The following is a 72,089-nucleotide window of genomic DNA, read 5'->3' on the forward strand; positions in this document are numbered from 1 at the left end:
TGTGACATCATAATACATGCTCATCATACTCCTGTATATATAACACAAATTGGGGTAAGAGAAATTGGTCATAATACCTGCAAATTATGCTCTCCTATTAAATTGTGATGTCATAATGCGGATACATTATGATGTCATAATATATTGTGACATCATAGTGCATACTAATTAGCATGTCATCATATATTGTGACGTCATAATACATGCTCATGATCCTCCAGTAGATATGACACAAATTGCGGTAAGGGAAATTGGTCCTAATACCTGCAAATTACGCTCTCATTATTTCTTGTAATGTCATTATGCGGATACATTATGACGTCAGAATACAATGTGACGTCATAGTTCATACTAATTAGCATGTCATCATATATTGTGATGTCATAATACATGCTCATGATACTCCAGTAGATATGACACAAATTGGGGTAAGTAAAATTGGTTGTAATACCTGCAAATTACGCTCTCATAATTCCTTGTGATGTCATAATGCGGATACATTATGATGTCATAATACATTGTGACATCATAGTGCATACTAGTTAGCATGTCATCATATATTTTGACGTCATAATACATGCTCATGATACTCCAGTAGAAATGACACAAATTGGGTTAAGAGAAATTCGTCATAATACCTGCAAATTACGCTCTCATAATTCCTTGTGATGTCATAATGCGGATACATTATGACGTCATAATGCATTGTGACGTCATAGTGCCTACTAATTAGCATGTCATCATATATTGTGACGTCATATTACATGCTCATGATATTCCAGTAGATATGACACAAATTGTGGTAAGAGAAATTGGTCATAGTACCTGCAAATTACGCTCTCCTAAAACATTGTGATGTCATAATGCGGATACATTATGACGTCATAATACATTGTGACATCATAGTGCATACTAATTAGCATGTCATCATATATTGTGATGTCATAATACATGCTCTGGTTCTCCAGTAGATATGACACAAATTGTGGTAAGAGAAATTGGTCATAATACCTGCAAATTACGCTCTCATAATTCCTTGTGATGTTATAATGCGGATACATTATGACGTCATAATACATTGTGACGTCATAGTGCATACTAATTAGCATATCATCATATATTGTGACGTCATAATACATGCTCATGATACTCCCGTAGATATGACACAAATTGGGGTAAGTGAAATTGGTCATAATACCTGCAAATTACGCTCTCATAATTCCTTGAGATGTAATAATGCAGATACATTATGACGTCATAATATATTGTGACGTTATAGTGCATACTAATTAGCATGTCATCATATATTGTGACGTCATAATACATGCTCATAATACTCCAGTAGATATGACACAAATTGTGGTAAGAGAAATTGGTCATAATACCTGCAGATTACGCTCTCCTAATACATTGTGATGTCATAATGCGGATACATTATGACGTCATAATACATTGTGACGTCATAGTGCATACTAATTAGCATGTCATCATATATTGTGATGTCATAATACATGCTCATGATACTCCAGTACATATGACACAAATTGTGTTAAGAGAAATTGGTCATAATACCTGCAAATTACGCTCTCCTAAAACATTGTGATGTCATAATGCGGATACATTATGACGTCAGAATACATTGTGACGTCATAGTGCATACTAATTAGCATGTCATCATATATTGTGATGTCATAATACATGCTCATGATCCTCCAGTAGATATGACACAAATTGGGGTAAGAGAAATTGGTCATAATACCTGCAAATTACGCTCTCATAATTCCTTGTGATGTCATAATGCGGACACATTATGACGTCATAATAAATTGTGATGTCATAGTGCATACTAATTAGGATGTCATCATATATTTTGAGTTCATAATACATGCTCATGATACTCCAGTAGATATGACACAAATTGGGGTAAGAAAAATTGGTCATAATACATGCAAATTAGGCTCTCATAATTCCTTGTGATGTCATAATGTGGATACATTAAGATGTCATGATACATTGTGACGTCATAGTGCATACTAATTAGCATGTCATCATATATTGTGACATCATAATACAAGCTCATGATACTCCAGTACATATGACACAAATTGGGGTAAGAGAAATTGGTCATAATACCTGCAAATTATGCTCTCCTATTACATTGTGATGTCATAATGCGGATACATTATGACGTCATAGTACATTGTGACGTCATAGTGCATACTAATCAGCATGTCATCATATATTGTGACGTCATAATTCATGCTCATGATACTCCAGTAGATATGACACAAATTGTGGTAAGAGAAATTGGTCATAATACCTGCAAATTACGCTCTCATAGTTTCTTGTGATGTCATAATGCGGATACATTATGACGTCATAATACATTGTGATGTCATAGTGCATACTAATTAGCATGTCATCATATATTGTGATGTCACAATACATGCTCATGATACTCCAGTACATATGACACAAATTGGGTTAAGAGAAGTTGGTCATAATACCTGCAAATTACGCTCTCCTAATACATTGTGATGCCATAATGCGGATACATTATGACGTCATAATGCATTGTGACGTCATAGTGCATACTAATTAGCATGTCATCATATATTGTGACGTCATAATACATGCTCATGATACTCCAGTACATATGACACAAATTGTGTTAAGAGAAATTGGTCATAATACCTGCAAATTACGGTCTCCAAAACATTGTGATGTCATAATGCGGATACATTATGACGTCATAATACATTGTGACATCATAGTGCATACTAATTAGCATGTCATCATATATTGTGATGTCATAATGCATACTCATGATACTCCAGTAGATATGACACAGATTGGGGTAAGAGAAATTGGTCATAATACCTGCAAATTACACTCTCATAATTCCTTGTGATGTCATAATGCGGACACATTATGACGTCATAATACATTGTGACATCATAGTGCATACTAATTAGCGTGTCATCATATATTGTGACGTCATAATACATGCTCATGATACTCCAGTAGATATGACAAAAATTGGGATACGAGAAATTGGTCATAATAACTGCAAATTACGCTCTCATAATTCGTTGTGATGTCATAATGCGGATACATTATGACGTCATAATACATTGTGAAATCATAATGCATAGTAATTAGCCTGTCATCATATATTGTGACGTCAAAATACATGCTCATGATACTCCAGTAGATATGACACAAATTGTGGCAAGAGAATTTGGTCATAATACCTGCAAACTACGCTCTCATAATTCCTTGTGATGTCATAATGTGGATACATTATGACGTCATAATACATTGTGACGTCATAGTGCATACTACCTAGCATGTCATCATATATTGTGATGTCATAATACATGCTCATGATACTCCAGTACATATGACACAAATTGGGTTAAGAGAAATTGGTCATAATACCTGCAAATTACGCTTTCCTATTACATTGTGATGTCATAATGCGGACACATTATGACGTCATAATACATTGTGACGTCATAGTGCATGCTAATTAGCATGTAATCATATATTGTGACGTCATAATACATGCTCATGATACTCCAGTAGATATGTCACAAAATGTGGTAAGGGAAATTGGTCATAATACCTGCAAATTACGCTCCCCTAATACATTGTGATGTCATAATGCGGATACATTATGACGTCATAATACATTGTGACATCATAGTGCATACTAATTAGCATGTCATCATATATTGTGACGTCATAATACATGCTCATGATACTCCAGTAGATACGACACAGATTGCGGTAAGGGAAATTGGTCATAATACCTGCAAATTACGCTCTCAGTATTTCTTGTAATGTCATAATGTGGATACATTATGACGTCATAATACATTGTGACGTCATAGTGCATACTGATTAGCATGTCATCATATATTGTGATGTCATAATACATGCTCATGATACTCCAGTAGATATGACACAAATTGTGGTAAGTAAAATTGGTCATAATACCTGCAAATTACGCTCTCATAATTCCTAGTGATGTCATAATGCGGATACATTACGATGTCATAATACATTGTGATGTCATACTGCATACTAGTTAGCATGTCATCATATATTGTGACGTCATAATACATGCTCATGATACTCCAGTAGAAATGACACAAATTGGGTTAAGAGAAATTCGTCATAATACCTGCAAATTACGCTCTCATAATTCCTTGTGATGTCATAATGTGGATACATTATGACGTCATAATACATTGTGACGTCATAGTGCATACTAATCAGCATGTCATCATATATTGTGACGTCATAATACATGCTCATGATACTGCAGTATATATGACACAAATTTGGGTAAGAGAAATTGGTCATAATACCTGCAAATTACGCTCTCCTATTACATTGTGATGTCTTAATGCGGATACATTATGACGTCATAATACATTGTGACATCATAGTGCATACTTCTTAGCATGTCATCATATATTGTGATGTCGTAATACATGCTCATGATACTCCAGTACATATGACACAAACTGTGTTAAGAGAAATTGGTCATAATACCTGCAAATTACGGTCTCCTAAAACATTGTGATGTCATAATGTGAATACATTATGACGTCATAATACATTGTGACATCATAGTGCATACTAATTAGCATGTCATCATATATTGTGATGTCATAATGCATGCTCATGACACTCCAGTATATATGACATAAATTGGGGTAAGAGAAATTGGTCATAATACCTGCAAATTACGCTCTCCTAATTCCTTGTGATGTCATAATGCGGATACATTATGACGTCATAATACATTGTGACGTCATAGTGCATACTAATTAGCATGTCATCATATATTGTGACGTCATAATACATGCTCATGATCCTCCAGTAGATATGACACAAATTGGGGTAAGAGAAATTGGTCATTATACCTGCAAATTACGCTCTCATAATAGCTTGTGATGTCATAATGCGGACACATTATGACGTCATAATACATTGTGACATCATAGTGCATACTAATTAGCATGTCATCATATATTGTGACGTCATAATACATGCTCATGATACTCCAGTAGATATGACAAAAATTGGGGTAAGAGAAATTGGTCATAATAACTGCAAATTACGCTCTCATAATTCCTTGTGATGTCATAATGTGGATACATTATGACGTCATAATACATAGTGATGTCATAGTGCATACTAATTAGCATGTCATCATATATTGTGACGTCATAATACATACTCATGATACTCCAGTAGATATGACACAAATTGGGGCAAGAGAATTTGGTCATAACACCTGCAAATTACGCTCTCATAATTCCTTGTGATGTCATAATGCGGATACATTATGACGTCATAATACATTGTGACGTCATAGTGCATACTACCTAGCATGTCATCATATATTGTGATGTCATAATACATGCTCATGATACTCCAGTACATATGACACAAATTGGGTTAAGAGAAATTGGTCATAATACCTGCAAATTAAGCTCTCCTAAAACATTGTGATGACGTAATGCGGATACATATTGACGTCATAATACATTGTGACGTCATAGTGCATACTAATTAGCATGTCATCATATATTGTGATGTCATAATACATGCTCATGACACTCCAGTAGATATGACACAAATTGGGTTAAGAGAAATTGGTCATAATACCTGCAAATTGCGCTCTCCTAAAACATTGTGATGTCATAATGCGGATACTTTATGACGTCATAATACATTGTGACGTCATAGTGCATACTAATTAGCATGTCATCATATATTGTGATGTCATAATACATGCTCATGACAGTCCAGTATATATGACATAAATTGGGGTAAGAGAAATTTGTGATAATACCTGCAAATTACGCTCTCCTAATTCCTTGTGATGTCATAATGCGGATACATTATGACGTCATAATACATTGTGACGTCACAGTGCATACTAATTAGCATGTCATCATATATTGTGACGTCATAATACATACTCGTGATACTCCAGTAGATATGACACAATTTGTGGTAAGAGAAATTGGTCATAATACCTGCAAATTACGCTCTCCTAATTCCTTGTGATGTCATAATGTGGATACATTATGACGTCATAATACATTGTGACATCATAGTGCATACTAATTAGCATGTCATCATTTATTGTGACGTCATAATACATGCTCATGATACTGCAGTTTATATGACACAAATTTTGGTAAGAGAAATTGGTCATAATACCTGCAAATTACGCTCTCCTATTACATTGTGATGTCATAATGCGGACACATTATGACGTCATAATACATTGTGACATCATAGTGCATACTAATTAGCATGTAATCATATATTGTGAAGTCATAATACATGCTCATGATACTCCAGTAGATATGACACAAACTGTGGTAAGAGAAATTGGTCGTAATACCTGCAAATTACGCTCCCCTAATACATTGTGATGTCATAATGCGGATACATTATGACGTCATAATACATTGTGACATCATAGTGCATACTAATTAGCATGTCATCATATATTGTGACGTCATAATACATGCTCATGATACTCCAGTAGATACGACACAAATTGCTGTAAGGGAAATTGGTCATAATACCTGCAAATTACGCTCTCAGTATTTCTTGTAATGTCATAATGTGGATACATTATGACGTCATAATACATTGTGACGTCATAGTGCATACTAACTAGCATGTCATCATATATTGTGACGTCATAATACATGCTCATGATACTCAAGTAGATATGACACAAATTGGGGTAAGAGAAATTGGTCATAATACCTGCAAATTACGCTCTCAAAATTCCTTGAGATGTCATAATGCGGATACATTATGACCTCATAATATATTGTGACGTTATAGTGCATACTAATTAGCATGTCATCATATATTGTGACGTCATAATACATGCCCATAATACTCCAGTAGATATGACACAAATTGTGGTAAGAGAAAGTGGTCATAATACCTGCAAATTACGCTCTCCTAATACATTGTGATGTCATAATGCGGATACATTATGACGTCATAATACATTGTGACGTCATAGTGCATACTAATTAGCATGTCATCATATATTCTGATGTCATAATACATGCTCATGATACTCCAGTACATATGACACAAATTGGGTTAAGAGAAAATCGTCATAATACCTGCAAATTACGCTCTCCTAAAACATTGTGATGTCATAATGCGGATACATTATGACGTCTGAATACATTGTGACGTCATAGTGCATAATAATTAGCATGTCATCATATATTCTGATGTCATAATACATGCTCATGATACTCCAGTACATATGACACAAATTGGGTTAAGAAAAATTGGTGATAATACCTGCAAATTATGCTCTCCTAAAACATTGTGATGTCATAATGCGGATACATTACGACGTCTGAATACATTGTGACGTCATAGTGCATACTAATTAGCATGTCATCATATATTGTGACGTCATAATACATGCTCATGATCCTCCAGTAGATATGACACAAATTGGGGTAAGAGTAATTGGTCATAATACCTGCAAATTACGCTCTCATAATTCCTTGTGATGTCATAATGCGGACACATTATGACGTCATAATACATTGTGATGTCATAGTGCATACTAATTAGCATGTCATCATATATTTTGACTTCATAATACATGCTCATGATACTCCAGTAGATATGACACAAATTGGGGTAAGAAAAATTGGTCATAATACATGCAAATTAGGCTCTCATAATTCCTTGTGATGTCATAATGCGGATACATTAAGATGTCATGATACATTGTGACGTCATAGTGCATACTAATTAGCATGTCATCATATATTGTGACATCATAATACAAGCTCATGATACTCCAGTACATATGACACAAATTGGGGTAAGAGAAATTGGTCATTATACCTGCAAATTACGCTCTCATAATTCCTTGTGATGTCATAATGCGGATACATTATGACGTCATAATACATTGTGACGTCATAGTGCATACTAATTAGCATGTCATCATATATTCTGATGTCATACTACATGCTCATGATACTCCAGTACATATGACACAAATTGTGTTAAGAGAAATTGGTCATAATACCTACAATTTACGCTCTCCTAAAACATTGTGATGCCATAAAGCGGATACATTATGACATCATAATGCATTGTGACGTCATACTGCATACTAATTAGCATTTCATCATATATTGTGACGTCATAATACATGCTCATGATACTCCAGTACATATGACACAAATTGTGTTAAGAGAAATTGGTCATAATACCTGCAAATTACGGTCTCCTAAACATTGTGATCTCATAATGCGGATACATTATGACGTCATAATACATTGTGACATCATAGTGCATACTAATTATCATGTCATCATATATTGTGATGTCATAATGCATGGTCATGATACTCCAGTAGATATGACACAAATTGGGGTAAGAGAAATTAGTCATAATACCTGCAAATTACGCTCTCATAATTCCTTGTGATGTCATAATGCGGACACATTATGACGTCATAATACATTGTGACATCATAGTGCATACTAATTAGCATGTCATCATATATTGTGACGTCATAATACATGCTCATGATCCTCCAGTAGATATGACACAAGTTGGGGTAAGAGAAATTGGTCATATTAACTGCAAATTACGCTCTCATAATTCCTTGTGATGTCATAATGCGGACACATTATGATGTCATAACACATTGTGACATCATAGTGCATACTAATTAGCATGTCATCATATATTGTGACGTCATAATACATGCTCAAGATACTCCAGTAGATATGACACAAATTGGGGTAAGAAAAATTGGTCATAATACCTGCAAATTAGGCTCTCATAATTCCTTGTGATGTCATAATGCGGATACATTGTTATGCCATAATATATTGTGACGTCATAGTGCATACTAATTAGCATGTCATCATATATTGTGACATCATAATACATGCTCATGATACTCCTGTATATATGATACAAATTGGGGTAAGAGAAATTGGTCATAATACCTGCAAATTACGCTCTCCTATTAAATTGTGATGTCATAATGCGGATACATTATGACGTCATAATACATTGTGACATCACAGTGCATACTAATTAGCATGTCATCATATATTGTGACGTCATAATACATGCTCATGATCCTCCAGTAGATATGACACAATTTGGGGTAAGTAAAATTGGTCCTAATACCTGCAAATTACGCTCTCATTATTTCTTGTAATGTCATTATGCGGACACATTATGACGTCATAATACATTGTGACGTCATAGTTCATACTAATTAGCATGTCATCATATATTGTGACGTCATAATACATGCTCATGATCCTCCAGTAGATATGACACAAATTGCGGTAAGTAAAATTGGTCCTAATACCTGCAAATTACGCTCTCATAATTCCTTGTGATGTCATATTGCGGATACATTATGATGTCATAATACATTGTGACATCATAGTGCATACTAGTTAGCATGTCATCATATATTTTGACGTCATAATACATGCTCATGATACTCCAGTAGAAATGACACAAATTGGGTTAAGAGAAATTCATCATAATACCTGCAAATTGCGCTCTCATAATTCCTTGTGATGTCATAATGCGGATACATTATGACGTCATAATGCATTGTGACGTCATAGTGCCTACTAATCAGCATGTCATCATATATTGTGACGTCATAATACATGCTCATGATATTCCAGTAGATATGACACAAATTGGGGTAAGGGAAATTGGTCATAATACCTGCAAATTACGCTCTCCTAAAACATTGTGATGTCATAATGCGGATACATTATGACGTCATAATACATTGTGACATCATAGTGCATACTAATTAGCATGTCATCATATATTGTGATGTCATAATGCATGCTCATGATCCTCCAGTAGATATGACACAAATTGGGGTAAGAGAAATTGGTCATAATACCTGCAAATTACGCTCTCATAATTCCTTGTGATGTCATAATGCGGACACATTATGACGTCATAATAAATTGTGATGTCATAGTGCATACTAATTAGCATGTCATCATATATTTTGACTTCATAATACATGCTCATGATACTCCAGTAGATATGACACAAATTGGGGTAAGAAAAATTGGTCATAATACATGCAAATTAGGCTCTCATAATTCCTTGTGATGTCATAATGCGGATACATTAAGATGTCATGATACATTGTGACGTCATAGTGCATACTAATTGGCATGTCAACATATATTGTGACATCATAATACAAGCTCATGATACTCCAGTACATATGACACAATTTGGGGTAAGAGAAATTGGTCATAATACCTGGAAATTACGCTCTCCTATTACATTGTGATGTCATAATGCGGATACATTATGACGTCATAATACATTTTGACGTCATAGTGCATACTAATCAGCATGTCATCATATATTGTGACGTCATAATTCATGCTCATGATACTCCAGTAGATATGACACAAATTGGGGTAAGAGAAATTGGTCATAATACCTGCAAATTACGCTCTCATAATTCCTTGTGATGCCATAATGCGGATATATTATGACGTCATAATACATTGAGATGTCATAGTGCATACTAATTAGCATGTCATCATATATTGTGATGTCACAATACATGCTCATGATACTCCAGTACATATGACACAAATTGGGTTAAGAGAAGTTGGTCATAATACCTGCAAATTACGCTCCCCTAAAACATTGTGATGCCATAATGCGGATACATTATGACGTCATAATGCATTGTGACGTCATAGTGCATACTAATTAGCATGTCATCATATATTGTTACGTCATAATACATGCTCTTGATACTCCAGTACATATGACACAAATTGTGTTAAGAGAAATTGGTCATGATACCTGCAAATTACGGTCTCCTAAACATTGTGATGTCATAATGCGGATACATTATGACGTCATAATACATTGTGACATCATAGTGCATACTAATTAGCATGTCATCATATATTGTGATGTCATAATGCATGCTCATGATACTCCAGTAGATATGACGTCATAATACATAGTGAAGTCATAATGCATAGTAATTAGCATGTCATCATATATTGTGACGTCATAATACAAGCTCATGATACTCCAGTAGATATGACACAAATTGTGGCAAGAGAATTTGGTCATAATACCTGCAAACTACGCTCTCATAATTCCTTGTGATGTCATAATGTGGATACATTATGACGTCATAATACATTGTGACGTCATAGTGCATACTAATCAGCATGTCATCATATATTGTGACGTCAAAATTCATGCTCATGATACTCCAGTAGATATGACACAAATTGGGGTAAGAGAAATTGGTCATAATACCTGCAAATTACGCTCTCATAATTCCTTGTGATGTCATTATGCGGATACATTATGACGTCATAATACATTGTGACGTCATAGTGCATACTAATTAGCATGTCATCATATATTGTGACATCATAATACATGCTCATGATATTCCAGTACATATGACACAAATTGGGTTAAGAGAAATTGGTCATAATACCTGCAAATTACGCTCTCCTAAAACATTGTGATGACGTAATGCGGATACATTATGACGTCATAATACATTGTGACGTCATAGTGCATACTAATTAGCATGTCATCATATATTGTGATGTCATAATACATGCTCATGACACTCCAGTAGATATGACACAAATTGGGTTAAGAGAAATTGGTCATAATACCTGCAAACTGCGCTCTCCTAAAACATTGTGATGTCATAATGCGGATACTTTATGACGTCATAATACAATGTGACGTCATAGTGCATACTAATTAGCATGTCATCATATATTGTGATGTCATAATACATGCTCATGACACTCCAGTATATATGACACAGATTGGGGTAAGAGAAATTGGTGATAATACCTGCAAATTACGCTCTCATTATTCCTTGTGATATCATAATGCGGATACATTATGACCTCATAATACATTGTGACGTCATAGTGCATACTTATTAGCATGTCACCATATATTGTGACGTCATAATACATACTCGTGATACTCCAGTACATATGACACAAATTGTGGTAAGAGAAATTGGTCATAATACCTCAAATTACGCTCTCCTAATTCCTTGTGATGTCATAATGTGGATACATTATGACGTCATAATACATTGTGACGTCATAGTGCATACTAATCAGCATGTCATCATATATTGTGACGTCATAATACATGCTCATGATACTGCAGTATATATGACACAAATTTGGGTAAGAGAAATTGGTCATAATACCTGCAAATTACGCTCTCCTATTACATTGTGATGTCATAATGCGGACACATTATGACGTCATAATACATTGTGACGTCATAGTGCATACTAATTAGCATGTAATCATATATTGTGATGTCGTAATACATGCTCATGATACTCCTGTACATATGACACAAACTGTGGTAAGAGAAATTGGTCATAATACCTGCAAATTACGCTCTCCTAAAACATTGTGATGACGTAATGCGGATACATTATGACGTCATAATACATTGTGACATCATAGTGCATACTAATTAGCATGATATCATATATTGTGACGTCATAGTACATGCTCAAGATACTCCAGTAGATATGACACAAATTGGGGTAAAAAAAATTGGTCATAATACCCGCAAATTAGGCTCTCATAATTCCTTGTGATGTCATAATGCGGATATATTATGATGTCATAATACATTGTGACGTCATAGTGCGTACTAATTAGCATGTCTTCATATATTGTGACATCATAATACATGCTCATGATACTCCAGTAGATATGACACAATTTGGGGTAAGAGAAATTGTTCATAATACCTGCAAATTACGCTCCCCTAATTCCTTGTGATGTCAAAATATGGATACATTATGACGTCATAATACATTGTGACATCATAGTGCATACTAATTAGCATGTCATCATATATTGTGACGTCATGATACATGCTCATGATACTCCAGTAGATAAGACACAAATTGGGTTAAGAGAAATTGGTCATAATACCTGCAAATTGCGCTCTCCTAAAATATTGTGATGTCATTTTCGGAACTTTATGACATCATAATACATTGTGACATCATAGTGCATACTAATTAGCATGTCATCATATATTGTGACGTCATAATACATGCTCATGATACTCCAGTAGATATGACACAAACTGTGGTAAGAGAAATTGGTCATAATACCTGCAAATTACGCTCCCCTAATACATTGTGATGTCATAATGCGGATACATTATGACGTCATAATACATTGTGACATCATAGTGCATACTACTTAGCATGTCATCATATATTGTGACGTCATAATACATGCTCATGATACTCCAGTAGATACGACACAAATTGCGGTAAGGGAAATTGGTCATAATACCTGCAAATTACGATCTCATAATTCCTTGTGATGTCATAATGCGGATACATTATGACGTCATAATGCATTGTGACGTCATAGTGCATACTAATTACCATGTCATCATATATTGTGACGTCATAATACATGCTCATGATATTCCAGTACATATAACACAAATTGGGGTAAGAGAAATTGGTCATAATACCTGCAAATTACGCTCTCCTAATACATTGTGATGTCATAATGCGGATACATTATGACGTCATAATACATTGTGACATCATAGGGCATACTACTTAGCATGTCATCATATATTGTGATGTCATAATGCATGCTCATGTTACTCCAGTAGATATGACACAAATTGGGGTAAGAGAAATTGGTCATAATACCTGCAAATTACGCTCTCCTAATTCCTTGTGATGTCATAATGTGGATACATTATGACGTCATAATACATTGTGACGTCATAGTGCATACTAATTAGCATGTCATCATATATTGTGACGTCATAATACATGCTCATGATACTCCAGTAGATATGACACAAATTGGGGTAAGAGAAATTGGTCATAATACCTGCAAATTACGCTCTCATTATTCCTTGTGATGTCATAATGCGGATACATTATGACGTCATAATACATTGTGACATCACAGTGCATACTAATTAGCATGTCATCATATATTGTGATGTTATAATACATGCTCATGATACTCCAGTACATATGACACAAATTGAGTTAAGAGAAATTGGTCATAATCTGCAAATTACGCTCTCCTAAAACATTCTGATGTCATAATGCGGATACATTATGACGTCATAATACATTGTGACGTCATAGTGCATACTAATTAGCATGTCATCATATATTGTGACGTCATAATACATACTCATGATACTCCAGTAGAAATGACACAAATTGAGGTAAGAGAAATTGGTCATAATACCTGCAATTTACGCTCTCATAATTCCTTTTGATGTCATAATGCGGATACATTATGACGTCATAATACATTGTTACGTCATAGTGCATACTAATTAGCATGTCGCCATATATTGTGACGTCATAATACATGCTCAATATACTCCAGTAGATACGACACAAATTGGGGTAAGAGAAATTGGTCATAATACCTGCAAATTTCGCTCTCATAATTTCTTGTGATGTCATAATGCGGATACATTATGATGTCATAATACATTGTGACGTCATAGTGCATAATAATTAGCATTTCATCATATATTGTGATGTCATAATACGTGCTCATGATACTCCAATACATATGACACACATTGGGTTAAGAGAAATTGGTCATAATACCTGCATATTACGCTCTCCTAAAACATTGTGATGTCATAATGCGGATGCATTATGACGTCATAATACATTGTGACGTCATAGTGCATACCAATTACCATGTCATCATATATTGTGACGTCATAATGCATGCTCATGATACTCCAGTAGATATGACACAAATTGGGGTAAGAGAAATTGGTCATAATACCTGCAAATTACGCTCTCATAATTACTTGTGATGTCATAATGTGGATACATTATGACGTCATAATACATTGTGATGTCATAGTGCATACTAATTAGCATGTCATCATATATTGTGATGTCATGATACATGCTCATGATACTCCAGTAGATATGACACAAATTGGGGTAAGAGAAATTGGTCATAATACCTGCAAATTACGCTCTCATAATTCCTTTTGAAGCCATAATGCGGATATATTATGACGTCATAGTGCATACTAATTAGCATGTCATCATATATTGTGACGTCAAAATACATGCTCATGATACTCCAGTAGATATAACACAAATTGGGGTATGAGAAATTGGTCATAATACCTGCAAACTACGCTCTCCTAAAACATTGTGATGTCATAATGCGGATATATTATGACGTCATAATACATTGTGACATCATAGTGCATACTAATTAGCATGTCATCATATATTGTGATGTCATAATGCTTGCTCATTATACTCCAGTAGATATGACACAAATTGGGGTAAGAGAAATTGGTCATAATACCTACAAATTACGCTCTCCTAATTCCTTGTGATGTCATAATGAGGATACATTATGACGTCATAATACATTGTGACGTCATAGTGCATACTAATTAGCATGTCATCATATATTGTGACGTCATAATACATGCTCATTATACTCCAGTAGATATGACACAAATTGTGGTAAGAGAAAATGGTCATAATACCAGTAAATTATGCTCTCCTAATACATTGTGATGTCATAATGCCGATACATTACGAAGTCATAATACATTTTGACGTCATAGTGCATACTAAATATTATGTCATCATATATTGTGACGTCAAAATACATGCTCATGATACTCCAGTACATACGACACAATTTGGGTTAAGAGAAATTGGTCATAATACGTGCAAATTACGCTCTCCTAAGACATTGTGATGTCATAATGCGGATACATTACGACGAAAAATACATTGTGACGTCATAGTGCATACTAATTAGCATGTCATCATATAATGTGATGTCATAATGCATGCTCATGATACTCCAGTATATATGACACAAATTGGGGTAAGAGAAATTGGTCATAATACCTGCAAATGAGGCTCTCATAATTCCTTGTGATGTCTTAATGCGGATACATTATGACGTTATAATACATTGTGACATCATAGTGCATACTAATTAGCATGTCATCATATATTGCGACGTCATAATACATGCTCATGGTCCTCCAGTAGATAGGACCCAAATTGGGGTAAGAGAAATTGGTCATAATACCTGCAAATTACGCTCTCATAATTCCTTGTGATGTCATAATGCGGACACATTATGACGTCATAATACATTGTGATGTCATAGTGCATACTAATTAGCATGTCATCATATATTGTGACTTCATAGTACATGCTCATGATACTCCAGTAGATATTACACAAATTGGGGTTAGAAAAATTCGTCATAATGCCTGCAAATTAGGCTCTCATAATTCCTTGTGATATCATAATGCGGATACATTATGATGTCATAATACATTGTGACGTCATAGTGCATACTAATTAGCATGTCATCATATATTGTGACATCATAATACAAGCTCATGATACTCCAGTAGATATGACACAAATTGGGGTAAGAGAAATTGGTCATAATACCTGCAAATTATGCTCTCCTATTACATTGTGATGTCATAATGCGGATACCTTATGATTTCATAATACATTGTGACGTCATAGTGCATCCTAATTAGCATGTCATCATATATTGTGACGTCATAATACATGCTCATGATCCTCCAGTAGATATGACACAAATTGGGGTAAGAGAAATTGGTCATAATATCTGCAAATTACGCTCTCATAATTCCTTGTGATGTCATAATGCGGATACTTTATGACGTCATAATACATTGTGACGTTATAGTGCCTACTAAATAGCATGTCATCATATATTGTGACATCATAATACATGCTCATGATACTCCTGTAGATATGACAAAAATTGGGGTAAGCGAAATTGGTCATAATACCTGCAAATTACGCTCTCATAATGCCTTGTGATGTCATAATGCAGATAAATTATGACGTCATAATACATTGTGACATCATAGTGCATACTAATTAACATGTCATCATATATTGTGACGTCATAATACATGCTCATGATACTCCAGTAGATATGACACAATTTGTGGTATGAGAAATTGGTCACAATACCTGCAAATTACACTCTCATAATTCCTTGTGATGTCATAATGCGGATACATTATGATGTCATAATACATTGTGACGTCATAGTGCACACTAAATAGCATGTCATCATATATTGTGACGAAATAATACTTGCTCATGATACTCCAGTAGATATGACACAAATTGTGGTAAGAGAAAATGGTCATAATACTTGCAAATTACGCTCTCCTATTACATTGTGACGTCATAATGCGGATACATTGTGACGTCATAATACGTTGTGACTTCATAGTGCATACTAATTAGCATGTCATCATATATTGTGACGTCATAATACATGCTCATGATAGTCCAGTAGATTTGACACAAATTGGGGTAAGAGAAATTGGTCATAATACCTGCAAATTACGCTCTCTTAATTCCTTGTGATGTCATAATGCGGATACATTATGACGTCATAAAACATTGTGACGTTATAGTGCATACTAATTAGCATGTCATCATATATTGTGACGTGATAATACATGCTCAAGATACTCCAGTAGATATGACACAAATTGGGGTAAGAGAAATTGGTCATAATACCTGCAAATTACGCTCTCTTAATTCCTTGTGATGTCATAATGCGGACACATTATGACGTCATAATACATTGCGACAACCTAGTACATACTTATTAGCATGTCATCATATATTGTGACGTCATAATACATGCTCATGATACTCCAGTAGATATGACACAAATTGGGGTAAGAGAAATTGGTCATAATATCTGCAAATTACGCTCTCATGATTCCTTGTGATGTCATAATGCGACTACTTTATGACGTCATAATACATTGTGATGTTACAGTGCCTACTAATTAGCATGTCATCATATATTGTGACATCATAATACATGCTCATGTTACTCCAGTAGATATGACACAAATTGGTGTAAGAGAAATTGGTCATAATACCTGCAAATTACGAACTCCTAATTCCTTGTGATGTCATAATGCGGATACATTATGACGTCATAATACATTGTGACATCATAGTGCATACTAATTAGCATGTCATCATATATTGTGACGTTATAATACATGCTCATGATACTCCAGTAGATATGACACAATTTGGGGTAAGAGAAATTGGTCATAATACCTGCAAATTACACTCTCATAATTCCTTGTGATGTCATAATGCGGATACATTATGATGTCATAATACATTGTGACGTCATAGTGCACACTAAATAGCATGTCATCATATATTGTGACGTCATAATACTTGCCCATGATACTCCATTAGATATGACACAAATTGGGGTAAGAGAAAATGGTCATAGTACCTGCAAATTACGCTCTCCTATTACATTGTGATGTCATAATGCGGATACATTATGACGTCATAATACATTGTGACGTCATAGTGCATACTAATTACCATGTCATCATATATTGTGACGTCATAATACATGCTCATGATACTCCAGTAGATTTGACACAAATTGGGGTAAGAGAAATTGGTCATGTACCTGCAAATTATGCTCTCCTAATACATTGTGATGTCATAATGCGGATACATTATGACGTCATAATACATTGTGACGTCATAGTGCATACTAATTAGCATGTCATCATATATTGTGACGTCATAATACACGCTCATGATACTCCAGTAGATATGACACAAATTGGGGTAAGAGAAATTGGTCATAATGCCTGCAAATTACGCTCTCATAATTCCTTGTGATGTCATAATGCGGACACATTATGACGTCATAATACATTGTGACGTCATAGTGAATACTAATTAGCATGTCATCATATATTGAGATGTCATAATACATGCTCATGATACTCCAGTACATATGACACAAATTGGGTTAAGAGAAATTGATCATAATACCTGCAAATTACGCTCTCCTAAAACATTGTGATGTCATAATGCGGATACATTATGACGTCATAATACAGTGTGAAGTCATACTGCATACTTATTAGCATGTCATCATATATTGTGACGTCATAATACATGCTCATGATACTCCAGTAGATATGACACAATTTGGGGTTTGAGAAATTGGTCATAATACCTGCAAATTACACTCTCATAATTCCTTGTGATGTCATAATGCGGATACATTATGATGTCATAATACATTGTGTCGTGATAGAGCACACTAAATAGCATGTCATCATATATTGTGACATCATAATACTTGCTCATGATACTCCAGTAGATATGACACAAATTGGGGTAAGAGAAAATGGTCATAATACCTGCAAATTACGCTCTCCTATTACATTGTGATGTCATAATGCGGATACATTATGACGTCATAATACATTGTGACATCATAGTGCATACTAATTAGCATGTCATCATATATTGTGACGTCATAATACATGCTCATGATACTCCAGTACATATGACACAAATTGGGGTACGTAAAATTGGTCATAATACCTGCAAATTACGCTCCCATAATTCCTTGTGATGTCATAATGCAGATACATTATGATGTCATAATACATTGTGACGTCATAGTACATACTAGTTAGCATGTCATCATATATTGTGACGTCATAATACATGCTCATGATACTCCAGTAGAAATGACACAAATTGGGTTAAGAGAAATTGGTCAAAATACCTGCAAATTACGCTCTCATAATTCCTTGTGATGTCATAATGCGGATACATTATGACGTCATAATGCATTCTGACGTCATAGTGCATACTAATTAGCATGTCATCATATATTGTGACGTCATAATACATGCTCATGATATTCCAGTAGATATAACAAATTGGGGTAAGAGAAATTGGTCATAATACCTGCAAATTACGCTCTCCTAATACATTGTGATGTCATAATGCGGATACATTATGACGTCATAATACATTGTGACATCATAGTTCATGCTACTTAGCATGTCATCATATATTGTGATGTCATAATACATGCTCATGATACTCCAGTACATATGACAGAAATTGTCTTAAGAGAAATTGGTCATAATACCTGCAAATTACGGTCTCCTAAAACATTGTGATGTCATAATGCGGATACATTATGACGTCATAATACATTGTGACATCATAGTGCATACTAATTAGCATGTCATCATATATTGTGATGTCATAATGCATGCTCTTGATACTCCAGTAGATATGACACAAATTGGGGTAAGAGAAATTGGTCATAATACCTGCAAATTACGCTCCCATAATTCCCTGTGATGTCATAACGTGGACACATTATGACGTCATAATACATTGTGACGTCATAGTTCATACTAATTAGCATGTCATCATATATTGTGATGTCAGAATACATGCTCATGATACTCCAGTACATATGACACAAATTGGTGTAAGAGAAATTGGTCATAATACCTGCAAATTATGCTCTCATAATTCCTTGTGATGTCATAATGCGGACACATTATGACGTCATAATACATTGTGATGTCATAGTGCATACTAATTAGCATGACATCATATATTGTGACGTCATAATACATGCTCAAGATACTCCAGTGGATATGACACAAATTGGAGTAAGAAAAATTGGTCATAATACCTGCAAATTAGGCTCCCATAATTCCTTGAGATGTCACAATGCGGATACATTATGATGCCATAATACATTGTGACGTCATAGTGCATACTAATTAGCATGTCATCATATATTGTGACATCATAATACATGCTCATGATACTCCAGTATATATGACACAAATTGGGGTAAGAGAAATTGGTCATAATACATGCAAATTACGCTCTCCTATTACATTGTGATGTCATAATGCGAATACATTATGACGTCATAATACGGATACATTATGACGTCATAATACATTGTGACGTCATAGTGCATACTAACTAGCATGTCATCATGTATTGTGACGTTATAATACATGCTCATGATACTCCAGTAGATATGACACAAATTGGGGTAAGAGAAATTGGTCATAATATCTGCAAATTACGCTCTCATAATTCCTTGTGATGTCATAATGCGGATACTTTATGACGTCATAATACATTGTGACGTTATAGTGCCTTCTAATTAGCATGTCATCATATATTGTGACATCATAATACATGCTCATGATACTCCAGTAGATATGACACAAATTGGGGTGAGAGAAATTGGTCATAATACCTGCAAATTACGCTCTCATAATTCCTTGTGATGTCATAATGCGGATACATTATGACGTCATAATACATTGTGATGTCATACTGCATACTAATTTGCATGTCATCATATATTGTGACGTCATAATACATACTCATGATACTCCAGTAGATATGACACAAATTGGGGTAAGAGAAAATGGTCATAATATCTGCAAATTACGCTCTCCTATTATATTGTGATGTCATAATGCGGATACATTATGACGTCATAATACATTGTGACGTCATAGTGCATACTAATTAGCATGTCATCATATATTGTGACGTCATAATACATGCTCATGATACTCCAGTAGATTTGACACAAATTGGGGTAAGAGAAATTGGTCATAATACCTGCAAATTACGCTCTCCTAATACATTGCGAGGTCATAATGCGGATACATTATGACGTCATAATACATTGTGATGTCATACTGCATACTAATTTGCATGTCATCATATATTGTGACGTCATAATACATGCTCATGATACTCCAGAAGATAAGACACAAATTGCGGTAAGGGAAATTCGTCATAAAACCTGCAAATTACGCTCTCATTATTTCTTGTGATGTCATAATGTGGATACATTATGACGTCATAATACATTGTGACATCATAGTGCATACTAATTAGCATGTCATCATATATTGTGACGTCATAATACATGCTCATGATACTCCAGTAGATATGACACATATTGGGGTAAGAGAAATTGGTCAAACTACCTCCAAATTACGCTCTCAGAATTCCTTGTGAGGTCATAACCCGAACACATTATGACGTCATAATACATTGTGACGTCATAGTGAATACTAATTAGCAGGCCATCATATATTGTGATGTCATAATACATGCTCATGAAACTCCAGTACATATGACAAAAATTGTGTTAAGACAAATTGGTCATAAATCCCGCAAATTACGCTCTCCTAAAACATTGTGATGTCATAATGCGGATACATTATGACGTCATAATACAGTGTGACGTCATAGTGCATACTAATTAGCATGTCATCATATATTGTGATGTCATAATACATGCTCATGATACTCCAGTAGATATGACACAAATTGGGGTAAGAGAAATTGGTCATAATACCTGCAAATTACGCTCTCCTAATTCCATGTGATGCCATAATGTGGATACATTATGACGTCATAATACATTGTGCCCTCATAGTGCATACTAATTAACATGTCATCATACATTGTGATGTCATAATACATGCTCATGATACTCCAGTAGATATGACCCAAATTGGGGTAAGGGAAATTGGTCATAATACCTGCGAATTACGCTCTCATAATTCCTTCTGATGTCATAATGCGGACACATTATGACGTCATAATACATTTCGACATCATAGTGCATACTAATTAGCATGTCATCATATATTGTGACATCATAAAACATGCTGATGATACTCCAGTAGATATCACACAAATTGGGGTAAGAGAAATTGGTCATAATACCTGCAAATTATGCTCTCATTATTCCTTGTGATGTTATAATGCGGATACATTATGACGTCATAATACATTGTGACGTAATAGTGCATACTAATTAGCATGTCATCATATATTGTGATGTCATAATACATGCTCATGATACTCCAGTACATATGACACAATTTGGGTTAAGAGAAATTGGTCATAATACCTGCAAATTACGCTCTCCTAAAACATTGTGATGTCATAATGTGGATACATTATGACGTCATAATACATTCTGACGTCATAGTGCATACTAATCAGCATGTCATCATATATTGTGACGTCATAATAAATACTCATGTTACTCCAGTAGATATGACACTATTTGGGGTAAGAGAAATTGGTCATAATACCTGCAAATTACGCTCTCCTAATTCCTTGTGATGTCATAATGCGGACACATTATGACGTCATAATACATTGTGACGTCATAGTGCATACTAATTAGCATGTCATCATATATTGCGACGTCATAATACATGCTTAATATACTTAAGTAGATACGACACAAATTGGGGTAAGAGAAATTGGTCATAATACCTGCAAATTACGCTCTCATAATTTCTTGTGATGTCATAATGCGGATACATTATGATGTCATAATACATTGTGACATCATAGTTCATACTAATTAGCATGTCATCATATATTGTGACGTCATAATACATGCTCATGATACTCCAGTAGATATGACACAATTTGTGGTAAGAGAAATTGGTCATATTACCTGCAAATTACGCTCTCATTATTCCTTGTGATGTCATAATGTGGATGCATTATGACGTCATAATACATTGTGACGTCATAGTGCATACTAATTAGCATGTCATCATATATTGTGATGTCATAATACATGCTCATGATACTCCAGTACATATGATACAAATTAAGAGAAATTGGTCATAATACCTGCAAATTACGCCCTCCGAAATCATTGTGATGTCATAATGAGGATACATTATGACGTCATAATACATTGTGACGTCATAGTGCATACTAATTAGCATGTCATCATATATAGTGATGTCATAATACATGCTCATGATACTCCAGTAGATATGACACAAATTGGGGTAAGAGAAATTGGTCATAATACCTGCAAATTACGCTCTCCTAATTCCTTGTGATGTCATAATGCGGATACATTATGTTGTCAAAATACATTGTGACGTCATAGTGCATACTAATTAGCATGTCATCATATATTGTGACGTCATAATACATGCTCAATATACTCCAGTAGATACGACACAAATTGGGGTAAGAGAAATTGGTCATAATACCTGAAAATTACGCTCTCATAATTACTTGTGATGTCATAATGCGGATATATTATGATGTCATAATACATTGTGACGTCATAGTTCATACTAATTAGCATGTCATCATATATTGTGATGTCATAATACATGCTCATGATACTCCAGTACATATGACACAAATTGTGTTAAGAGAAATTGGTCCTAATACCTACAAATTACGCTCTCCTAAAACATTGTGATGTCATAATACGGTTACATTATGACGTCATAATACATTGTTACGTCATAGTGCATACTAATTAGCATATCATCATATATTGTGACGTGATAATACATGCTCATGATACTCTAGTAGATATGACACAAATTGGGGTAAGAGAAATTGGTCATAATATCTGCAAATTAAGCTCTCATAATTAGTTGTGATGTCATAATTCGGATACTTTATGACGTCATAATACATTGTGACGTTATAGTGCCTACTAATTAGCATGTCATCATATATTGTGACATCATAATACATGCTCAAGATACTACAGTAGATATGACACAAATTGGGGTAAGAGAAATTGGTCATAATACCTGCAAATTACGCTCTCATAATTCCTTGTGATGTCATAATGCGGATAAATTATGACGTCATAATACATTGTGATGTCATACTACACACTAATTAGCATGTCATCGTATATTGTGACGTCATAATACATACTCATGATACTCCAGTACATATTACACAAATTGGGTTAAGAGAAGTTGGTCATAATAACTGCAAATTACGCTCTCATAATTCCTTGTGATGTCGTAATGCGGATACATTATGACGTCATAATACAGTGTGACCTCATAGTGCATACTAATTAGCATGTCATCATATATTGTGACGTCATAATACATACTCATAATGCTCCAGGAGATATGACACAAATTGGGGTAAGAGAAATTGGTCATAATACCTGCAAATTACGCTCTCCTAATACCTTGTGATGCCATAATGTGGATACATTATGACGTCATAATACATGGTGCCCTCATAGTGCATACTAATTAGCATGTCATCATACATTGTGATGTCATAATACATGCTCATGATACTCCAGTAGATATGACACAAATTGGGGTAAGAGAAATTGGTCATAATACCAGCAAATTACGCTCTCATTATTCCTTGTGATGTCATAACGCGGATACATTATGACATCATAATAAATTGTGACGTCATAGTGCATACTAATTAGCATGTCATCATATATTGTGACGTCATAATACAAACTCACAATGCTCCAAGAGATACGACACAAATTGTGGTAAGAGAAATTGGTAATAATACCTGCAAATTACGGTCTCCTAATTCCTTGTGATGCCATAATGTGGATACATTATGACGTCATAATACATTGTGCCCTCATAGTGCATACTAATTAGCATGTCATCATATATTGTGACGTCACAATACATGCTCATGATACTCCAGTAGATATGACACAAACTGGGGTAAGAGAAATTCGTCATAATACCTGCAAATTACGCTCTCATAATTCCTTGTGATGTCATAATGTGGATACATTATGACGTCATAATACATTGTGACGTCATAGTGCATACTAATTAGCATGTCATCATATATTGTGATGTCATAATACATGCTCATGATACTCCAGTACATATGACACAAATTGAGTTAAGAGAAATTGCTCATACTCCCTGCAAATTACGCCCTCCTAAAACATTGTGATGTCATAATGCGGATACATTATGACGTCATAAGACATTGTGACGTCATAGTGCATACTAATTAGCATGTCATCATATGTAGTGATGTCATAATACATGCTCATGATATTCCAGTTGATATGACACAAATTGTGGTAAGAGAAATTGGTCATAATACCTGCAAATTACGCTCTCCTAATTCCTTGTGATGTCATAATGCGGATACATTATAACGTCATAATAAATTGTGACGTCATAGTGCATACTAATTAGCATGTCATCACGTATTGTGACTTCATAACACATGCTCATGATACTCCAGTAGATATGACACAAATTGGGGTAAGAGAAATTGGTCATAATACCTGCTAATTACACTCTCATAATTACTTGTGATGTCATAATGCGGATACATTATGATGTCATAATACATTGTGACGTCATAGTGCATACTAATTAGCATCTCTTCATATATTGTGACGTCATAATACATGCTCATGATACTCCAATAGATATGACCCAAATTGAGGTAAGAGAAAATGGTCATAATACCTGCAAATTATGCTCTCCTATTACATTGTGATGTCATAATGCGGATACATTATGACGTGTTAATACATTATGACGTCATAGTGCATACTAATTAGCATGTCATCATATATTGTGACGTCAAAATACATGCTCATGATACTCCAGTAGATATTACACAAATTGGGGTATGAGAAATTGGTCATAATACCTGCAAATTACGCTCTCATAATTCCTTGTGATGTCATAATGCGGATACATTATGACGTCATAATACATTGTGACGTTATAGTGCATACTACTTAGCATGTCATCATATCTTGTGACGTCATAATACATGCTTATGGTACTCCAGTAGACATGACACAAATTGGGGTAAGTGAAATTGGTCATAATAGCTGCAAATTACGCTCTCATAATTCCTTGTGATGTCATAATGCGGATACATTATGACATCATAATACATTGTGACGTCATAGTGCATACTAATTAGCATGTCATCATGTATTGTGACGTCATAATACATACTCATAATGCTCCAGTAGATATGACACAAATTGGGGTAAGAGAAATTCGTCATAATACCCGCAAATTACGCTCTCCTAATACCTTGTGATGCCATAATGTGGATACATTATGACGTCATAATACATGGTGCCCTCATAGTGCATACTAATTAGCATGTCATCATACATTGTGATGTCATAATACATGCTCATGATACTCCAGTAGATATGACAAAATTGGGGTAAGAAAAATTGGTCATAATACCTGCAAATTACGCTCTCATTATTCCTTGTGATGTCATAACGCGGATACATTATGACATCATAATACATTGTGACGTCATAGTGCATACTAATTAGCATGTCATCATATATTGTGACGTCATAATACATACTCACAATGCTCCAGGAGATATGACACAAATTGTGGTAAGAGAAATTGGTAATAATACCTGCAAATTACGCTCTCCTAATTCCTTGAGATGCCATAATGTGGATACATTATGACGTCATAATACATTGTGCCCTCATAGTGCATACTAATTAGCATGTCATCATATATTGTGACGTCACAATACATGCTCATGATACTTCAGTAGATATGACACAAATTGGGGTAAGAGAAATTCGTCATAATACCTGCAAATTACGCTCTCCTAATACATTGTGATGTCATAATGTGGATACATTGTGACGTCATAATACATTGTGACGTCATAGTGAATACTAGTTAGCATTTCATCATATATTGTGACGTCACAATACATGCTCATGATACTCCAGTAGATATGACACAAATTGCGGTAAGGGAAATTGGTCATAATAGCTGCAAATTACGCTCTCATAATTTCTTGTGATGTCATAATGTCGATATATTATGACGTCATAATACATTGTGACGTCATAGTGCATACTAATTAGCATGTCATCATATATTGTGATGTCATAATACATGCTCATGATACTCCAGTAGATATGACACAAATTGGGGTAAGACAAATTGGTCATAATACCTGCAAATTACGCTCTCATTATTCCTTGTGATGTCATAATGCGGATACATTATGACGTCATAATACATTGTGACGTCACAGTGCATACTAATTAGCATGTCATCATATATTGTGATGTTATAATACATGCTCATGATACTCCAGTACATATGACAAAAATTGGGTTAAGAGAAATTGGCCATAATACCTGCAAATTACGCTCTCCTAAAACATTGTGATGTCATAATGCGGATACATTATCATGTCATAATACATTGTGACGTCATAGTGCATACTAATTAGCATGTCATCATATATTGTGACATCATAATGCATACTCATGATACTCCAGTAGATATGACACAAATTGAGGTAAGAGAAATTGGTCATAGTACCTACAAATTACACTCTCCTAATTCCTTGTGATGTCATAATGCGGATACATTATGACGTCATAATACATTGTGACGTCATAGTACATACTAATTAGCATGTCACCATATATTGTGACGTCATAATACATGCTCAATATACTCCAGTAGATACGACACAAATTGGGGTAAGAGAAATTGGTCATAATACCTGCAAATTACGCTCTCATAATTTCTTGTGATGTCATAATGAGGATACATTATGATGTCAAAATACATTGTGACGTCATAGTGCATACTAATTAGCATTTCATCATATATTGTGATGTCATAATACGTGCTCATGATACTCCAATACATATGACACACATTGGGTTAAGAGAAATTGGTCATAATACCTGCATATTACGCTCTCCTAAAACATTGTGATGTCATAATGCGGATGCATTATGACGTCATAATACATTGTGACGTCATAGTGCATACTAATTAGCATGTCATCATATATTGTGACGTCATAATACATGCTCATGATACTCCAGTAGATATGACACAAATTGGGGTAAGAGAAATTGCTCATAATACCTGCAAATTACGCTCTCATAATTACTAGTGATGCCATAATGCGGATACATTATGATGTCATAATACATTGTGACGTCATAGTGCATACTAATTAGCATGTCATCATATATTGTGATGTCATGATACATGCTCATGATACTCCAGTAGATATGACACAAATTGGGGTAAGAGAAATTGGTCATAATACCTGCAAATTACGCTCTCATATTTCCTTTTGAAGCCATAATGTGGATACATTATGACGTCATAGTGCATACTAATTAGCATGTCATCATATATTGTGACGTCAAAATACATGCTCATGATACTCCGGTAGATATTACACAAATTGGGGTATGAGAAATTGGTCATAATACCTGCAAATTACGCTCTCATAATTCCTTGTGATGTCATAATGCGGATGCATTATGACATCATAATACATTGTGACGTCATAGTGCATAATAATTAGCATGTCATCATATATTGTGATGTCATAATACATTCACATGATACTCCAGTACATACGACACAAATTGGGTTAAGAGAAATTGGTCATAATACCTGCAAATTACGCTCTCCTAAAACATTGTGATGTCATAATGCGGATACATTATGACGTCATAATACATTGTGACGTCATAGTGAATACTAATTAGCATGTCATCATACATTGTGACGTCATAATACATGCTTATGATACTCCATTAGATTTGACACAAATTGGGGTAAGAGAAATTGGTCATAATACCTGCAAATTACGCTCTCCTAATACATTGTGATGTCATAATTCGGATACATTTTGACGTCATAATACATTGCGACGTCATAGTGCATACTAATTAGCATGTCATCATATATTGTGACGTCATAATACATGCTCATGATACTCCAGTAGATATGACACAAATTGCGGTAAGGGAAATTCGTCATAAAACCTGCAAATTACGCACTCATTATTTCTTGTGATGTCATAATGCGGATACATTATGACGTCATAATACATTGTGACGTCATAGTGCATACTAATTAGCATGTCATCATATATTGTGATGTCATAATACATGCTCATGATACTCCAGTAGATATGACACAAATTGCGGTAAGAGAAATTGGTCATAATACCTGCAAATTACGCTCTCATAATTCCTTGTGATGTCATAATGCGGACACATTATGACGTCATAATACATTGTGACGTCATAGTGAATACTAACTAGCATGTCATCATATATTGTGATGTCATAATACATGCTCATGATACTCCAGTACATATGACACAAATTTTGTTAAGAGAAATTGGTCATAATACCTGCAAATTACGCTCTCCTAAAACATTGTGATGTCATAATGCGGATACATTATGACGTCATAATACAGTGTGATGTCATAGTGCATACTAATTAGCATGTCATCATATATTGTGATGTCATAATACATGCTCATGATACTCCACTAGATATGACACAAATTGGGGTAAGAGAAATTGGTCATAATACCTGCAAATTACACTCTCATAAATCCTTGGGATGTCATAATGCGGATACATTATGATGTCATAATACATTGTGACGTCATACTGCATACTAATTCGAATGTCATCATATATTGTGACGTCATAATACATGCTCATGATACTCCAGTAGATATGACACAGTTTGGGGTAAGAGAAATTGGTCATAATACCTGCAAATTACGGTCTCCTATTACATTGTGATGTCATAATGCGGATACATTATGACGTCGTAATACATTGTGACGTCATACTGCATACTATTTAGCATGTCATCATACATTGTGACGTCATAATACATGCTCATGATACTCCAGTATATATGACACAAATTGGGTTAAGTGAAATTGGTCATAATACCTGCAAATTACGCTCTCCTAATACATTGTGATGTCATAAGGCGGATAGATTATGACGTCATAATACATTGTGACGTCATGGTGCATAGTAATTAGCATTTCATCATATATTGTGACGTCATAATACATGCTCATGATACTCCAGTATATATGACACAAATTGGGTTAAGTGAAATTGGTCATAATACCTGCAAATTACGCTCTCCTAATACATTGTGATGTCATAAGGCGGATACATTATGACGTCATAATACATTGTGACGTCATAGTGCATACTAATTAGCATTTCATCATATATTGTGACGTCACAATACATGCTCATGATACTCCAGTAGATATGACACAAATTGTGGTAAGGGAAAATGGTCATAATACCTGCAAATAACGCTCTCATAATTTCTTGTGATGTCATAGTGCGGATACATTATGACGTCATAATACATTGTGACGTCATAGTGCATACTAATTATGATGTCATCACATACTGTGACATCATAATACATGCTCATGATACTCCAGTAGACATGACACAAATTGTGGTAAGAGAAATTGGTCATAATATCTGCAAATTACGCTCTCATAATTAGTTGTGATGTCATAATTTGGATACTTTATGACGTCATAATATATTGTGACGTTATAGTGCCTACTAATTAGCATGTCATCATATATTGTGACGTCATAATACATGCTCAAGATACTACAGTAGATATGACACAAATTGGGGTAAGAGAAATTGGTCATAATACCTGCAAAGTACGCTCTCATAATTCCTTGTGATGTCATAATGCGGATAAATTATGACATCATAATACATTGTGATGTCATACTGCACACTAATTAGCATGTCATCATATATTGTGACATCATAATACTTACTCATGATACTCCAGTAGATATGACACAAATTGGGGTAAGAGAAATTGGTCATAATACCTGCAAATTACACTCTCATAATTCCTTGTGATGTCATAATGCGGATACATTATGATGTCATAATACATTGTGACGTCATAGTGCACACTAAATAGCATGTCATCATATATTGTGACGTCATAATACTTGCTCATGATACTCCAGTAGATATGACGCAAATTGGGGTAAGAGAAAATGGTCATAATACCTGCAAATTACGCTCTCTTATTACATTGTGATGTCATAATGCGGATACATTATGACGTCATAATACATTGCGACGTCATAGTGCATACTAATTAGCATGTCATCATATATTGTGACGTCATAATACATGCTCATGATACTCCAGTAGATATGACACAAATTGGGTTAAGAGAAATTGCTCATAATACCTGCAAATTACGCTCTCATAATTCCTTGTGATGTCATAATGCGGATACATTATGACATCATAATACATTGTGACGTCATAGTGCATACTAATTAGCATGTCATCATATATTGTGACGTCATAATACATACTCATGATGCTCCAGGAGATATGACACAATTTCGGGTAAGAGAAATTGGTCATATTACCTGCAAATTACGCTCTCCTGATTCCTTCTGATGCCATAATGTGGATACATTATGACGTCATAATACATTGTGCCCTCATCGTGCATACTAATTAGCATGTCATCATACATCGTGAGGTCATAATACATGCTCATGATACTCCAGTAGATATGACACAAATTGGGGTAAGAGAAATTGGTCAAAATACCTACAAATTACGCTCTCGTTTTTCCTTGTGATGTCATAATGCGGATACATTATGACGTCATAATACATTGTGATGACATAGTACATACTAATTAGCATGTCATCATATATTGTGATGTCATAATACATGCTCATGATACTCCAGTACATATGACACAAATTGTGTTAAGAGAAATTGGTCATAATAACTGCAAATTACGCTCTCCTAAAACATTGTGATGTCATAATGCGGATACATTATGACGTCATAATACATTGTGACGTCATAGTGCATACTATTTAGCACTTAATCATATATTGTGACGTCATAATACATGCTCATGATACTCCAGTATATATGACACAAATTGGGTTAAGAGAAATTGGTCATAATACCTGCAAATTACGCTCTCCTAATACATTGTGATGTCATAATGTGGATACATAATGACGTCATAATACATTGTGACATCATAGTGCATACTAATTAGCATGTCATCATATATTGTGACGTCACAATACATGATCAAGATACTCCAGTAGATATGACACTAATTGCGGTAAGGGAAATTGGTCATAATACCTGCAAATTACGCTCTCATAATTTCTTGTGATGTCATAATGCGGATACATTATGACGTCATAATACATTGTGACGACATAGTGCATATTAATTAGCATGTCATCATATATTGTGATGTCATAATACATGCTCATGATACTCCATTACATATGACACAAATTGTGTTAAGAGAAATTGATCATAATAACTGCAAATTACGCTCTCCTAAAACGTTGTGATGTCATAATGCGGATACATTATGACGTCATAATACATTGTGACCTCATAGTGCATACTAATTAGCATGTCATCATATATTTTCATGTCATAATACATGCTCTTGATACTCCAGTAGATATGACACAATTTGGGGTAAGAGAAATTGGTCATAATACCTGCAAATTACGCTCTCAGAATTCCTTGCGATGTCATAATGTGGATACATTATGACGTCATAATACATTGTGACGTCATAGTGCATAGTAATTAGCAAGTCATCATATATTGTGATGTCATAATACGTGCTCATGATACTCCAGTACATATGACACACATTGGGTTAAGAGAAATTGGTCATAATACCTGCAAATTACGCTCTCCTAAAACATTGTGAGGTCATAATGCGGATACATTATGACGTCATAATACATTGTGACGTCATAGTGCATACTAATTAGCATGTCATCATATATTGTGACGTCATAATACATGCTCATGATACTCCAGTAGATATGACACTAATTGGGGTAAGAGAAATTGGTAATAATACCTGCGAATTACGCTCTCATTATTCCTTGTGATGTCATAATGCGGGTACATTATGACGTCATAATACATTGTGACGACATAGTGCATACTAATTAGCATGTCATCATATATTGTGATGTCATAATTCATGCTCATGTTACTCCAGTACATATGACACAAATTGGGTTAAGAGAAATTGGTCATAATAACTGCAAATTACGCTCTCCTAAAACATTGTGATGTCATAATGCGGATACATTATGATGTCATAATACATTGTGACGTCATAGTGCATACTAATTAGCATGTCATCATATATTGTGATGTCATAATACGTGCTCATGATACTCCAGTACATATGACACACATTGGGTTAGGAGAAATTGGTCATAGTACCTGCAAATTACGCTGTCCTAAAACATTGTGATGTCATAATGCGGATATATTATGATGTCATAATACAGTGTGACATCATAGTGCATACTAATTAGCATGTCATCATATATTGTGATGTCATAATACATACTCTTGATGCTCCAGTAGATATGACACAAATTGGGGTAAGAGAAATTGGTCATAATACCTGCAAATTACGCTCTCCTGATTTCTTCGGATGCCACAATGTGGATACATTATGACGTCATAATATATTGTGACCTCATAGTGCATACTAATTAGCATGTCATCATATATTATGATGTCATAATACATGCTCATGATACTCCTGTAGATATGACACAAATTGGGGTAAGAGAAATTGGTCATAATACCTGCAAATTACGCTCTCATAATTCCTTGAGATGTCATAATGCGGATATATTATGACGTCATAATATATTGTGATGTTATAGTGCATACTAATTAGCATGTCATCATATATTGTGACGTCATAATACATGCTCATAATACTCCAGTAGATATGACACAAATTGTGGTAAGAGAAATTGGTCATAATACCAGCAAATTATGCTCTCCTAATACATTGTGATGTCATAATGCCGATACATTACGAAGTCATAATACATTGTGACGTCATAGTGCATACTAAATATGATGTCATCATATATTGTGACGTCATAATACATGCTCATGATACTCCAGTACATACGACACAATTTGGGTTAAGAGAAATTGGTCATAATACCTGCAAATTACGCTCTCCTAAAACATTGTGATGTCATAATGCGGATACATTATGACGTCATAATACATTGTGACGTCATAGTGCATACTAATTAGCATGTCACCATATATTGTGATGTCATAATACATGCTCATGATACTCCAGTAGATATGACACAATTTGTGGTAAGAGAAATTGGTCATAATACCTGCAAATTACACTCTCATAATTCCTTGTGATGTCATAATGTGGATACATTATGATGTCATAATACATTGTGACGTCATAGTGCACACTAAATAGCATGTCATCATATATTGTGACGTCATAATACTTGCTCATGATACTCCAGTAGATATGACACAAATTGGGGTAAGAAAAATTGGTCATAATACCTGCAAATTACGCTCTCATAATTCCTTGTGATGTCATAATGCGGATACATTATGACGTCATAATACATTGTGACGTTATATTGGATACTAATTAGCATGTCATCATATATTGTGACGTCAAAATACATGCTCATGATACTCCAGTAGATATGACACAAATTGGGGTAAGAGAAATTGGTCATAATACCTGCAAATTACGCTCTCATAATTCCTTGTGATGTCATAATGCGGATACATTATGACATCATAATACATTGTGACGTCATAGTGTATACTAATTAGCATGTCATCATATATTGTGACGTCATAATACATACTCATGATGCTCCAGGAGATATGACACAAATTGGGGTAAGAGAAATTGGTCATAATACCTGCAAATTACGCTCTCCTAATTCCTTGTGATGTCATAATGTGGATACATTATGACGTCATAATACATTGTGCCCTCATAGTGCATACTAATTAGCATGTCATCATACATTGTGATGTCATAATACATGCTCATGATACTCCAGTAGATATGACACAAATTGGGGTAAGAAAAATTGGTCATAATACCTGCAAATTACGCTCTCCTAATTCCTTGTGATGTCATAATGTGGATATATTATGACGTCATAATACATTGTGACGTCATAGTGCATACTACCTAGCATGTCATCATATATTGTGATGTCATAATACATGCTCATGATACTCCAGTACATATGACACAAATTGGGTTAAGAGAAATTGGTCATAATACCTGCAAATTACGCTCTCCTAAAAGATTGTGATGTCATAATGCGGATATATTATGACCTCATAATACATTGTGACATCATAGTGCATACTAATTAGCATGTCATCATATATTGTGACATCATAATACATGCTCATGATACTCCAGTAGATATGACACAAATTGGGGTAAGAGAAATTGGTCATAATAGTTGCAAATTACGCTCTCATAATTCCTTGAGATGTCATAATGCGGATATATTATGACATCATAATATATTGTGACGTTATAGTGCATACTATTTAGCATGTCATCATATATTGTGACGTCATAATACATGCTCATAATACTCCAGTAGATATGACACAAATTGTGGTAAGAGAAATTGGTCATAATACCAGAAAATTATGCTCTCCTAAAACATTGTGATGTCATAATGCCGATACATTACGAAGTCATAATACATTGTGACGTCATAGTGCATAGTAAATATGATGTCATCATATATTGTGACGTCATAATACATGCTCATGATACTCCAGTACATATGACACATTTTGGGTTAAGAGAAATTGGTCAAAATACCAGCAAATTATGCTCTCCTAAAACATTGTGATGTCATAATGCGGATACATTATGACGTCATAATACATTGTGACGTCATAGTGCATACTAATTAGCAAGTCATCATATTTTGTGATGTCATAATGCATGCTCATGATACTCCAGCAGATATGACACAAATTGTGGTAAAAAAAATTGGTCATAATACCTGCAAATTAGGCTCTCATAATTCCTTGTGATGTCATAATGCGGATACATTATGATGTCATAATACATTGTGACGTCATAGTGCATACTAATTAGCATGTCTTCATATATTGTGACATCATAATACATGCTCATGATACTCCAGTATATATGACACAATTTGGGGTAATTGAAATTGGTCATAATACCTGCAAATTACGCTCTCCTAAAACATTGTGATGTCATAATGCGGATACATTATGACGTCATAATACATTGTGACGACATAGTGCATACTAATTAGCATGTCATCATATATTGTGATGTCATAATACATGCTCATGATACTACAGTAGATACGACACAAATTGGGGTAAGAGAAATTGGTCATAATACCTGGAAATTACGCTCTCATAATTCCTTGTGATGTCATAATGCGGATACATTATGACGTCATAATACATTGTGACGTTATAGTGCATACAAATTAGCATGTCATCATATATTGTGATGTCATAATACATGCTCATGATACTCCAGTACATATGACACAAATTGTGTTTAGAGATGTTGGTCATAATACCTGCAAATTATGCTCTCCTAAAACATTGTGATGTCATAATGCGGATACATTATGACGTCATAATACATTGTGACATCATAGTGCATACTAATTAGCATGTCATCATATATTGTGATGTCATTATGCATGCTCATGATACTCCAGTAGATATGACACAAATTGGGGCAAGAGAAATTGGTCATAATACCTGCAAATTACGCTCTCATAATTCCTTGAGATGTCATAATGCGGATACATTATGACGTCATAATGCATTGTGACGTCATAGTGCATACTAATTAGCATGTCATCATATATTGTGACGTCATAATACATGCTCATGATATTCCAGTAGATATGACACAAATTGGGGTAAGAGAAATTGGTCATAATACCTGCAAATTACGCTCTCCTAATACATTGTGATGTCATAATGTGGATACATTATGACGTCATATTACATTGTGACATCATAGTGCATACTAATTAGCATGTCATCATATATTGTGATGTCATAATGCATGCTCATGATACTCCAGTAGATATGACACAAATTGGGGTAAGAGAAATTGGTCATAATACCTGCAAATTACGCTCTCATAATTCCTTGTGATGTCTTAATGCGGATACATTATGACGTCATAAAACATTGTGACGTCATAGTGCATACTAATTAGCATGTCATCATATATTTTGACGTCATAATACATGCTCATGATCCTCCAGTAGATAGGACACAAATTGGGGTAAGAGAAATTGGTCATAATACCTGCAAATTACGCTCCCATAATTCTTTGTAATGTCATAATGTGGATACATTATGACGTCACAATACATTGTGACGTTATAGTGCATACAAATTAGCATGTCATCATATATTCTGATGTCATAATACATGCTCATGATACTCCAGTACATATGACACAAATTGGGTTAAGAGAAATTTGTCATAATACCTGTAAATTACGCTCTCCTAAAACATTGTGATGTCATAATGCGGATACATTATGACGTCATAATACATTCTGACATCATAGTGCATACTAATTAGCATGTCATCATATATTGTGACATCATAATACATGCTCATGATACTCCAGTGGATATGACACAAATTGGGGTAAGAGAAATTGGTCATAATACCTGCAAATTACGCTCTCATAATTCCTTGAGATGTCATAATGCGGATATATTATGACGTCATAATATATTGTGACGTTATAGTGCATACTAATTAGCATGTCATCATATATTGTGACGTCATAATACATGCTCATAATACTCCAGTAGATATGACACAAATTGTGGTAAGAGAAATTGGTCATAATACCAGCAAATTATGCTCTCTTAATACATTGTGATGTCATAATGCCGATACATTACGAAGTCATAATACATTGTGACGTCATAGTGCATACTAAATATGATGTCATCATATATTGTGACATCATAATACATGCTCATGATGCTCCAGTATATATGACACAATTTGGGTTAAGAGAAATTCGTCATAATACCTGCAAATTACGCTCTCCTAAAACATTGTGATGTCATAATGCGGATACATTATGACGTCATAATACATTGTGACGTCATAGTGCATACTAATTAGCATGTCATCATATATTGTGATGTCATAATGCATGCTCATGATACTCCAGTATATATGACACAATTTGGGGTAAGAGAAATTGGTCATAATACCTGCAAATTACGCTCTCATAATTCCTTGTGATGTCTTAATGCGGATACATTATGACGTCATAAAACATTGTGACGTCATAGTGCATACTAATTAGCATGTCATCATATATTGTGACGTCATAATACATGCTCATGATCCTCCAGTAGATAAGACACAAATTGGGGTAAGAGAAATTGGTCATAATACCTGCAAATTACGCTCTCATAATTCCTTGTGATGTCATAATGCGGACACATTATGACATCAGAATACATTGTGACATCATAGTGCATACTAATTAGCATATCATCATATATTGTGACGTCATAATACATGCTCAAGATACTCCAGTAGATATGACACAAATTGGGGTAAAAAAAATTGGTCATAATACCGGCAAATTAGGCTCTCATAATTCCTTGTGATGTCATAATGCGGATACATTATGATGTCATAATACATTGTGACGTCATAGTGCATACTAATTAGCATGTCTTCATATATTGTGACATCATAATACATGCTCATGATACTCCAGTATATATGACACAATTTGGGGTAAGAGAAATTGTTCATAATACCTGCAAATTACGCTCTCCTAATTCCTTGTGATGTCATAATGCGGATACATTATGACGTCATAATACATTGTGACATCATAATGCATACTAATTAGCATGTCATCATATAATGTGACGTCATAATACATGCTCATGATACTCCAGTAGATATGACACAAATTGGGGTAAGCAAAATGGGTCATAATACCTGCAAATTACGCTCCCATAATTCCTTGTGATGTCATAATGTGGATACATTATGATGTCATAATACATTGTGACGTCATAGTGCATACTAGTTAGCATGTCATCATATATTGTGACGTCATAATACATGCTCATGATACTCCAGTAGAAATGACACAAATTGGGTTAAGAGAAATTCGTCATAATACCTGCAAATTACGCTCCCATAATTCCTTGTGATGTCATAATGCGGATACATTATGACGTCATAATGCATTGTGACGTCATAGTGCATACTAATTAGCATGTCATCATACATTGTGGCGTCATAATACATGCTCATGATATTCCAGTAGATATGACACAAATTGGGGTAACAGAAATTGGTCATAATACCAGCAAATTACGCCCTCATAATTGCTTGTGATGTCATAATGCGGATACATTATGATGTCATAATATATTGTGATGTCATAGTGCATACTAGTTAGCATGTCATCATATATTGTGACATCATAATGCATGCTCATGATACTCCAGTAGAAATGACACAAATTGGGATAAGACAAATTGGTCATAATACCTGCAAATTACGCTCTCATAATTCCTTGTGATATCATAATGCAGATACATTATGACGTCATAATACATAGTGACGTCATAGTGCATACTACTTAGCATGTCATCCTATATTGTGATGTCATAATACATGCTCATGATACTCCAGTTCATATGTCACAAATTGGGTTAAGAGAAATTTGTCATAATACCTGCAAATTTCGCTCTCCTAAAACATTGTGATGTCATAATGCGGATATATTATGACGTCATAATACATTGTGACGTCATAGTGCATACTAATTAGCATTTCATCAAATATTGTGATGTCATAATACATTCTCATGATACTCCAGTAGATACGACACAAATGGGCGTAAGAGAAATTGGTCATAATACCTGGAAGTTACGCTCTCATAATTCCTTGTGATGTCATAATGCGGATACATTATGACGTCATAATACATTGTGACGTTATAGTGCATACAAATTAGCATGTCATCATATATTGTGATGTCATAATACATGCTCATGATACTCCAGTACATATGACACAAATTGTGTTTAGAGAAATTGGTCATGATACCTGCAAATTATGCTCTCCTAAAACATTCTGATGTCATAATGCGGATATATTATGACCTCATAATACATTGTGACATCATAGTGCATACTAATTAGCATGTCATCATATATTGTGACATCATAATACATGCTCATGATACTCCAGTAGATATGACACAAATTGGGGTAAGAGAAATTGGTCATAATACCTGCAAATTACGCTTTCATAATTCCTTGAGATGTCATAATGCGGATATATTATGACGTCATAATATATTGTGACGTTATGGTGCATACTAATTAGCATGTCATCATATATTGTGACGTCATAATACATGCTCATAATACTCCAGTAGATATGACACAAATTGTGGTAAGAGAAATTGGTCATAATACCAGCAAATTATGCTCTCCTAATACATTGTGATGTCATAATGCCGATACATTACGAAATCATAATACATTGTGACGTCATAGTGCATAGTAAATATGATGTCATCATATATTGTGACGTCATAATACATGCTCATGATACTCCAGTACATATGACACATTTTGGGTTAAGAGAAATTGGTCATAATACCTGCAAATTACGCTCTCCTAAAACATTGTGATGTCATAATGCGGATACATTATGACGTCATAATATATTGTGACGTCATAGTGCATACTAATTAGCATGTCATCATATATTGTGATGTCATAATGCATGCTCATGATACTCCAGCAGACATGACACAAATTGGGGTAAAAAAAATTGGTCATAATACCTGCAAATTAGGCTCTCATAGTTCCTTGTGATGTCATAATGCGGATACATTATGATGTCATAATACATTGTGACGTCATAGTGCATACTAATTAGCATGTCTTCATATATTGTGACATCATAATACATGCTCATGATACTCCAGTATATATGACACAAATTGGGTTAAGAGAAATTGGTCATAATACCTGCAAATTACGCTCTCCTATTACATTGTGATGTCATAATGCGGATACATTATGAGGTCATAATACATTGTGACGTCATAGTGCATACTAATTAGCATGTAATAATATATTGTGACATCATAATACATGCTCATGATACTCCAGTAGATATGACACAAACTGGGGTAAGAGAAATTGGTCATAATACCTGGAAATTACGCTCTCATAATACATTGTGATGTCATAATGCGGATACATTATGACATCATAATACATTGTGACATCATAGTGCATACTAATTAGCATGTCATCATATATTGTGACGTCATAATACATGCTCATGATACTCCAGTAGATATGACACAAATTGCGGTAAGGGAAACTGGTCATAGTACCTGCAAATTACGCTCTCAGTATTTCTTGTAATGTCATAATGCGGATACATTATGATGTCATAATACATTGTGACGTCATAGTGCATAGTAATTAGCATGTCATCATATATTGTGACGTCATAATACATGCTCATGATACTCCAGTAGATATGACACAAATTGGGGTAAGTAAAATTGGTCATAATACCTGCAAATTACGCTCCCATAATTCCTTGTGATGTCATAATGTGGATACATTATGACGTCATAATACATTGTGACGTTATAGTGCATACAAATTAGCATGTCCTCATATATTGTGATGTCATAATACATGCTCATGATACTCCAGTACATATGACACAAATTGGGTTAAGAGAAATTTGTCATAATACCTGCAAATTACGCTCTCCTAAAACATTGTGATGTCATAATGCGGATACATTATGACGTCATAATACATTGTGACGTCATAGTGCATACTAATTAGCATGTCATCATATATTGTGATGTCATAATACATGCTCATGATACTCCAGTAGATACGACACAAATTGGGGTAAGAGAAATTGGTCATAATACCTGGAAATTACGCTCTCATAATTCCTTGTGATGTCATAATGCGGATACATTATGACGTCATAATACATTGTGACGTTATAGTGCATACAAATTAGCATGTCATCATATATTGTGATGTCATAATACATGCTCATGATACTCCAGTACATATGACACAAATTGTGTTTAGAGATATTGGTCATAATACCTGCAAATTATGCTCTCCTAAAACATTGTGATGCCATAATGCGGATACATTATGACGTCATAATACATTGTGACATCATAGTGCATACTAATTAGCATGTCATCATATATTGTGATGTCATTATGCATGCTCATGATACTCCAGTAGATATGACACAAATTGGGGCAAGAGAAAATGGTCATAATACCTGCAAATTACGCTCTCATAATTCCTTGAGATGTCATAATGCGGATACATTATGACGTCATAATGCATTGTGACGTCATAGTGCATACTAATTAGCATGTCATCATATATTGTGACATCATAATACATGCTCATGATATTCCAGTAGATATGACACAAATTGGGGTAAGAGAAATTGGTCATAATAGCTGCAAATTACGCTCTCCTAATACATTGTGATGTCATAATGCGGATACATTATGACGTCATATTACATTGTGACATCATAGTGCATACTAATTAGCATGTCATCATATATTGTGACATCATAATACATGCTCATGATACTCCAGTAGATATGACACAAATTGGGGTAAGAGAAATTGGTCATAATACCTGCAAATTATGCTCTCATAATTCCTTGAGATGTCATAATGCGGATATATTATGACGTCATAATATATTGTGACGTTATAGTGCATACTAATTAGCATGTCATCATATATTGTGACGTCATAATACATGCTCATAATACTCCAGTAGATATGACACAAATTGTGGTAAGAGAAATTGGTCATAATACCAGCAAATTATGCTCTCCTAATACATTGTGATGTCATAATGCCGATACATTACGAAGTCATAATACATTGTGACGTCATAGTGCATACTAAATATGATGTCATCATATATTGTGACGTCATAATACATGCTCATGATGCTCCAGTATATATGACACAATTTGGGTTAAGAGAAATTGGTCATAATGCCTGCAAATTACGCTCTCCTAAAACATTGTGATGTCATAATGCGGATACATTATGACGTCATAATACATTGTGACGTCATAGTGCATACTAATTAGCATGTCATCATATATTGTGATGTCATAATGCATGCTCATGATACTCCAGTAGATATGTCACAAATTTTGGTAAGAGAAATTGGTCATAATACCTGCAAATTACGCTCTCATAATTCCTTGTGATGTGTTAATGCGGATACATTATGACGTCATAAAACATTGTGACGTCATAGTGCATACTAATTAGCATGTCATCATATATTGTGACGTCATAATACATGCTCATGATCCTCCAGTAGATAGGACACAAATTGGGGTAAGAGAAATTGGTCATAATACCTGCAAATTACGCTCTCATAATTCCTTGTGATGTCATAATGCGGACACATTATGACATCAGAATACATTGTGACATCATAGTGCATACTAATTAGCATATCATCATATATTGTGACGTCATAATACATGCTCAAGATACTCCAGTAGATATGACACAAATTGGGGTAAAAAAAATTGGTCATAATACCTGCAAATTAGGCTCTCATAATTCCTTGTGATGTCATAATGCGGATACATTATGATGTCATAATACATTGTGACGTCATAGTGCATACTAATTAGCATGTCTTCATATATTGTGACATCATAATACATGCTCATGATACTCCAGTATATATGACACAATTTGGGGTAAGAGAAATTGGTCATAATACCTGCAAATTACGCTCTCCTAATTCCTTGTGATGTCATAATGCGGATACATTATGACGTCATAATACATTGTGACATCATAATGCATACTAATTAGCATGTCATCATATATTGTGACATCATGATACATGCTCATGATACTCCAGTAGATATGACACAAATTGCGGTAAGGGAAATTGGTCATAATACCTGCAAATTAGGCTCTCAGTATTTCTTGTAATGTCATAATGCGGATACATTATGACGTCATAATACATTGTGACGTCATAGTGCATACTAATTAGCATGTCATCATATATTGTGACGTCATAATACATGCTAATGATACTCCAGTAGATATGACACAAATTGGGGTAAGCAAAATTGGTCATAATACCTGCAAATTACGCTCCCATAATTCCTTGTGATGTCATAATGTGGATACATTATGATGTCATAATACATTGTGACATCATAGTGCATACTAGTTAGCATGTCATCATATATTGTGACGTCATAATACATGCTCATGATACTCCAGTAGAAATGACACAAATTGGGTTAAGAGAAATTCGTCATAATACCTGCAAATTACGCTCCCATAATTCCTTGTGATGTCATAATGCGGATACATTATGACGTCATAATGCATTGTGACGTCATAGTGCATACCAATTAGCATGTCATCATACATTGTGGCGTCATAATACATGCTCATGATATTCCAGTAGATATGACACAAATTGGGGTAAGAGAAATTGGTCATAATACCTGCAAATTACGCTCTCCTAATACATTGTGATGTCATAATACGGATACATTATGACGTCATAATACATTGTGACGTCATAGTGCATACTACTTAGCATGTCATCATATATTGTGACGTCATAATACATTCTCATGATCCTCCAGTAGATATGACACAAATTAGGGTAAGAGAAATTGGTCATAATACCTGCAAATTACGCTCTAATAATTCCTTGTGATGTCATAATGCGGACACATTATGACGTCATAATACATTTCGACGTCATAGTGCATACTAATTAGCATGTCATCATATATTTTGACATCATAATACATGCTCATGATACTCCAGTAGATATGACACAAATTGGGGTAAGAGAAATTGGTCATAATACCAGCAAATTACGCTCTCATAATTGCTTGTGATGTCATAATGCGGATACATTATGATGTCATAATATATTGTGACGTCATAGTGCATACTAGTTAGCATGTCATCATATATTGTGACATCATAATGCATGCTCATGATACTCCAGTAGAAATGACCCAAATTGGGATAAGACAAATTGGTCATAATACCTGCAAATTACGCTCTCATAATTCCTTGTGATATCATAATGCAGATACATTATGACGTCATAATACATAGTGACGTCATAGTGCATACTACTTAGCATGTCATCATATATTGTGATGTCATAATACATGCTCATGATACTCCAGTACATATGTCACAAATTGGGTTAAGAGAAATTTGTCATAATACCTGCAAATTTCGCTCTCCTAAAACATTGTGATGTCATAATGCGGATATATTATGACGTCATAATATATTGTGACGTCATAGTGCATACTAATTAGCATTTCATCAAATATTGTGATGTCATAATACATTCTCATGATACTCCAGTAGATACGACACAAATTGGGGTAAGAGAAATTGGTCATAATACCTGGAAACTACGCTCTCATAATTCCTTGTGATGTCATAATGCGGATACATTATGACGTCATAATACATTGTGACGTTATAGTGCATACAAATTAGCATGTCATCATATATTGTGATGTCATAATACATGCTCATGATACTCCAGTACATATGACACAAATTGTGTTTAGAGAAATTGGTCATGATACCTGCAAATTATGCTCTCCTAAAACATTCTGATGTCATAATGCGGATACATTATGACGTCATAATACATTGTGACGTCATAGTGCATACTAATTAGCATGTCATCATATATTGTGATGTCATAATGCTTGCTCATGATACTCCAGTAGATATGACACAAATTGGGGCAAGAGAAATTGGTCAGAATACCTGCAAATTACGCTCTCATAATTCCTTGAGATGTCATAATGCAGATACATTATGACGTCATAATACATTGTGACATCATAGTGCATACTAATTAGCATGTCATCATATATTGTGACGTCATAATACATGCCCATGATACTCCAGTACATATGACACAACTTGGGATAAGAGAAATTGGTCATAATACCTGCAAATTATGCTCTCCTAAAACATTGTGATGTCAAAATGCGGATACATTATGATGTCATAATACATTGTGACGTCACAGTGCATACTAATTAGCATGTCATCATATATTGTGACGTCATAATACATGCTCATGATCCTCCAGTAGATATGACACAAATTGTGGTAAGAGAAATTGGTCATAATACCTGCAAATTACGCTCTCATAATTCCTTGTGATGTCATAATGCGGACACATTATGACATCATAATACATTGTGACATCATAGTGCATACTAATTAGCATGACATCATATATTGTGATGTCATAATACATGCTCAAGATACTCCAGTAGATATGACACAAATTGGGGTATGAAAAATTGGTCATAATACCTGCAAATTAGGCTCTCATAATTCCTTGTGATGTCACAACGCGGATACATTATGATGCCATAATACATTGTGACGTCATAGTGCATACTAATTAATATGTCATCATATATTCTGACATCATAATACATGCTCATGATACTCCAGTATATATGACACAATTGGGGTAAGAGAAATTGGTCATAATACCTGCAAATTACGCTCTCATTATTTCTTGTAATGTCATAATGCGGATACATTATGACATCATAAAACATTGTGACGTCATAGTTCATACTAATTAGCATGTCATCATATATTGTGACGTCATAATACATGCTCATGATACTCCAGTAGATATGACACAAATTGGGGTAAGTAAAATTGGTCGTAATACCTGCAAATTACGCTCTCATAATTCCTTGTGATGTCATAATGCGGATACATTATGATGTCATAATACATTGTGACGTCATAGTGCATACTAGTTAGCATGTCATCATATATTTTGACGTCATAATACATGCTCAGAATACTCCAGTAGAAATGACACAAATTGGGTTAAGAGAAATTCGTCATAATACCTGCAAATTACGCTTCATAATTCCTTGTGATGTCATAATGCGGATACATTATGACGTCATAATGCATTGTGACGTCATAGTGCCTACTAATTAGCATGTCATCATATATTGTGACGTCATAATACATGCTTATGATATTCCAGTAGAAATGACACAAATTGGGGTAAGAGAAATTGGTCATAATACCTGCAAATTACGCTCTCCTAATACATTGTGATGTCATAATGTGGATACATTATGACGTCATAATACATTGTGACATCATAGTGCATACTACTTAGCATGTCATCATATATTGTGATGTCATAATACATGCTCATGATACTCCAGTACATATGACACAATTTGTGTTAAGAGAAATTGGTCATAATACCTGCAAATTACGCTCTCCTAAAACATTGTGATGTCATAATGCGGATACATTATCACGTCATAATACATTGTGACATCATAGTGCATACTAAGTAGCATGTCATCATGTATTGTGATGTCATAATGCATGCTCTGGTTCTCCAGTAGATATGACACAAATTGTGGTAAGAGAAATTTCTCATAATAACTGCAAATTACGGTCTCCTAAATCCTTGTGATGTCAAAATGCGGATACATTATGACGTCATAATACATTGTGACGTCATAGTGCATACTAATTAGCATGTCATCATATATTGTGACGTCATAATACATGCTCATGATCCTCCAGTAGATATGACACAAATTGGGGTAAGAGAAATTGGTCATAATACCTGCAAATTACGCTCTCATAATTGCTTGTGATGTCATAATGCGGACACATTATGACGTCATAATACAATGTGATGTCATAGTGCATACTAATTGGCATGTCATCATATATTGTGACGTCATAATACATGCTCATGATCCTCCAGTAGATATGACACAAATTGGTGTAAGAGAAATTGGTCATAATACCTGCAAATTACGCTCTCATAATTCCTTGTGATGTCATAATGCGGATACATTATGAGGTCATAATACATAGTGACGTCATACTGCATACTAATTAGCATGTCATCATATATTGTGACGTCATAATACATGCTCATGATACTCCAGTAGATATGACACAAATTGGGGTAAGAGAAATTGGTAATAATACCTGCAAGTTATGCTCTCATAATTCCTTGTGATGTCATAATGCGGATACATTATGACGTCATAATACATTGTGACATCATAGTGCATACTACATAGCATGTCATCATATATTGTGATGTCATAATACATGCTCATGATACTCCAGTACATATGACACAAATTGGGTTAAGAGAAATTGGTCATAATACCTGCAAATTACGCTCTCCTAATACATTGTGATGTCATAATGTGGATACATAATGACGTCATAATACATTGTGACATCATAGTGCATACTAATTAGCATGTCATCATATATTGTGACGTCACAATACATGATCAAGATACTCCAGTAGATATGACACTAATTGCGGTAAGGGAAATTGGTCATAATACCTGCAAATTACGCTCTCATAATTTCTTGTGATGTCATAATGCGGATACATTATGACGTCATAATACATTGTGACGACATAGTGCATATTAATTAGCATGTCATCATATATTGTGATGTCATAATACATGCTCATGATACTCCATTACATATGACACAAATTGTGTTAAGAGACATTGATCATAATAACTGCAAATTACGCTCTCCTAAAACGTTGTGATGTCATAATGCGGATACATTATGACGTCATAATACATTGTGACCTCATAGTGCATACTAATTAGCATGTCATCATATATTTTCATGTCATAATACATGCTCTTGATACTCCAGTAGATATGACACAATTTCGGGTAAGAGAAATTGGTCATAATACCTGCAAATTACGCTCTCAGAATTCCTTGTGATGTCATAATGTGGATACATTATGACGTCATAATACATTGTGACGTCATAGTGCATAGTAATTAGCAAGTCATCATATATTGTGATGTCATAATACGTGCTCATGATGCTCCAGTACATATGACACACATTGGGTTAAGAGAAATTGGTCATAATACCTGCAAATTACGCTCTCCTAAAACATTGTGAGGTCATAATGCGGATACATTATGACGTCATAATACATTGTGACGTCATAGTGCATACTAATTAGCATGTCATCATATATTGTGACGTCATAATACATGCTCATGATACTCCAGTAGATATGACACTAATTGGGGTAAGAGAAATTGGTAATAATACCTGCGAATTACGCTCTCATTATTCCTTGTGATGTCATAATGCGGGTACATTATGACGTCATAATACATTGTGACGACATAGTGCATACTAATTAGCATGTCATCATATATTGTGATGTCATAATTCATGCTCATGTTACTCCAGTACATATGACACAAATTGGGTTAAGAGAAATTGGTCATAATAACTGCAAATTACGCTCTCCTAAAACATTGTGATGTCATAATGCGGATACATTATGATGTCATAATACATTGTGACGTCATAGTGCATACTAATTAGCATGTCATCATATATTGTGATGTCATAATACGTGCTCATGATACTCCAGTACATATGACACACATTGGGTTAGGAGAAATTGGTCATAGTACCTGCAAATTACGCTGTCCTAAAACATTGTGATGTCATAATGCGGATATATTATGATGTCATAATACAGTGTGACATCATAGTGCATACTAATTAGCATGTCATCATATATTGTGATGTCATAATACATACTCTTGATGCTCCAGTAGATATGACACAAATTGGGGTAAGAGAAATTGGTCATAATACCTGCAAATTACGCTCTCCTGATTTCTTCGGATGCCACAATGTGGATACATTATGACGTCATAATATATTGTGACCTCATAGTGCATACTAATTAGCATGTCATCATATATTATGATGTCATAATACATGCTCATGATACTCCTGTAGATATGACACAAATTGGGTTAAGAGAAATTGGTCATAATACCTGCAAATTACGCTCTCATAATTCCTTGAGATGTCATAATGCGGATATATTATGACGTCATAATATATTGTGATGTTATAGTGCATACTAATTAGCATGTCATCATATATTGTGACGTCATAATACATGCTCATAATACTCCAGTAGATATGACACAAATTGTGGTAAGAGAAATTGGTCATAATACCAGCAAATTATGCTCTCCTAATACATTGTGATGTCATAATGCCGATACATTACGAAGTCATAATACATTGTGACGTCATAGTGCATACTAAATATGATGTCATCATATATTGTGACATCATAATACTTGCTCATGATACTCCAGTAGATATGACACAAATTGGGGTAAGAGAAAATGGTCATATTACCTGCAAATTATGCTCTCCTATTACATTGTGATGTCATAATGCGGATACATTATGACGTCATAATACATTGTGACTTCATTGTGCATACTAATTAGCATGTCATCATATATTGTGACGTCATAATGCATGCTCATGATACTCCAGTAGATTTGACACAAATTGGGGTAAGAGAAATTGGTCATAATACCTGCAAATTACGCTCTCATAATTCCTTGTGATGTCATAATGCGGATACATTATGACGTCATAATACATTGTGACGTTATATTGGATACTAATTAGCATGTCATCATATATTGTGACGTCAAAATACATGCTCATGATACTCCAGTAGATATGACACAAATTGGGGTAAGAGAAATTGGTCATAATACCTGCAAATTACGCTCTCATAATTCCTTGTGATGTCATAATGCGGATACATTATGACATCATAATACATTGTGACGTCATAGTGTATACTAATTAGCATGTCATCATATATTGTGACGTCATAATACATACTCATGATGCTCCAGGAGATATGACACAAATTGGGGTAAGAGAAATTGGTCATAATACCTGCAAATTACGCTCTCCTAATTCCTTGTGATGTCATAATGTGGATACATTATGACGTCATAATACATTGTGCCCTCATAGTGCATACTAATTAGCATGTCATCATACATTGTGTTGTCATAATACATGCTCATGATACTCCAGTAGATATGACACAAATTGGGGTAAGAAAAATTGGTCATAATACCTGCAAATTACGCTCTCCTAATTCCTTGTGATGTCATAATGTGGATATATTATGACGTCATAATACATTGTGACGTCATAGTGCATACTACCTAGCATGTCATCATATATTGTGATGTCATAATACATGCTCATGATACTCCAGTACATATGACACAAATTGGGTTAAGAGAAATTGGTCATAATACCTGCAAATTACGCTCTCCTAAAAGATTGTGATGTCATAATGCGGATATATTATGACCTCATAATACATTGTGACATCATAGTGCATACTAATTAGCATGTCATCATATATTGTGACATCATAATACATGCTCATGATACTCCAGTAGATATGACACAAATTGGGGTAAGAGAAATTGGTCATAATACTTGCAAATTACGCTCTCATAATTCCTTGAGATGTCATAATGCGGATATATTATGACATCATAATATATTGTGACGTTATAGTGCATACTATTTAGCATATCATCATATATTGTGACGTCATAATACATGCTCATAATACTCCAGTAGATATGACACAAATTGTGGTAAGAGAAATTGGTCATAATACCAGCAAATTATGCTCTCCTAAAACATTGTGATGTCATAATGCCGATACATTACGAAGTCATAATACATTGTGACGTCATAGTGCATAGTAAATATGATGTCATCATATATTGTGACGTCATAATACATGCTCATGATACTCCAGTACATATGACACATTTTGGGTTAAGAGAAATTGGTCATAATACCAGCAAATTATGCTCTCCTAAAACATTGTGATGTCATAATGCGGATACATTATGACGTCATAATACATTGTGACGTCATAGTGCATACTAATTAGCAAGTCATCATATTTTGTGATGTCATAATGCATGCTCATGATACTCCAGCAGATATGACACAAATTGTGGTAAAAAAAATTGGTCATAATACCTGCAAATTAGGCTCTCATAATTCCTTGTGATGTCATAATGCGGATACATTATGATGTCATAATACATTGTGACGTCATAGTGCATACTAATTAGCATGTCTTCATATATTGTGACATCATAATACATGCTCATGATACTCCAGTATATATGACACAATTTGGGGTAATTGAAATTGGTCATAATACCTGCAAATTACGCTCTCCTATTACATTGTGATGTCATAATGCGGATACATTATGAGGTCATAATACATTGTGACGTCATAGTGCATACTAAATAGCATGTAATAATATATTGTGACATCATAATACATGCTCATGATACTCCAGTAGATATGACACAAACTGGGGTAAGAGAAATTGGTCATAATACCTGCAAATTACGCTCTCCTAATACACTGTGATGTCATAATGCGGATACATTATGACGTCATAATACATTGTGACATCATAGTGCATACTAATTAGCATGTCATCATATATTTTGACGTCATAATACATGCTCATGATACTCCAGTAGATATGACACAAATTGCGGTAAGGGAAATTGGTCATAATACCTGCAAATTACGCTCTCAGTATTTCTTGTAATGTCATAATGCGGATACATTATGATGTCATAATACATTGTGACGTCATAGTGCATAGTAATTAGCATGTCATCATATATTGTGACGTCATAATACATGCTCATGATACTCCAGTAGATATGACACAAATTGGGGTAAGTAAAATTGGTCATAATACCTGCAAATTTCGCTCCCATAATTCCTTGTGATGTCATAATGTGGATACATTATGACATCATAATACATTGTGACGTTATAGTGCATACAAATTAGCATGTCATCATATTTTGTGATGTCATAATACATGCTCATGATACTCCAGTACATATGACACAAATTGGGTTAAGAGAAATTTGTCATAATACCTGCAAATTACGCTCTCCTAAAACATTGTGATGTCATAATGCGGATACATTTTGACGTCATAATACATTGTGACGACATAGTGCATACTAATTAGCATGTCATCATATATTGTGATGTCATAATACATGCTCATGATACTCCAGTAGATACGACACAAATTGGGGTAAGAGAAATTGGTCATAATACCTGGAAATTACGCTCTCATAATTCCTTGTGATGTCATAATGCGGATACATTATGACGTCATAATACATTGTGACGTTATAGTGCATACAAATTAGCATGTCATCATATATTGTGATGTCATAATACATGCTCATGATACTCCAGTACATATGACACAAATTGTGTTTAGAGATGTTGGTCATAATACCTGCAAATTATGCTCTCCTAAAACATTGTGATGTCATAATGCGGATACATTATGACGTCATAATACATTGTGACATCATAGTGCATACTAATTAGCATGTCATCATATATTGTGATGTCATAATGCATACTCATGATACTCCAGTAGATATGACACAAATTGGGGCAAGAGAAATTGGTCATAATACCTGCAAATTACGCTCTCATAATTCCTTGAGATGTCATAATGCGGATACATTATGACGTCATAATGCATTGTGACGTCATAGTGCATACTAATTAGCATGTCATCATATATTGTGACGTCATAATACATGCTCATGATATTCCAGTAGATATGACACAAATTGGGGTAAGAGAAATTGGTCATAATACCTGCAAATTACGCTCTCCTAATACATTGTGATGTCATAATGTGGATACATTATGACGTCATATTACATTGTGACATCATAGTGCATACTAATTAGCATGTCATCATATATTGTGATGTCATAATGCATGCTCATGATACTCCAGTAGATATGACACAAATTGGGGTAAGAGAAATTGGTCATAATACCTGCAAATTACGCTCTCATTATTCCTTGTGATGTCTTAATGCGGATACATTATGACGTCATAAAACATTGTGACGTCATAGTGCATACTAATTAGCATGTCATCATATATTTTGACGTCATAATACATGCTCATGATCCTCCAGTAGATAGGACACAAATTGGGGTAAGAGAAATTGGTCATAATACCTGCAAATTACGCTCCCATACTTCTTTGTAATGTCATAATGTGGATACATTATGACGTCACAATACATTGTGACGTTATAGTGCATACAAATTAGCATGTCATCATATATTCTGATGTCATAATACATGCTCATGATACTCCAGTACATATGACACAAATTGGGTTAAGAGAAATTTGTCATAATACCTGTAAATTACGCTCTCCTAAAACATTGTGATGTCATAATGCGGATACATTATGACGTCATAATACATTCTGACATCATAGTGCATACTAATTAGCATGTCATCATATATTGTGACATCATAATACATGCTCATGATACTCCAGTGGATATGACACAAATTGGGGTAAGAGAAATTGGTCATAATACCTGCAAATTACGCTCTCATAATTCCTTGAGATGTCATAATGCGGATATATTATGACGTCATAATATATTGTGACGTTATAGTGCATACTAATTAGCATGTCATCATATATTGTGACGTCATAATACATGCTCATAATACTCCAGTAGATATGACACAAATTGTGGTAAGAGAAATTGGTCATAATACCAGCAAATTATGCTCTCCTAATACATTGTGATGTCATAATGCCGATACATTACGAAGTCATAATACATTGTGACGTCATAGTGCATACTAAATATGATGTCATCATATATTGTGACATCATAATACATGCTCATGATGCTCCAGTATATATGACACAATTTGGGTTAAGAGAAATTCGTCATAATACCTGCAAATTACGCTCTCCTAAAACATTGTGATGTCATAATGCGGATACATTATGACGTCATAATACATTGTGACGTCATAGTGCATACTAATTAGCATGTCATCATATATTGTGATGTCATAATGCATGCTCATGATACTCCAGTATATATGACACAATTTGGGGTAAGAGAAATTGGTCATAATACCTGCAAATTACGCTCTCATAATTCCTTGTGATGTCTTAATGCGGATACATTATGACGTCATAAAACATTGTGACGTCATAGTGCATACTAATTAGCATGTCATCATATATTGTGACGTCATAATACATGCTCATGATCCTCCAGTAGATAAGACACAAATTGGGGTAAGAGAAATTGGTCATAATACCTGCAAATTACGCTCTCATAATTCCTTGTGATGTCATAATGCGGACACATTATGACATCAGAATACATTGTGACATCATAGTGCATACTAATTAGCATATCATCATATATTGTGACGTCATAATACATGCTCAAGATACTCCAGTAGATATGACACAAATTGGGGTAAAAAAAATTGGTCATAATACCTGCAAGTTAGGCTCTCATAATTCCTTGTGATGTCATAATGCGGATACATTATGATGTCATAATACATTGTGACGTCATAGTGCATACTAATTAGCATGTCTTCATATATTGTGACATCATAATACATGCTCATGATACTCCAGTATATATGACACAATTTGGGGTAAGAGAAATTGTTCATAATACCTGCAAATTACGCTCTCCTAATTCCTTGTGATGTCATAATGCGGATACATTATGACGTCATAATACATTGTGACATCATAATGCATACTAATTAGCATGTCATCATATAATGTGACGTCATAATACATGCTCATGATACTCCAGTAGATATGACACAAATTGGGGTAAGCAAAATTGGTCATAATACCTGCAAATTACACTCCCATAATTCCTTGTGATGTCATAATGTGGATACATTATGATGTCATAATACATTGTGACGTCATAGTGCATACTAGTTAGCATGTCATCATATATTGTGACGTCATAATACATGCTCATGATACTCCAGTAGAAATGACACAAATTGGGTTAAGAGAAATTCGTCATAATACCTGCAAATTACGCTCCCATAATTCCTTGTGATGTCATAATGCGGATACATTATGACGTCATAATGCATTGTGACGTCATAGTGCATACTAATTAGCATGTCATCATACATTGTGGCGTCATAATACATGCTCATGATATTCCAGTAGATATGACACAAATTGGGGGTAACAGAAATTGGCCATAATACCAGCAAATTACGCTCTCATAATTGCTTGTGATGTCATAATGCGGATACATTATGATGTCATAATATATTGTGATGTCATAGTGCATACTAGTTAGCATGTCATCATATATTGTGACATCATAATGCATGCTCATGATACTCCAGTAGAAATGACACAAATTGGGATAAGACAAATTGGTCATAATACCTGCAAATTACGCTCTCATAATTCCTTGTGATATCATAATGCAGATACATTATGACGTCATAATACATAGTGACGTCATAGTGCATACTACTTAGCATGTCATCCTATATTGTGATGTCATAATACATGCTCATGATACTCCAGTTCATATGTCACAAATTGGGTTAAGAGAAATTTGTCATAATACCTGCAAATTTCGCTCTCCTAAAACATTGTGATGTCATAATGCGGATATATTATGACGTCATAATACATTGTGACGTCATAGTGCATACTAATTAGCATTTCATCAAATATTGTGATGTCATAATACATTCTCATGATACTCCAGTAGATACGACACAAATTGGCGTAAGAGAAATTGGTCATAATACCTGGAAGTTACGCTCTCATAATTCCTTGTGATGTCATAATGCGGATACATTATGACGTCATAATACATTGTGACGTTATAGTGCATACAAATTAGCATGTCATCATATATTGTGATGTCATAATACATGCTCATGATACTCCAGTACATATGACACAAATTGTGTTTAGAGAAATTGGTCATGATACCTGCAAATTATGCTCTCCTAAAACATTCTGATGTCATAATGCGGATATATTATGACCTCATAATACATTGTGACATCAAAGTGCATACTAATTAGCATGTCATCATATATTGTGACATCATAATACATGCTCATGATACTCCAGTAGATATGACACAAATTGGGGTAAGAGAAATTGGTCATAATACCTGCAAATTACGCTTTCATAATTCCTTGAGATGTCATAATGCGGATATATTATGACGTCATAATATATTGTGACGTTATGGTGCATACTAATTAGCATGTCATCATATATTGTGACGTCATAATACATGCTCATAATACTCCAGTAGATATGACACAAATTGTGGTAAGAGAAATTGGTCATAATACCAGCAAATTATGCTCTCCTAATACATTGTGATGTCATAATGCCGATACATTACGAAATCATAATATATTGTGACGTCATAGTGCATAGTAAATATGATGTCATCATATATTGTGACGTCATAATACATGCTCATGATACTCCAGTACATATGACACATTTTGGGTTAAGAGAAATTGGTCATAATACCTGCAAATTACGCTCTCCTAAAACATTGTGATGTCATAATGCGGATACATTATGACGTCATAATACATTGTGACGTCATAGTGCATACTAATTAGCATGTCATCATATATTGTGATGTCATAATGCATGCTCATGATACTCCAGCAGACATGACACAAATTGGGGTAAAAAAAATTGGTCATAATACCTGCAAATTAGGCTCTCATAGTTCCTTGTGATGTCATAATGCGGATACATTATGATGTCATAATACATTGTGACGTCATAGTGCATACTAATTAGCATGTCTTCATATATTGTGACATCATAATACATGCTCATGATACTCCAGTATATATGACACAAATTGGGTTAAGAGAAATTGGTCATAATACCTGCAAATTACGCTCTCCTATTACATTGTGATGTCATAATGCGGATACATTATGAGGTCATAATACATTGTGACGTCATAGTGCATACTAATTAGCATGTAATAATATATTGTGACATCATAATACATGCTCATGATACTCCAGTAGATATGACACAAACTGGGGTAAGAGAAATTGGTCATAATACGTGCAAATTACGCTCTCCTAATACATTGTGATGTCATAATGCGGATACATTATGACATCATAATACATTGTGACATCATAGTGCATACTAATTAGCATGTCATCATATATTGTGACGTCATAATACATGCTCATGATACTCCAGTAGATATGACACAAATTGCGGTAAGGGAAACTGGTCATAATACCTGCAAATTACGCTCTCAGTATTTCTTGTAATGTCATAATGCGGATACATTATGATGTCATAATACATTGTGACGTCATAGTGCATAGTAATTAGCATGTCATCATATATTGTGACGTCATAATACATGCTCATGATACTCCAGTAGATATGACACAAATTGGGGTAAGTAAAATTGGTCATAATACCTGCAAATTACGCTCCCATAATTCCTTGTGATGTCATAATGTGGATACATTATGACGTCATAATGCATTGTGACGTTATAGTGCATACAAATTAGCATGTCCTCATATATTGTGATGTCATAATACATGCTCATGATACTCCAGTACATATGACACAAATTGGGTTAAGAGAAATTTGTCATAATACCTGCAAATTACGCTCTCCTAAAACATTGTGATGTCATAATGCGGATACATTATGACGTCATAATACATTGTGACGTCATAGTGCATACTAATTAGCATGTCATCATATATTGTGATGTCATAATACATGCTCATGATACTCCAGTAGATACGACACAAATTGGGGTAAGAGAAATTGGTCATAATACCTGGAAATTACGCTCTCATAATTCCTTGTGATGTCATAATGCGGATACATTATGACGTCATAATACATTGTGACGTTATAGTGCATACAAATTAGCATGTCATCATATATTGTGATGTCATAATACATGCTCATGATACTCCAGTACATATGACACAAATTGTGTTTAGAGATATTGGTCATAATACCTGCAAATTATGCTCTCCTAAATCATTGTGATGTCATAATGCGGATACATTATGACGTCATAATACATTGTGACATCATAGTGCATACTAATTAGCATGTCATCATATATTTTGATGTCATAAGGCATGCTCATGATACTCCAGTAGATATGACACAAATTGGGGCAAGAGAAATTGGTCATAATACCTGCAAATTACGCTCTCATAATTCCTTGAGATGTCATAATGCGGATACATTATGACGTCATAATGCATTGTGACGTCATAGTGCATACTAATTAGCATGTCATCATATATTGTGACATCATAATACATGCTCATGATATTCCAGTAGATATGACACAAATTGGGGTAAGAGAAATTGGTCATAATAGCTGCAAATTACGCTCTCCTAATACATTGTGATGTCATAATGCGGATACATTATGACGTCATATTACATTGTGACATCATAGTGCATAGTAATTAGCATGTCATCATATATTGTGACATCATAATACATGCTCATGATACTCCAGTAGATATGACACAAATTGGGGTAAGAGAAATTGGTCATAATACCTGCAAATTATGCTCTCATAATTCCTTGAGATGTCATAATGCGGATATATTATGACGTCATAATATATTGTGACGTTATAGTGCATACTAATTAGCATGTCATCATATATTGTGACGTCATAATACATGCTCATAATACTCCAGTAGATATGACACAAATTGTGGTAAGAGAAATTGGTCATAATACCAGCAAATTATGCTCTCCTAATACATTGTGATGTCATAATGACGATACATTACGAAGTCATAATACATTGTGACGTCATAGTGCATACTAAATATGATGTCATCATATATTGTGACGTCATAATACATGCTCATGATGCTCCAGTATATATGACACAATTTGGGTTAAGAGAAATTGGTCATAATGCCTGCAAATTACGCTCTCCTAAAACATTGTGATGTCATAATGCGGATACATTATGACGTCATAATACATTGTGACGTCATAGTGCATACTAATTAGCATGTCATCATATATTGTGATGTCATAATGCATGCTCATGATACTCCAGTAGATATGTCACAAATTTTGGTAAGAGAAATTGGTCATAATACCTGCAAATTACGCTCTCATAATTCCTTGTGATGTGTTAATGCGGATACATTATGACGTCATAAAACATTGTGACGTCATAGTGCATACTAATTAGCATGTCATCATATATTGTGACGTCATAATACATGCTCATGATCCTCCAGTAGATAGGACACAAATTGGGGTAAGAGAAATTGGTCATAATACCTGCAAATTACGCTCTCATAATTCCTTGTGATGTCATAATGCGGACACATTATGACATCAGAATACATTGTGACATCATAGTGCATACTAATTAGCATATCATCATATATTGTGACGTCATAATACATGCTCAAGATACTCCAGTAGATATGACACAAATTGGGGTAAAAAAAATTGGTCATAATACCTGCAAATTAGGCTCTCATAATTCCTTGTGATGTCATAATGCGGATACATTATGATGTCATAATACATTGTGACGTCATAGTGCATACTAATTAGCATGTCTTCATATATTGTGACATCATAATACATGCTCATGATACTCCAGTATATATGACACAATTTGGGGTAAGAGAAATTGGTCATAATACCTGCAAATTACGCTCTCCTAATTCCTTGTGATGTCATAATGCGGATACATTATGACGTCATAATACATTGTGACATCATAATGCATACTAATTAGCATGTCATCATATATTGTGACGTCATGATACATGCTCATGATACTCCAGTAGATATGACACAAATTGCGGTAAGGGAAATTGGTCATAATACCTGCAAATTAGGCTCTCAGTATTTCTTGTAATGTCATAATGCGGATACATTATGACGTCATAATACATTGTGACGTCATAGTGCATACTAATTAGCATGTCATCATATATTGTGACGTCATAATACATGCTCATGATACTCCAGTAGATATGACACAAATTGGGGTAAGCAAAATTGGTCATAATACCTGCAAATTACGCTCCCATAATTCCTTGTGATGTCATAATGTGGATACATTATGATGTCATAATACATTGTGACATCATAGTGCATACTAGTTAGCATGTCATCATATATTGTGACGTCATAATACATGCTCATGATACTCCAGTAGAAATGACACAAATTGGGTTAAGAGAAATTCGTCATATTACCTGCAAATTACGCTCCCATAATTCCTTGTGATGTCATAATGCGGATACATTATGACGTCATAATGCATTGTGACGTCATAGTGCATACCAATTAGCATGTCATCATACATTGTGGCGTCATAATACATGCTCATGATATTCCAGTAGATATGACACAAATTGGGGTAAGAGAAATTGGTCATAATACCTGCAAATTACGCTCTCCTAATACATTGTGATGTCATAATACGGATACATTATGACGTCATAATACATTGTGACGTCATAGTGCATACTACTTAGCATGTCATCATATATTGTGACGTCATAATACATTCTCATGATCCTCCAGTAGATATGACACAAATTAGGGTAAGAGAAATTGGTCATAATACCTGCAAATTACGCTCTAATAATTCCTTGTGATGTCATAATGCGGACACATTATGACGTCATAATACATTTCGACGTCATAGTGCATACTAATTAGCATGTCATCATATATTTTGACATCATAATACATGCTCATGATACTCCAGTAGATATCACACAAATTGGGGTAAGAGAAATTGGTCATAATACCAGCAAATTACGCTCTCATAATTGCTTGTGATGTCATAATGCGGATACATTATGATGTCATAATATATTGTGACGTCATAGTGCATACTAGTTAGCATGTCATCATATATTGTGACATCATAATGCATGCTCATGATACTCCAGTAGAAATGACCCAAATTGGGATAAGACAAATTGGTCATAATACCTGCAAATTACGCTCTCATAATTCCTTGTGATATCATAATGCAGATACATTATGACGTCATAATACATAGTGACGTCATAGTGCATACTACTTAGCATGTCATCATATATTGTGATGTCATAATACATGCTCATGATACTCCAGTACATATGTCACAAATTGGGTTAAGAGAAATTTGTCATAATACCTGCAAATTTCGCTCTCCTAAAACATTGTGATGTCATAATGCGGATATATTATGACGTCATAATATATTGTGACGTCATAGTGCATACTAATTAGCATTTCATCAAATATTGTGATGTCATAATACATTCTCATGATACTCCAGTAGATACGACACAAATTGGGGTAAGAGAAATTGGTCATAATACCTGGAAACTACGCTCTCATAATTCCTTGTGATGTCATAATGCGGATACATTATGACGTCATAATACATTGTGACGTTATAGTGCATACAAATTAGCATGTCATCATATATTGTGATGTCATAATACATGCTCATGATACTCCAGTACATATGACACAAATTGTGTTTAGAGAAATTGGTCATGATACCTGCAAATTATGCTCTCCTAAAACATTCTGATGTCATAATGCGGATACATTATGACGTCATAATACATTGTGACGTCATAGTGCATACTAATTAGCATGTCATCATATATTGTGATGTCATAATGCTTGCTCATGATACTCCAGTAGATATGACACAAATTGGGGCAAGAGAAATTGGTCAGAATACCTGCAAATTACGCTCTCATAATTCCTTGAGATGTCATAATGCAGATACATTATGACGTCATAATACATTGTGACATCATAGTGCATACTAATTAGCATGTCATCATATATTGTGACGTCATAATACATGCCCATGATACTCCAGTACATATGACACAACTTGGGATAAGAGAAATTGGTCATAATACCTGCAAATTATGCTCTCCTAAAACATTGTGATGTCAAAATGCGGATACATTATGATGTCATAATACATTGTGACGTCACAGTGCATACTAATTAGCATGTCATCATATATTGTGACGTCATAATACATGCTCATGATCCTCCAGTAGATATGACACAAATTGGGGTAAGAGAAATTGGTCATAATACCTGCAAATTACGCTCTCATAATTCCTTGTGATGTCATAATGCGGACACATTATGACATCATAATACATTGTGACATCATAGTGCATACTAATTAGCATGACATCATATATTGTGATGTCATAATACATGCTCAAGATACTCCAGTAGATATGACACAAATTGGGGTATGAAAAATTGGTCATAATACCTGCAAATTAGGCTCTCATAATTCCTTGTGATGTCACAACGCGGATACATTATGATGCCATAATACATTGTGACGTCATAGTGCATACTAATTAATATGTCATCATATATTGTGACATCATAATACATGCTCATGATACTCCAGTATATATGACACAATTGGGGTAAGAGAAATTGGTCATAATACCTGCAAATTACGCTCTCATTATTTCTTGTAATGTCATAATGCGGATACATTATGACATCATAAAACATTGTGACGTCATAGTTCATACTAATTAGCATGTCATCATATATTGTGACGTCATAATACATGCTCATGATACTCCACTAGATATGACACAAATTGGGGTAAGTAAAATTGGTCGTAATACCTGCAAATTACGCTCTCATAATTCCTTGTGATGTCATAATGCGGATACATTATGATGTCATAATACATTGTGACGTCATAGTGCATACTAGTTAGCATGTCATCATATATTTTGACGTCATAATACATGCTCAGAATACTCCAGTAGAAATGACACAAATTGGTTTAAGAGAAATTCGTCATAATACCTGCAAATTACGCTTCATAATTCCTTGTGATGTCATAATGCGGATACATTATGACGTCATAATGCATTGTGACGTCATAGTGCCTACTAATTAGCATGTCATCATATATTGTGACGTCATAATACATGCTTATGATATTCCAGTAGAAATGACACAAATTGTGGTAAGAGAAATTGGTCATAATACCTGCAAATTACGCTCTCCTAATACATTGTGATGTCATAATGTGGATACATTATGACGTCATAATACATTGTGACATCATAGTGCATACTACTTAGCATGTCATCATATATTGTGATGTCATAATACATGCTCATGATACTCCAGTACATATGACACAAATTGTGTTAAGAGAAATTGGTCATAATACCTGCAAATTACGCTCTCCTAAAACATTGTGATGTCATAATGCGGATACATTATCACGTCATAATACATTGTGACATCATAGTGCATACTAAGTAGCATGTCATCATGTATTGTGATGTCATAATGCATGCTCTGGTTCTCCAGTAGATATGACACAAATTGTGGTAAGAGAAATTTCTCATAATAACTGCAAATTACGGTCTCCTAAATCCTTGTGATGTCAAAATGCGGATACATTATGACGTCATAATACATTGTGACGTCATAGTGCATACTAATTAGCATGTCATCATATATTGTGACGTCATAATACATGCTCATGATCCTGCAGTAGATATGACACAAATTGGGGTAAGAGAAATTGGTCATAATACCTGCAAATTACGCTCTCATAATTGCTTGTGATGTCATAATGCGGACACATTATGACGTCATAATACAATGTGATGTCATAGTGCATACTAATTGGCATGTCATCATATATTGTGACGTCATAATACATGCTCATGATCCTCCAGTAGATATGACACAAATTGGTGTAAGAGAAATTGGTCATAATACCTGCAAATTACGCTCTCATAATTCCTTGTGATGTCATAATGCGGATACATTATGAGGTCATAATACATAGTGACGTCATACTGCATACTAATTAGCATGTCATCATATATTGTGACGTCATAATACATGCTCATGATACTCCAGTAGATATGACACAAATTGGGGTAAGAGAAATTGGTAATAATACCTGCAAGTTATGCTCTCATAATTCCTTGTGATGTCATAATGCGGATACATTATGACGTCATAATACATTGTGACATCATAGTGCATACTACATAGCATGTCATCATATATTGTGATGTCATAATACATGCTCATGATACTCCAGTACATATGACACAAATTGGGTTAAGAGAAATTGGTCACAATACCTGCAAATTACGCTCTCCTAAAACATTGTGATGTGATAATGCGGATACATTATGAAGTCATAATACATTGTGACATCATACTGCATACTAATTAGCATGTCATCATATATTGTGACATCATAATACATGCTCATGATACTCCAGTAGATATGACACAAATTGGGGTAAGAGAAATTGGTCATAATACCTGCAAATTACGCTCTCCTAATACATTGTGATGTCATAATGCGGATACATTATGACGTCATAATACGGATACATTATGACGGCATAATACATTGTGACGTCATAGTTCATACTAATTAGCATGTCATCATATATTGTGATGTCATAATACATGCTCATGATACTCCACTAGATATGACACAATTTGTGGTAAGAGAAATTGGTCATATTACCTGCAAATTACGCTCTCTTAATTCCTTGTGATGTCATAATGTGGATACATTATAACGTCATACTACATTGTGACATCATAGTGCATACTAATTAGCATGTCATCGTATATTGTGATGTCATACTACGTGCTCATGATACTCCAGTACATATGACACACATTGGGTTAAGAGAAATTGGTCATAATACCTGCAAATTACGCTCTCCTAAAACATTGTGATGTCATAATGCGGATACATTATGACGTCATAATACAGTGTGACGTCATAGTGCATACTAATTAGCATGTCATCATATATTGTGATGTCATAATACATGCTCATGATACTCCAGTAGATATGACACAAATTGGGGTAAGAGAAATTGGTCATAATACCTGCAAATTACACTCTCATAATTCCTTGGGATGTCATAATGCGGATACATTATGACGTCATAATACATTGTGACATCATAGTGAATACTAATTAGCATGTCATCATATATTTTGACGTCATAATACATGCTCATGATACTCCAGTAGATATGACACAAATTGGGGTAAGAGAAATTGGTCATAATACCTGCAAATTACGCTCTCATAATTCATTGTGATGTCAAATTGCGGATACATTATGACATCATAATACATTGTGACGTCATAGTGCATACTAATTAGGATGTCATCATATATTGTGACGTCATAATACATACTCATGATGCTCCAGGAGATATGACACCAATTGGGGTAAGAGAAATTGGTCATAATAACTGCAAATTACGCTCTCCTAATTCCTTGTGATGCCATAATGTGGATACACTATGACGTCATAATACATTGTGCCCTCATAGTGCATACTAATTAGCATGTCATCATACATTGTGATGTCATAATACATCCTCATGATACTCCAGTATATTTGACACAAATTGGGGTAAGAGAAATTGGTCATAATACCTGCAAATTACGCTCTCATAATTCCTTGTGATGTCATAATGCGGACACATTATGATGTCCTAATACATTGCGATATCACAGTGCATACTAATTAGCATGTCATCATATATTTTGACGTCATAATACATGCTCATGATACTCCAGTAGATATGACACAAATTGGGGTAAGAGAAATTGGTCATAATACCTGCAAATTACGCTCTCCTAAAACATTGTGATGTCATAATGCGAATACATTATGACGTCATAATACGGATACATTATGACGTCATAATACATTGTGACGTCATAGTGCATGCTATTTAGCATGTCATCATATATTGTGACGTCATAATACATGCTCATGAAACTTCAGTAGATATGACACAAATTGGGGTAAGAGAAATTGGTCATAATACCGGCAAATTACGCTCTCATAATTCCTTGTGATGTCATAATGTGGATACTTTATGACGTCATAATACATTGTGACGTTATAGTGCCTACTAATTAGCATGTCATCATATATTGTGACATCATAATACATGCTCATGATACTCCAGTAGATATGACACAAATTGGGGTAAGAGAAATTGGTCATAGTACCTGCAAATTACGCTCTCATAATTCCTTGTGATGTCATAATGCGGATACATTATGACGTCATAATACATTGTGACATCATACTGCATACTAATTTGCATGTCATCATATATTTTGACGTCATACTACATACTCATGATACTCCAGTAGATATGACACAAATTGGGGTAAGAGAAAATGGTCATAATACCTGCAAATTACGCTCTCCTATTATATTGTGATGTCATAATGCGGATACATTATGACGTCATAATACATTGTGACGTCATAGTGCATACTAATTAGCATGTCATCATATATTGTGACGTCATAATACATGCTCATGATACTCCAGTACATATGACACAAATTGTGTTAAGAGAAATTGGTCATAATACCTGTAAATTACGGTCTCCTAGAACATTGTGATGTCATAATGCGGATACATTATGACGTCGTAATACATTGTGACGTCATAGTGCATACTAATTAGCATGTCATCATATATTGTGACGTCATAATACATGCTCATGATACTCCAGTAGATATGACACAAATTGTGGTAAGAGAAATTGGTCATAATACCTCCAAATTACGCTCTCACAATTCCTTGTGAGGTCATAAACCGGACACATTATGACGTCATAATACATTGTGACGTCATAGTGCATACTAATTAGCATGTCATCATACATTGTGATGTCATAATACATGCTCATGATACTCCAGTACATATGACAAAAATTGGGTTAAGAGAAATTGGTCATAATACCTGCAAATTACGCTCTCATAATTCCTTGTGATGTCATAATGCGGACACATTATGACGTCATAATACATTGCGACATCATAGTGCATACTAATTAGCATGTCATCATATATTGTGACGTCATAATACATGCTGATGATACTCCAGTAGATATGACACAAATTGGGTAAGAGAAATTGGCCATAATACCTGCAAATTACGCTCTCATTATTCCTTGTGATGTTATAATGCGGATACATTATGACGTCATAATACATTGTGACGTCATAGTGCATACTAATTAGCATATCATCATATATTGTGATGTCATAAAACATGCTCATGATACTCCAGTACATATGACACAATTTGGGTTAAGAGAAATTGGTCATAATACCTGCAAATTACGCTCTCCTAAAACATTGTGATGTCATAATGCGGATACATTATGACGTCATAATGCAGTGTGACGTCATATTGAATACTAATTAGCATGTCATCATATATTGTGATGTCATAATACATGCTCATGATACTCCAGTAGATATGACACAAATTGGGGTATGAGTAATTGGTCATAATACCTGCAAATTACGCTCTCCGAATTCCTTGTGATGTCATAATGCGGATACATTATGACGGCATAATACATTGTGACGTCATAGTGCATACTAATTAGCATGTCATCATATATTGTGACGTCATAATACATGCTTAATATACTCCAGTAGATACGACACAAATTGGGGTAAGAGAAATTGGTCATAATACCTGCAAATTACGCTCTCCTAAAACATTGTGATGTCAAAATGTGGATACATTATGACGTCATAATACAGTGTGACGTCATAGTGCATACTAATTAGCATGCCATCATATATTGTTACGTCATAATACATACTCATGATACTCCAGTAGATATGACACAAATTGGGGAAAGAGAAATTGGTAATAATACCTGCAAATTACGCTCTCCTAATTCCTTGTGATGCCATAACGTGGACACATTATGACGTCATAATACATTGTGACGTCATAGTACATACTAATTAGCATGTCATCATATATTGTGATGTCATAATACATGCTCATGATACTCCAGAACATATGACACAAATTGGGTTAAGAGAAATTGGTCATAATACCTGCAAATTACGCTCTCATAATTCCCTGTGATGTCATAATGCGGATACATTATGACATCATAATACATTGTGACGTCATAGGGCATACTAATTAGCATGTCATCATATATTGCGACGTCATATTACATACTCATAATGCTCCAGGAGATATGACACAAATTGGGGTAAGAGAAATTGGTCATAATACCTGCAAATTACGCTCTCCTAATTCCTTGTGATGCCATAATGTGGATACATTATGACGTCACAATACATTGTGCCCTCATAGTGCATACTAATTACCATGTCATCATACATTGTGATGTCATAATACATGCTCATCATACTCCAGTAGATATGACACAAATTGGGGTATGAGAAATTTGTCATAATACCTGCAAATTACGCTCTCCTACAACATTGTGATGTCATAATGCGGATACATTATGACGTCATAATACATTGTGACGTCAAAGTGCATACTAATTAGCATGTCATCATATATTGTGACGTCATAATACATGCTCATGATACTCCAGTAGAAATGACACAATTTGGGGTATGAGAAATTGGTCATAATACCTGCAAATTACGCTCTCCTAATTCCTTGTGATATCATAATGCGGATACATTATGACATCATAATACATTGTGACATCATAGTGCATACTAATTAGCATGTCATCATATATTGTGACGTCATAATACATGCTCATGATACTCGAGTAGATATGACACAAATTGGGATAATAGAAATTGGTCATAATACCTGCAAATTACACTCTCATAATTCCTTGTGATGTTATAATGCGGATACATTATGATGTCATAATACATTGTGACGTCATAGTGCACACTAAATAGCATGTCATCATATATTGTGACGTCATAATACTTGCTCATGATACTCCAGTAGATATGACACAAATTGGGGTAAGAGAAAATGGTCATAATACCTGCAAATTACGCTCTCCTATTACATTGTGATGTCATAATGCGGATACATTATGACGTCATAATACATTGTGACATCATAGTGAATACTAATTAGCATGTCATCATATATTGTGACGTCATAATACATGCTCATGATACTCCAGTAGGTATGACACAAATTGGGGTAAGAGAAATTGGTCCTAATACCTGCAAATTACGCTCTCACAATTCCTTGTGATGTCATAACGTGGATACATTATGACGTCATAATACATTGTGACATCATAGTGCATACTAATTAGCATGCCAGCATATATTGTTACGTCATAATACATACTCATGATACTCCAGTAGATATGACACAAATTGGGAAAGAGAAATTGGTAATAATACCTGCAAATTACGCTCTCCTAATTCCTTGTGATGCCATAACGTGGACACATTATGACGTCATAATACATTGTGACGTCATAGTGCATACTAATTAGCATGTCATCATATATTGTGATGTCATAATACATGCTCATGATACTCCAGTACATATGACACAAATTGGGTTAAGAGAAATTGGTCATAATACCTGCAAATTACGCTCTCATAATTCCCTATGATGTCATAATGCGGATACACTATGACATCATAATACATTGTGACGTCATAGTGCATACTAATTAGCATGTCATCATATATTGTGACGTCATAATACATACTCATAATGCCCCAGGAGATATCACACAAATTGGGGTAAGAGAAATTGTTCATAATACCTGCAAATTACGCTCTCCTAATTCCTTGTGATCCCATAATGTGGATACATTATGACGTCACAATACATTGTGCCCTCATAGTACATACTAATTACCATGTCATCATACATTGTGATGTCATAATACATGCTCATGATACTCCAGTAGATATGACACAAATTGGGGTATGAGAAATTGGTCATAATACCTGCAAATTACGCTCTTCTACAACATTGTGATGTCATAATGCGGATACATTATGACGTCATAATACATTGTGACGTCAAAGTGCATACTAATTACCATGTCATCATATATTGTGACGTCATAATACATGCTCATGATACTCCAGTAGATATGACACAAATTGGGGTGAGAGAAATTGGTCATAATACCTGCAAATTGCGCTCTCCTAAAACATTGTGATGTCATAATGTGGATACATTATGACGTCATAATACAGTGTGACCTCATAGTGAATACTAATTAGCATGTCATCATATATTGTGATGTCATAATACAAGCTCATGATACTCCAAGAGATATGACACAAATTGGGGTATGAGAAATTTGTCATAATACCTGCAAATTGCGCTCTCATAATTCCTTGTGATGTCATAATGCGGATACATTATGACATCAGAATGCATTGTGACGTCGTAGTGCATACGAATTACCATGTCATCATATATTGTGACGACATGATACATGCTCATGATACTCCAGTAGATATGACACAAATTGGGGTAAGAGTAATTGGTCATAATACCTGCAAATTACGCTCTCATAATTCCTTGTGATGTCATAACGTGGATACATTATGACGTCATAATACATTGTGACGTCATAGTGCAAACTAATTAGC

This window comes from Aotus nancymaae, unplaced genomic scaffold, assembly GCF_030222135.1.
Source record: "Aotus nancymaae isolate 86718 unplaced genomic scaffold, 86718_ANA_hifiasm-v0.15.2.pri h1tg000250l, whole genome shotgun sequence".
NCBI lineage: Eukaryota > Metazoa > Chordata > Mammalia > Primates > Aotidae > Aotus > Aotus nancymaae.